The 72,089-nt window shown below is 43.9% G+C and overlaps 1 protein-coding gene and 2 pseudogenes across 1 annotated transcript; all 3 read right to left on the bottom strand.

Moving 5' to 3' along the window:
- Nucleotides 1-14,538: 14,538 nt before the first annotated feature.
- LOC136473488 (uncharacterized) lies at nt 14,539-41,267 on the bottom strand. The gene is made up of 6 exons (XM_066471127.1): nt 41,032-41,267; nt 40,717-40,951; nt 40,527-40,625; nt 40,331-40,435; nt 15,118-18,383; nt 14,539-14,878 (listed from the first exon to the last, which is right to left on the bottom strand). The coding sequence occupies exons 2-5, from the start codon at nt 40,909-40,911 to the stop codon at nt 15,168-15,170; spliced, it is 3,615 nt and encodes a 1,204-aa protein (XP_066327224.1). The 5' UTR covers nt 40,912-40,951; nt 41,032-41,267; the 3' UTR covers nt 14,539-14,878; nt 15,118-15,167.
- A 6,000-nt stretch (nt 41,268-47,267) lies between these two features.
- LOC136469862 (UDP-glucose 4-epimerase 2-like) lies at nt 47,268-58,064 on the bottom strand (annotated as a pseudogene).
- Nucleotides 58,065-61,482: 3,418 nt separating this feature from the next.
- LOC136469861 (uncharacterized) lies at nt 61,483-64,200 on the bottom strand (annotated as a pseudogene).
- Between the last annotated feature and the right edge of the window lie 7,889 nt (nt 64,201-72,089).

The following is a 72,089-nucleotide window of genomic DNA, read 5'->3' as shown; positions in this document are numbered from 1 at the left end:
AACATGCAGGCGACATACTATGTTTTCATAGAGGAGATATGAGAGCTAGCCTACGGTCCATTGAAGGCAGCTCTTTTTCGCTGCCGGTGGGTCCGGCTTGAGGAAATCAACACTGACAGCGAAGGGTTCACTACCGTTGATTTCACTAAGACCGCATACAGAGATGACCCCTTCGTCCTTGCAAGAGATGTTATGCAAGTCTTCTATTGCAAGGGACAACAAGACAAAAAGAAGGCTAAAACTAGTCCTAGAAGGAAAAAGGAAGATTGTCGGTGTAGATGGAGTGACGGACGAAGAAGACTACAGGGGCTTTCAGGAAATGCCTCCATTCGGGGCGAACGTACCCCTACCTATCCTTCAAGTGGGTGACGAACCTGCTTACGTACGAATTGATCACAATAAGGCCCTCATTGTTGATGCACCTAAAGATAGTTAGATTATTGTTAACTATGTAATCATTATGCAGACGTTGTATTAGTAATTCACACTAAATATTTAATTTATATTTTGTGCGCATCTCTATAATTTAATTATTGACTATGTAATCAAATATTAAGATGATGTTCACAAACACTATTATTTGATAATTATAGACCATTAATTAATTATCATAGAATTAAATAATCAAGACACAAATTTTTGTGTTATTTTAGAATATAAACTAATTGCATTATTTCTATTAATAAATAAAGAAAGAAAAGCAAACTAAGCGAACTCCCTATCCTAGCTCAACAGTTAAGGCCGCGCACTCTGTACTCTGAGACCCGTGCTCGAATCCCAGGTGGCCAAACTTTTTTGATTTTGCATTTATTATTTAGTAGTGCATTACAATGAGATAAAAGAAAAAATAAAACCATTCTAACCGAACTCCCTATCCTAACTCAGCGGTTAAGGCCACGCACTCTCGACTCCATGACCCGCGCTCGAATCTCAGGCGGGCCAAACTTTTTTATATTTTTTACAAAAGGCTGCGATGGCAGGCTCCAAACCGACACTGTCTTTTTTATATTTTTGATACCTAAAGTTGGCGACAGGGCCCTTCACTGCCGGCTTTGGTTTTAAAACCGGCAGTGATAGCTTCTATCACAGTTGGTTGCTCAAACCAACACAGAAGGCCCAATTCACTGTCGGTTTTTAAACTAAAACTGACAGTGATGTGTAGATGCTCCTCATATGCCAACAGCGCTCCCCTGACCACAACAGTTGGAACACTGCTCCCACATACCCCGACAACTTTAGTTTAGAAATAAAAATGTACCATGACTGCTAGCCCCTATAAAATGGCCCTCGGCTAGGAGCTAGCCTCTCCATGCATGTTGGTTCCAGCTAGGCCTTATCAGCCATGATACAATGTTTTTCTCTCATAACAAACCACAGATATCGTTATGCATCATAGTCCACCAAAATGGTGCACACATGAGGTACTAGAAGAATGCTACTGAAGATAGAGCAACGTCGAAGATTGGAGATGCCACGAGGTTAACAGAGCCATCCGCTGTGGTGCCGAGCTAAATCTGATGTGCTCTGGACTGTACCGAGAAAAAGGCCATGTACTGCAGAGGTATGGATTCATCGATGCCACCTTATCATCTCCAACCAGTATAGCTCGTAGACCACCTCGGTGCTGTTGTTTGACCCTAGTTGGTGCTAGAAGAATGCTACTAAGGTGGTTAAATTATAATGTGTTGATACACATTGATGGTAACATTGACCTGTATGCAAATATGTCTTTGTTATCGTATATGGAATTTTAGTGTAAGGTCTTTGTTATCGTATATGTAACTTATTTCTAATTTTCTATAATTTTTTGATGTATTTCATTACTATCTAAATAAATATATCGTTGTTGTTAAAACTTTACCACTGTAGTATCTAAATAAATATATCCTTTACATATATGCACCTTCACTGTCGGTTCTATTTAGAAACCGACAGTGATAGTTACATTCACTGTCGGTTCTATTTAAAAATCGGCAGTGATAGTAACTTTCACTGTCATTTCTATTCAAAAACCGGCAGTGATGTCCATGCCCCCTATATAAAACAAACTGTCGGCCACATACATCGATCCCACCCACCCACGAACTCTCTCAGTTTTATTTCTCACATTTCACTCTCATTTCTCAAGACATCCACTCTCTCTCTACGTGATTTGGTCATGGCTCCTGCATTTTTCAATGGTATTGATATGTTGTCTTCTCCAATATTCTATCTATATTCATTTGATCTATATTTATATTCATGTTTCTTTGCATTCTACATTTATATATATTCTTATCCCTTGCATTCGATCTATATTTAATTATGTTGCCACATTTTACTTGGAAGAATTTTTTTGTGCATATATTTTATGTTCATATTTTTTTGCATTTTATCGATCAGGTGGTATGAACAACAGACCTCCCCCACCACAAGAATCAGGTTTCCACCCTGGCGATGAACCATTTGCTCCTAATGTGGCCATTCCACGGTTCCCTGTTCCAGCTATTGTATGAAATATTTTCCAACATCTTTTGTTTTTTGGTGCTAACAAATAACTATAATTAGTTTAATATCATTGTTGCATGCATATATATCGCAGACTATATTCCCAATAGATTGGCTACGAACAGCACTTAGCTGGTTCTTTATCTCGGACATTGTCGAGAACACAGCATCTAATGCAAGTGGTCGGCAATGGACGTGTGAACTCAGTTTTTTCATCCCTGTGAGGGGTTCAAATCATTGGAACTATATCCACGGGACGGGAATACAGAGCCCGGACGTGATAAGCGCCCAATTAAGTGCCGTGTGCATCTGTTTAGAGGCACTTCGATGTATTTGCTATGATATGCCTGATTTCTCGTACTTCAAGGCACTTGCTTTGAATGCTAGTGATATCCCGTCCCGCAAGCAAGCGAATGGTTTGCGAGCTACAACCATACGGGTGTGGTAAAATGGTCACTTATACCTGAGTCGTGGTTATTTGTTATTTATTATTGTAATAACATTCTCTAATTTTTTTCTTTTTCTCCGCATGCAGATTGCGCTACAGGACCTTATCTATGCTGCATGTGGCTTGTGGACCGTTCTAGACCAAGCTACAGAGCAACTTGGGTACGATTGGGACTTCTGCAATGGAAACCTCGGCCAACTCACTATAGAAGGACGCCAGTACTGCATAAGGATTACTAACAGGGGCAGTGGTCATTCAGTAGGTTACATCTATGGTCGACCATTCTTTCGGTATTGTGAGGCACGAGAGAGTGCACTCATACGGGCATTGGACTTCATCGATACAAGCGGATACATAATCCGTGACATCAATTACCATATATGGCTACAGATGCATGTTAGTGTGCGTGGCCCGATCGATCCCGGCAGTGATTCCGATAGTAATTAATGTTTATTTAGCTAGGTTTTCAAGGTCGTAGTTTAATTGGGTTCTAATTTTAATATGTACGGCTTTGTGTGTTTAATTATTGTCATACATGTAATTCGTGTAACATTTGTTGGGCAACTAGAAATATACATTCCGGTGTCGTATTTGTCTCAAAATTATTCTCAGGCTTGCACATGCCACGTGTGAAGGAAACACCAAGTTTGGGATTTTCCGGAGATGGTTTGCTACTTTCTGAGGTTTCATTGAATTTCCGCGCGATGACACCTATTAATTATAGGTTGAACTGAGTCTACCCACGAAAAGATCTAGAATGATGCCAAACTTTTACACAGGCTCTATGTGCCCTAGGGATAAGAAATTTGTGGAGGTGGGTGAAAAAATCTATTGGGTCCAAGATGAAATTCACCCTCTTTTGTCTCATTTGGCATAGAGAAAAATATAATAAATAAAAAAATAATCAGAAAAACCTAAGATCCTGTGTTGGGTCTTACTTTAGGTGTACATGCTTGTCAAAAAAATTTCAAGTCATTTCGACATAGGCGGAGTATACATGCTTCACAGAGGTACATGTGCTCTTTTATCGAACTATGACTATACACATAGGTTATCAAGGTTTCTGTGGTTCATAGGCATTCCGGTGTCGTATTGGTCTCAAGCTTTTTCTTAGGCTTGCACGTACCACGTGTGAAGGAAACACCAAGTTTGGGATTTTTCGGAGATGGTTTGCTACTTTATGAGGTTTAATTGAATTTCCGCGCGACGAGACCGTTTAATTATAGGTTGAACTGAGTCTATCCACGAAAAGATCCAGAATGGTACCAAACTTTTACACAGGCTCTAATGTGCCCTAGGGATAAGAATTTTGTGGAGCTGGATGAAAAAATCTATTGGGTCCAAGATGAAATTCACCCTCTTTTGTCTCATTCAGCACACAGAAAAATATAATTAATAAAAAAATGATTAGAAAAACCTAAGATCCTGTGTGGGATCTTAATTTGGGTGTACACGCTTGCCAAAAAAATTTCAAGCCATTTCAAAATAGGAATACATATGCTTCTATTTATTCAGTATATAAAAGAATTTTTTTAATATATATAAACATCACCGTCGGTTTCAAAAAACCGGCAGTGATGAGAAGAAACCGACAGTGATGCTTATTATCGCTGTCGGATTATTTTGAAAACGGCAGTGATATATAAAAAATTAAAAAAAATTGTGGCAGCCCTCGGGTCTCGGACTACAGAGTTCAGACATTTAACCGCTGCGCTAGTATAGGATGTGTGCCAAGGTTTATTTATTTTATATTTTTGACCTTTAGACCACTTAACAAATTATAAAATTAAACCAAAAAATTGGGCTGCCCAGGATTCGAACACGGGTATCGGGGGCTAAGTTGCGGGGTCTTAACCGTTGAGCCAGTAGGAGATATTTGAAAGAAGTGTAAAAGATAAGTTACTTATGCTGTAACCGCTACACGAAAATCACTGCCGGTTGAAAGAATGGTCCGGCAGTGATATATCCCCATCACTGCCGGTTTAGACTTACAACTGGCAGTGATGTACCCCCATCACTGTCGGTTTATAATTAGAACGGGCAGTGATGAGCTCTGGTATAAAAGCCCGGCGCGGGTTGAAATTATCCAAATTCATTTCAACCCCGCGCCAACCGTTCCCAGCCCCACGCTCCTCTTTTTCGACGCCGACGCCCGTGCACCGCCCCATGCCTGAGCACCCGTCCACCGCCCCTCGTGCCGCCGTTCCCAGTCCCGCGCTCCTCTTCTTCGACGCCGACGCCTGTGCACCGCCCCACGCCGGAGCACCCGTCCACCGGCCCCCACACCGTCGTTCCCAGCCACGCGCTCCTCTTCTTCGACGCCGATGCCCGTGCACCGCCCCCACGCCGGAGCACTCCCCACGCCATCCACCGCCCCACGCCGGAGCACCGCCGAGGCCTTCAGGAGCGCGCGGACAGCTGCTTTCCCACCCCCACGGTGAGTGCATGGCTCACTGCCCGCTAAGTGTTCGATGAAATGAAATGCCCCACGGTTGTTGTCTTCCCAATAGTAGCTGAAATGGACTTTACGTTGACAAACAATATGAGGAAGTAAGTTGTCATGTATACTTTTTATTGTTTTCGGAGGAACAAGAAATGGACTTAATTTTTTTAAAATAGTTTTAAAGATGAAGAATGTATGCAACTCTATCCATTGCAGGCTATGCAATATCACTGATCCAAACACATTTTTTATTCCTCATGTCTACAGGCTATTAAAATTACCTCTGTTTTTTTAGACAATCTCGCTTTGTAATAGCTAGTCCATAGTCAGATAAAACAGGTTCACTACCATCTATAATCTAATCTCACTTTGTAATCTCACTTCGTAATAGCTAGTCTAGTTCTGGTGTTATCTACAATCTCATCTTAATTAATTTTACAATCCTTAGGTTTATTGAATCCCTAGCTAGGATCTGACCTTGATATGGTCCTTGAAATATGTTTGTAGAAACTTTCTAGTGTTTTGATAGGGTCCTACTTTATTTGACTGGTCATGTTGGTTAATTACATTGACTTGCCTATTTCCTTTCTATTGTAGATGTTTGCTTTGACCTTTCATCTAATATTTTCTTATATATACTACAAGAAATTATTTATTTCTTGTATAAGTTTTAGTATATTTTAAAAATAATGCTATTTTTAGAGACCTGTTGTCACAGTCCTAGACTGCCAAATCACACTACAGCAATATTTGATTGTTTGGGGATTCAATCTTAGGGGGAATGTATAGCATGCTTAAAAAAGGCATCTATAGATGTTTGTTCTAGAAAAAAAAAGTTAAAAACAACTTTTAAAATTGGCTCGACAGCAGCAGCAAGTATGATTACTAAACTACATTGATCTCCGAATAATAAACAGTCCAATTATTGAGGTAATTTTTTATCATGTCAAGGATAAAGAACATTAAATAGATTTAGTTTGGCCATATAACTTGAATAATAACACTTGTTCAGTGAGTTACCTTTACCACTTACCACATGCCTAATTTACTTAAATATATAGGCAACCATGGTATGATATGTAGTGCATGTTGGTCACATGCCTGGGATTTATCGAACCTAGGAAGATTGCTATGCTCAAGTCAATCGCTACCCTGGTAATTTGCATAAAAAATACAACACAGAAGCTGAAGCTTTGAGGGCCTACTATAGTCATCCAGCCTACCTTGCAAACCATGGGCAACCGGCCTACTATGGTCCAATGAATGCAAACCATGGCTATCCGCTGGCACTGGAGATCGAAGAGAAGCCACCCGCCGGAGATGTGAAGATTAGGAGAATTGCTCCTTGGTCTTGGAAAGATGTCATGCTTTTATTTATGGCTATGGTCATCGCTTTCCTTATTTGGAAGTTGATATAGGCTTAGTTTCGTAGAAGAGTAGGTGGACTTTGTTGTATGCGGTCAATCAAACAATGAATTTGTTCTAGGTGAACATATGCTATTATTTGACTTTGTTGTATCTGTACTTATTATTAGACTTTGCATTAAACATATTATATATATGAACATATGCTATTAGTAGTTGTCTGTGGCCAAACCTAACCACGATCGTGTCACAGCCATTACTCATCGTCGCCTGTTACCCCATCGCCGAAGAACTGATCGGCAACAAGAAGCGGCTGATATTGCTGGGACGGGAGAGCCGCATGATCCGACAAACGGTGACAGTGTCAATCAGGTCGGTGAGAATGAGCAGCCATGGACCTTGTCCGGCCTGCTTGATCTGGGTCAAAATGACCAAGATGGCCAGGTAACTTTGGTATCATGTCACTTTGTAGCCACACACGCTAATCAATTGAGAGGGTCATAACTTACTTGGTGTCTCTAGTAGGAGCCTCCGCTGGCCGAGAAGCCAGAGGGTTCGAGTAGCAGGAAGGCCAGATCCAAGCGAGGCGTGTCAAAGATTCCTATTGGTAGGAATGCACACTGGCACATTACTGAGTTCGATGAATTCGGGGATCCACTCTCACCGCCTATAGCTTTGACTAAATACAAGACTATCCTCGGGTTACTTGTTAGGGACTTTATCCCGATTAAGTACAGGAAGTGGATTGGGAAATATAATGACCGGTGGAGGGTTCCCGAAAGCGAGAAGGATTACATATGGGATGTCAAGATCCCAGAGTATTTCACTTTCCTAGCCGAGTATGACAGGGAGTTAGTCAAGAAAAAAGCAAAAGAAATCATGGGGACATGTTTCAAGAATTTCAAGGGGACATTGTACAAGAATTTTGTCCTCCAAAATAAAGAGCCAGATTTCGATGGTGGACAGTTTAACAAGCAGGACTTATGGCAGGATTTCAAGGAATATAGGTTATCCAAGGAGTACTTAGAACTAAGCAGGAAGAATAAGGAGAATTCGCAGAAAGCGATGAATCCTCATCATCTCAGCTCTCGTGGCTACGCCAAAAAGATGCCAGAATTTGAAGCAGAACTTCAAAACATGGATCGCCTTGCTGAGGAAGGCGTTCAGGTTGAGACCACCGATTGGGAGCCCAGATTGGTATTATACTGTATGGGGAGAAATGTACAGCACGCCGAGGACGGGAGCTTTAGCTCCTCAAATCAACCCATGAGCAAACTCATCTAGAGTATCTCCCAGGTAACTGAGGAGGGGAGGCAAGGGACTCGCACTTCTAATAGGGAGAAAGATGTGCTCACCCAAGCACTCGGAACCAAGGAGCACACTGGTCGCACTAGAGGAACCGGTGTTGTTCCTTGGAAACTAGCATTCCCCTAAGAATCTAACACTTACCGGAGCTGCTCGAGGGGTAGAGCGGAACATGAGGCAGAGTATTTGAGGAGACTAAAAGAGATGGAAGACAGAATAGAAGCACGGATTGAGGCGACCATTGAAGCGTGAGTCGAGCAAATTTTGCTGTCCAAGGGGTCAGTAGTACCACAAAACCCTACTCCTAGTGCCTTTAGCCCACAGTTTAGGGGTCGCAGCAGCTGCGGATCGACCCCGCTCGACGAAGAAGAGGCGAATGTGCCTCATCCGGTGGACGACATCACTGAACCTGTCAATGTTAGGTTGTACATCTATCAGGAATGGACAAAGGACAAGGTGGCGCTTGGCCAGGCCTAGCCTACGGGAGACGGGACAATTAATGGCCGCCCAATTCCACTAGGGTACGCTCGCGTCACCATTGACAGAATACTTGATAAGAAGTTTAACAAGATACCCATTGAGTACCCTATAGCGGAAGACAGGCCGAAACTTGGTCAAAACAAGGGCTCTCAAGTGGCCTAGAGCAAGCACTTCATTAAGCTTGACCATCAATTGTCCTCTGATGATGAGGACGACTGCGAGTCTTCGCCCACCTGCGATGATCACTCACCATATCCCAACAGAGATCACACCCCTCCTCATCCGGAGCCATCACCTCTGAGAAGACAGAGGTCTCCTTCTATTCCTCCTCGTCCGACTCCATCTTCATCAGCCCCGAGAAAAGAGACTCCTCCTCCTCCCCCTCCTCCTCCATCTTCATCAGCGCTGGGAAAATAGAATTCTCATCGTCGTCCTCCTCCTCCTCCACCTTAGCCCAAAACAAGATCAAGGACATCCTCGCAGTCGTAGAAAAGGTCCTTGGATTCGGTCGCTAATGCTCCCAAAGTGGACCAACAGAAAAGAAAAAGGTCATTCAGTGGCAGCGTTACCACCTTGATGAAAGAAAAATTTATAGCACACATCTCGAAGGAAGATTGTGTTAGTTTCTTCAATCTCTGTGCCTCACTGCCTTCGTATTTGTTGAAGTCCGAATTCAAAAGGCAAACACAGAATAAATACGCTACAACAAGAAACGAAGAAATACACAATAAAGATTTAAGGAACATACAGAAGTATGTCGAAGACAACCCAGGATTAACCATAGAAGAGGCCGCGAACAACTATTATGATGTACAAGGGACGGGAACACCGGCAATGAAGTATGAAAGGGGCAATCTTTTGTTTCCCGATGACGAGTATAAAAATCTGACAACATATATGCGCCAGTTGCATGAATATTACATGGCTCAAGCAACAGAGACGGACGACTTTAGTTTTGAGGTTATTATCCGTTCACCACATGTTTTCCATTATCCCGAAGAAGAGAAGTTCGATGTCGAGTGGGAGTGCTTGTTCCAGTTATACCAGAAACGCGATCTCGATGTTCAAATGTTGACGCTGTGGACTATGTAAGTACCCTACACGCGCGATATTACAATTAACTACTCTCTCGAGACAAATTGTTAACTTTTGAGCACTTCACATGATTTTATGTAGGTGTATATCAAAATTTTGCATTGTAAAAAGAAAATGGGATTACATAGACTTCTTGGACCCCTTGCGAGTCAATGAGAGGACATGTCTAGGCCTCTATGGATGTGACGTGGAAGACCTGAAACAGAGATTGATTGTTGTTTTCGACGAATTCACGATGAAAAAGAAAACCCACATACTTCTAGCCTACAACTGCGAGTATGTGTTCTCGGTTTTTAATTTTATGCTTCTTTTTTTGTTAAGATTATTCGATAATTAGGATTCTGTGATTGCAGCAACCATTTCATCTTAATTTGTGTCAATCTTGTCAAAAATCTGATCGAGGTGTGGGACTCGAAGAAAAAACCATTTCATCATCTGGATGCACTGGTGGCAGTGCTGAATTAGTAAGCGATCCTAATAATATATTATTTTCTAATCACACATACCGCTTTCTAATGTTTCTCTCTTTAATGTTGTTTAGTGTCCGAAGAAGACATATCGGTGGGACGCAGGTCCCATTCAAGGTTGTCGAAATAGTGGGGAAGTACCTGTCACAGCCGGCGGAAAACAATGAATACGGGTTTTATGTAATGTGGGCAATAATTCGTTATATCGGCGGGAAATCGAAAGAAGCCAATAAGTTGGTGTGTATAATCCCCATTTCATTTATGTCTGTTAATAATTCAACAAAATAATTTACTGTTCCTCTTTGGATATCATCTTTTTTGAACGACAGCGCAAGAAATATAACCACCAAAGACCGCTAGATATGAAGATCGTCGCACTGCAATCGGAGCTCGCAAAGTTCATCGTAGCCGAGGTATTCGAAAAAGATGGAGTATTTTCCATTGCACAATCCGTGAGGTAAAGGACCAGTATGGCCCAGAGCGGCTCGCCAGACTATTGTAAGAAGTCCAAGAAGCATTGCACAATCTGTGAAGTCCGTGAACATTTCTTTTTTATTTTAAGGGATCGAGATCTGGATAAGAACATTTGAACTGTAACCGTAACATTTGTAATATTTAATATTGATGGACCTATCGTCTACGTAGCGTATATAAAGCGAAACCCGATTCAACGAAAAAATATAAATTAAAATCAATTATAAAATACTTAGTGAGCCACGAAAAATATAAATTAAAATACTTAGTGAGCCACGAAAAAATATAAATTAAAATCAATTATAAAAACAATAAATCACTGCCGGTTAGCAATAAACCGGCAGTGTTGTCGTAACCCTTACTGTCGGTTATCAACAAACCGACAGTGTTGTCTTAAAAAACACTGTCGGCTTGAGCCATGAACCGACAGTGTTGGTTTGCCCAACACTGCCGGCTTGAGCCATCAACCGACAGTCTTGGCTTACTCAACACTGCCGGCTTGAGCCATCAACCGACAGTGTTGGCTTACTCAACACAGTGTTGTCTTGAAAAACACTGCCGGCTTGAGCCATGAACCGACAGTGTTGGTGCCGGCTTGAGCCATCAACCGACAGTGTTGGCTTACTCAACACTGTCGGCTTGGGCCAAGAACCGACACTCTTGAAGAAACCGTCACTGTCGGTTGGCACTACGAACCGGCAGTGTTGTTCACCTGGACACTATCTTGTGGAGCCAGGAACCGACACTAATTCCTATAGATCAGTGTCGGTTTTTAAGCACCGGCAGTGATGTCAACCTCCATCACTGCCGGTATGCCACTGTCGGTTCAAAATCCAGCAGTGAAGTAGATTTTTGAACCGGCAGTGGTGTCCAGATCTGATAGTGACGAGGAAGAGGAATGTTGATACGTACCTCGTCGTCCAGCATGTCCTGTCCTGTGTTGTGCGGGTACCACAGCACAAATGTTGCGGATCAAGGCAAGAACAAGAACAGGAGTATAGCCCGTACCGTCTTCCTCTTTTAAGTGCTAGCTCGTCGCAGATGTGCAACAATCTAAGCGTCCGGTGTGGTCACCACACCGCTAAGCTCCTTCTAGCTTTGCCCCTGGCTCTGTATTCTCTGTGCTTTTGCCAACTAAAGCGAAAGCATGCTTCTTTCCTTGGCGTTAGGGATAATGGAAGGAGGAAGATGGCCCTGTCGTCCTGCCAAAGTGCTACTTAACTGACGGACACCGACACCGTGCACTTTGAATCTCCCATTCTGAGTTTGTGATTGGCAGCACTCAATTGATATATCATAATGTTTTTGTTAGTATGTAAAACTTATATAAAATATATCGACTTCCAAACTTTATTGTCAAGAAGTATATAATATAATTTCTAGTGAATTGTAAGTGTCATTCACTGTGCCAAAACAGCAAAAACGACTAAATGAGACACCATCAATGACGCAGAATTAAAAACACGTCACTATTACAACATTAGTGAAATGGATAAACAGAACGTGTCACTAGTCGTTGCCCATGGCAAAAGAACAAAACACATTACTAATGACAAGTTATTAGAGACTCTTCCCAACTAGAAGCATCAATGAGCTATTATCAGACAGTTGTTGGGACAAAATGGGTCACTACTAGAAGATCTCATACACGAAAAATTATCAAACACGGTAGGTTGAGGTGTTAAGTCTAGACTCCACCAGTCCACCCCCTCCCTTCTGGCCGTACCCCCTTTTACCCCATCACCCATTCCCATCTTCTCTCTCGCCTCCTTTCCCCATAGCACCACGCCCCATCGCTCGCCGGTTTGCCCCTTCTCCTCCGCCCGCCACCGTCACCCCTCTCGCCTCCTCTTCCTCCACCACCACCGCTTCTCTTCCGTTGTTGCCATCTCCCTCTTCCTCCTCCAGATCTGGCCAAGGATGCCACCTTCCTTGTGGGCTTGTGGCAAGGACAACTGGCGCACATGGGGGCGGCACAAGTGAGGATCTCTACCGACGGCCACGCGTGTGCCCTCGGGTGTATGGTGACAGTGTGCAACCCCATCAAGCGATGGCACACACCTTACCAGCGATCGTGTGTGGCCCCCCGGCCACCTGGTGGTGTTCAGCACCCTCCCCCTCCCATACCGCTTCTCTGTAGCAACTTCTGCTCATGCGGGGTCACCCAGACCACCGACGCGAAGTGTGTCCTCAACACGCACGCCTAGCAAGTGTTCGGCATGGCGACCACAGTGCATTAGGCCCAAGCACGGGTGCCCCCCCCCCCTTAGTGCGTGGGTAGACCCCTTGCACATGGGCGGCACCCCAAGGCTAGGCGGATGGCAGGCGCGAGGCAGGGCTGCGGCCCTATGGTTCTCTAGGAGGTGGATTTGCATGGTGGCAAGGTAGATGGCGTCGTGGGGGCATGAGCGATGTGTGGACGCAGATGGCCAAATGCACGAACGCGACCATGTATTTTTGTTTAAATAAATTAAACCAGTTATTATTGTCAGTTTAAAACCGACATTGATGAAGATGAGCATCACTATCTGTGGTGATGGAGGTTTCGATCTGACAGTGATGATGTTTTTATAGCAGTGAAGCACTAACTAACTATGCATCGTTTGGACAAAAACTAGCAACCATAAATGGTGGAAACCCACACTAAATCAAATACCCGCCTCATCCTTGATTCTGGCCACCAGGGCTCATGTAGTCAGGGACACACCACTAGGGCTCATCCCAAAAATAGCATTTTGAGAGTAGAGGGACCTAGATGACACCTCTTGCCAAGTTGATGGACTAACCATGAATTTTCCTCCATGAAACAAACATATTGTGTAGGAGTGATGGACTGACCATGAATTTTCCTCCATGAAACAAAATAAATATATGCAGCGCGTATTGTTCAAAAAAAGGAACCAAACATCCATGTAGGGCTGAAAACGGTCGGAAACGATCGGTAGAAGGCCAAATCACTTTCATTTTCACATTATCTTCTCGAAAACAAAATCGATACGATATTGGTGGAAACGAATACGGTATCGATATTTAGGTAATTTCGGAAACGAAACTATTTGTTCGAAAGTGCATCAACAACGATCGAAATTCATCAAAGTGGTATCTGAATACGATAAACACGTCAATCTGCAGCGCGTGACAATAGTTATATAGCTTGACGCATAGTTATACTTGATATGAAAGAACAAGAAGTGACAAAGCCATGAGCCCACAACCACAAGTTCAACGTCCTGGACTTAAGATTTAGATCTCACGAGCACACAAGCTAACAACCACACAGACATATTAGCCAGTCACAAACTTGAACGTACCAGTACACTCGTAACTGAACCAAAGTTCTTAGTTCGATACTTGGACTTAAAAAAGGATAGAAACGGGGAATAATGCAAGAAACATGATTCTTGCGTGGGGATAAGACCGGCAAGGGGAGCACTCAACGCTCAGCAAGCTAGGCCTAGTCTATGATTCAGAAGAGCCAGGGATGGTGTTGTGGGTTGTGGCCTGTTTGGGATACGATAATATTATCGGCGGTAGAATACCGGCCAATTAGGGTATTTTTTGAAAACGTTCGGAAGTGAGGCAAATCATTTTCGTTTTCATTACCGTATAGTTTTACCATTCTCATTTTCGTTTTCTCGGGGTCACCGCTTCCATTTAGTAGCAAAAGTCGGTAATTTTTCAAAAACAATTCCCGGTAAACGGAAATTATCGTTATCATTTTTAGCCCTACATCCATGCTAAAGCAACGATAAATCAGCATATGATCCACTCTCCCTTACTTGATCACAAAGAGGAGTTTTTTTGACATGGCTAACCCTCATAGGACATTTGTTCCCGTAACAACTACATGCACCAGCGGAAAACCTTGATCTCCCCATACGGCCATACATATCGAAATAGTTAACACTTCAATTAGGTAGGTGACACCAAACCATTTGGACATGCATATGCATCGTTAACATGCTGCTGAGTCAATTCATCACGCATACAAAGTTACAAACTGTGAAAATATCGTGCAGTTCAAACACTGACACACCATGAGCGCCAAGCCACATGACACCCTCCCTCTTATTTCAAGCATACACACAAAATAAATACACAAACAACACCAAGCAAACAAGCCGTGCTTCATGGACACGAACTCACATAGCATCAAGCACACCCAATGCAACTTGGTGGATGCAATGCAACCAGCATCAGCCACCAATTTATTCTTGAGAAAACACACGGAAGACGTGGCAAAGCAATGGAAAGGAAGCACGCCGTAGTAGGTAGCAACTGAGACATCTCCGCGATGTATATCCACCAGGACACCTAGAGAGTTACAGTAATAAAAGAGGTGATTAGGGGAAACTATAATAAAGAACGAATAGAACTAGCTAGTTTTGCTCATAGTGATAAGCTACAGCTGACTCTAAATTGTCATACTCCTATATTGCATTTCAATTAGGATGCAGAGGTTGCTGCAGACATATAAGATATGCATATATGATACATACATATTCCTCATGGGCACAAGCATGTGAGAGAGGAACCTAGTCATTCGTGTGTACCTGGAGGTGCATTGACTGGAGTAGCTAGTACGTCATCAGGTCGGCAAGGCTCACCGGAGAACCGAGCTTCTGAGCAGGGTCTTCTTATAGTACTTGGAGTGGCGCAGCAGGAAGAGGGAGGGATGATGGTGGCGAGTCTTCTCTCGGTCCCACTCCAGCTTGTTCCACCATTCCTTTTCGCAGTCCACAACAGGGCGGTTGTCCGGGCGGTCTGTGGTGGCTGGGATGCGCTTGAGGCTCCAGCATCCCCTCACCCAGATGGTCTCGAGCTTGGGAGCGAACATCTTGACCTCACATATCTGATGAAGCTTGGGGACCTCATGCAGGTGTATGTGCTTCAGGTTTGGAAGTTCCAGTTCGCCTCTTGGATGGCCAGTAGATAATTCCTTCACAAACTCTGCCTCCACAGGGAAGACCTGATTGAGATCACCACAATAGATGATGCGAAGGGTCTCTAGTGATGACAAGGTTTGGGACCATGACAGTGGGAGGACAAATGTGAGTCTGGGGCACAAGTGCAGGTTTATAGCCCGAAGTTTTCCAAAATATGGAAGGGCTATCCATCCTTTGCTCCAGATACAGCGTGCAGTCAAAAGATGAGCCCCCCAAAATGTCTCTAGTTCAGGGAAGCAGAACACATCATCAGTGGCGAACACAATGTTCAAATCAGGGCATCTTTCGATGGAGCACCACTTGAGACCGGACCAACTTTCACGGGTGACCATGCTTCCAGGGACAACAGTGTTGATGGAAAAGCTGTCGTGCACATGCAATGAGTTGACCTTATTAAGAACAAATCTCACAGCCCTGATTCCTTGTTCGGTGACCACATTAGCACTGCTTATTTCCTCACAAATCTCTATATGGAAGTCCAGTGGCTGAAACTGCTGCGCACTGCTGCCACCATGGTTGCCAGTTGCCTTGTCAGTGTTGATATCACTATAGATCTGGTGACTCTTGAGGATTGGGGACTTGTGCTGAGGTGAGGCAACTGATCGTCCGGTGTTATAAGGGTGGCCCATTTTCTCCTTCCTGTTGTTTTGCCCATCATCTTTGCTAGCAGAAGACAAGTAGAGATTCAGATTAAATCTTGCTGTGTTCCAGCAAAACTTGTTGCTACCTGCAAGCAACAAAGACTGAAGCAACCTCATGTCCGTAACAGCAACACGTGCATGGCACATCTCTTCATGTTCCTTGCTGATGACCAAAGTGTAATCAGCATCATGAGGTGCTTTTGATCTAGCTTCTTTTGTGCCTCCTCGAGTGTCAATGTGTAGCACCACTAGGTTGGGTATTCCAGCCTTTGGCCAAAGTATAGCACGAATTTTCTCACATCCCAACAAAATGAGTCGTTGCAGGAATGGGACCTGCACCACCTCATCTTTCAAGTCAAGTGTTTTGACTGACGTGTTTGAAAGGTCCAGCTCCTCAAGATTCGGAAGAGATCCACGCAATCTGAAGTTCACCAGCCTTGCACAACCGGCCATGGAGATGCGAGAGATCTTAGCTTTCTTGTTGTCGTCCTTTCCTTCCCCTGCATCAAAGCTAAATGTTTCCAGGGATGGAGGCAGCGCTTCAGGGGCGACCGTCGTCAACCCAACACAGCCATCTAGAACCAGAGTACTGAGGCTACTTGCGCCTGATAATCTTGGCAACACTTGTACTGCGCTATTCCCTGACAAGTCAAGGAGCTCCAGCTTGGACATATTCATGAATTCATCCTTCCTCTCTTCATCCTTGCCCTCGTCTTTCCAATGTAATGTAGGTTCAATCACTCGAAGCTTGTGAATGTTGTGTAGATGTCTCCATGTCCATGCATAACTGTTGCTCCAGATTCTTCCCCTCTTTATATTTATCTCCCTGATGTTTTTAAGCATACTCTCAATTATATTTGGGGATAAGTCCAGCTCCCAATCTGTGTCACATATGTCAAGCACCCATAGATTCTGGAAGAAATTAATTTTTCGTCTATCATCTTCCTCCTTTCCTTGTTTTGTTTCCTCTAGTTTCTTCAGCTGATCCTTGCACTTATCCAGTCCAAGAAATCTTATCTTCCGACAATGAAGGAAAGGCGGTGAAGAAAAGCTGAAAGTACAGAGGCAAAGTTTCAGTACATGAAGCTTCTCAGCAGATCTCTGGAATATTTTAGTGGGTAATGACGCTACCCGTCCTCTTTTGTTATTAGAACAAAAAAATGATGTTGTCTCAGGCTTAATTTCTTCAGCCGTATCAGAATCGGTGGCTACCACCCAGCGTGTGTTATCACCAAAATCAGGCAATCTATAGGATGAGAAGTCCTCTAGTTTCATTTCTTCGAGCAAAGCAGTGGCTACCTCCCATGCTTTGTCCTGTTGATATTCTTGTATAATTCCATCACAAATCCAATAGTTGGAGGCATGGGTGGCCCAGTTGTAGTCCAGTACGTCGACGCCCCTGGAATTCAGTAACAACATATACTTGCAACACAATGCAGCTGTTTCTGAGGTGACACCAAGCTTACGACTGTATTGAGCTATTTCTGCAGCTTCTTCATGTACTAGTCCATTCCACTGTTCACTTTCACTATCCTCAAGATACGAGTAAAGATAAACTTGTGAGTTGTCTACTTTTGCTCCCTCTGTCGCTGGAACATTTTCCCTTGAGAGCTCTTCCTGATCTGTCTGTGATTGATTACCATTACTAGGCTTAGTTGATTCTGCACTTGAACTTGAAGGAGCACGTGTTGGATCGGCTGCTGGCTTCATTCCTGGGATGGCATGAAGCCTTCCACGGAAAGTCCACAATACCTTCCGGACAAAGTTTGACCATCGATCTGCAGGTTGAGGAATGCCAAAATCATTCAAGTCAACCATGTTAGTGCTCCCATTATGGAAAACTACTAGACAACTCTGTCCTTGCAGGGCTTGATGAATCTCTCTCCCGACAGTTACTATCTCAATCCTAGAGCCTTCATCTGCCCCGCTGAAATCGTCCTCCTCGTCTTGTTTATCTAAAATGTCCATTACATGCTGAGGAAGCCCTAGTTTCTGTGCAATTTTCCTCTGGAGTTCTCTCCGGTTTTTCCACCTAGAGCAATCAATATGGATGACTTTATCGAATTTGTTTCTCACAGATGGTGGAGAGTCTTCAGCTATATATGTAAGGACCGCAGATGCACCAATCCCTCTCCATCCATCGAAGTAGATGTGCTGACTTGGTTGGCTTGTATCCTCTAAATAAGGAGTTATGCATTGCACAGCCTCTTTCACAGTAACCGCGTGGAAGTTCTGCATTCAACAACAATAGGTATTTCAGGGCACTTCGGCTGGAAAAAAATCGTATATGCTCATGCCTAATATAAGTAACATTACTTGTTGTATACCCTATCCTACCTGTCCTATAATGTAGTGCATTCTAGAGATCTTAGGATAGAATAAGAGAGAACACAAAACACGTATATATGTACCCTCACTTTATTTTCTAATTAGATGCTATCATCAACATAATTAATAGTGTTGATTGATAAATAGCTAGTAACAATAAAATACCTACCAAATTTATGCACCTATTTAATGCAAATTTGTTCTGTCCCCTTTAGAATCTCTTATATCTGGATATAATTTTTGAATGCTTGATGTCCCCTTAGAATCTCCTATATTTTGGTATAACTTTTGAATGCTTGAATACGCTAATATTACAGGACGGAGAGAGTATGTGAAATGTCCTAGCAAAACAACTAAGATATCCTTTAGTCTTTCCTAATACGATCAATATGTTTGAGAAAAGTTTTTAGGCAAAACCAAAGTCTCTTAGGAAACGTATTTCTATGCCCAGGTGGTCAAACATCTTTCAATAGGTAACAGGTATCTCTGTTCTTTCTGTATATAGGTTGGCAAAATCTTTCTGTATAAATATTGGAAATTCTTACAAAGTAAGAAAGATCTTGCTATCAATTTAATTGATTGTAATCACCATATATAATATAATGTAGACCCTAAATCCAAGTTAGAATTATCCACCGTACCTTTGCCATTATGAAACATAGTCTACAGTAATCGTCTAGATTTGAATCTGGAAATTACCAGCTTGCCATTATAATAGATAATCCAGATAACCCATTAAATTTGCATCTAAGTTACAGCCACCTATACATATCATTATATATCTCTCTTATAGATCAAAACCCCACAATGAAGCCAGATGTCAAATGACGAAGATGCTAAAGCCGAATGCAGCACTAGAATATATTATAAGCTCGAGGCACCAATTTTGTCTCCAACGGCGCTACTCACCATGCGGTGGGATTGAAAAAACTCGGACTGCATGTTATAGCATGCGCCCCCCCTGAGCATTTCGCATTAAGGTAGAGGACTCCTCACCTATTCCGAGAAAATCCCCGAACCTCGTACCCGGCCCGCACACAGGGGCCCGTTACCCTATGAGTGGCCGGTGCCACAAACCTATATTTTAGGTAGCGCGCGGCAAATGAGGGGATTTTTTTACCTCCGGCACTACAATTCACCCCTATAGGGGATCGAATCTAGGCCTCAAGGGTGCCACCCGGAGTGCTTGACCAACCATTTTTAGCATCCGTTGGCGGTGGGATTGAGGTGCAGTTGGTGCATTCTGAACTTGCTACTAGATCTATGAGTGATGATTGGAACTAGGAAGCATTGCCACGTGGCGAAAATACTTTTATGGTTACATTGCCTTCATATGAGGAATTCAAGAAAATCAAATAAGGGTCTGTTTGGATCATCAAACTAAAGTTTAGTTCGTCATTGGGTAATAGGCTAAACGTGGACTAACTAAATTTTTCTTTTTTTCTAATGAGTTCTACTCATCATTTAGCCTCTATTAGTTTTTGTTAGACCAGGATTAGTTCATGTTTAGGCCTTCAAGTTGGCATCCAAAACATGGAATAAAGATCAGTTTAGTCCATCCAAACACCCCGTTCTAAGCCTACATATTAAGCTGTGTGCAGTCACAAAGGCAGGGAACAATCTTCTAAAGGAATGCCTGAGCTGAAGGATGCCAAGTGCATGTGGCAATATCTACCTGCATCAATTTTCGGTTCATCCCGTCATAATTTGATCTTATTGAAAGAAGAATATCTTTTGTTGTGCGTTGCTATTGGAAACGGGAATTGCCCTGTGAGTGTTGAATATTTCTGTAGTTTTTTCAGAGAATGCAGAGGAAAATGTGTGATTAATGTGTCGGTTTCCAAAATACCGACACAAAAATACGTAAACCCACATGAAAATGAAAGAATTTTTCTATGTGTGGTAGTACACATAGGGTAAATGTAATTACTCCGTCAATAGAAATGCACAGGAAAAAAGGTTAATTATTCTATCGGTATTTAGATTACACACAAGAAAATTACACACGCACGGGGAAACTTAATTCACCGCAACAATTTGGTGTTGGCACCTTGCTTTTGGCGTTCCAGCCCTGCTTTCGCCGTTCGCGCCTTTTATCGAAAAGAGAATGTATTAGAAAAAAAACAAAAAATCCCAACACTAACGTGCCGGGCGCCGCCCCCAACACCCACGCTCGATAGCAAGCGGCGAGACCCACGCATAGCTCACAACTCCACGCCCGACTCAGCTGCCGGTCGCCACACCAGCACCGCCACTAGTCGCCACCCCACACCTCCCACCAACCCACACTGGCAGCCACCCCTAGATCCGGTGCAATCGCATTCCCTGTCAGTCGCCGCCCCCGATTCACCTATTTCCGCCACTAGCCCATCGGTGGCTGCGCCCCTCCCATGCGCATAGCCTAGGCCCGTAGGCCGCCGGCGGCTGCTCCCCTCCTGTGCACTTGGCCTAAGCCCGCCGGCTGCTGCTCTCCCCCATGCGCCTGACCTTGGCCCACCAGCTGCTGGGCGCCGTCCCTCCAGGCGTGTCCCCAGGCCCTCGGTCGGCCGACCGGCGTGAGCTCCGTCCTAGGATGTCACCTCCCGTGAATGGGCCCTTCCCGTCCGTTGCTCTTCCTGGCGCGACAACAGTCCTCTCCCTGACGGTCTCCCCTGCCCCTGCTCTACCATTGCAGTCTGCTTCCCTCCAAACCTATCCACCGGTGTCTGCTTCACTCAAAGTACACTTCTTTCTTCACCTGTTCTATTTTTTTGTATGAGATGTTGTTATTCTATAGTTTATTTGAGTGTCCACTTATGAATATTTAAATGTTTGTCCCTTCATCCAAAATAATGCATTTTTCTTTATTGTGATATCTAATATATTAGTATTTGAAACAAAGCTAGTTAACATGTCAAACCCAACATGGATGTATAATGATTGGCAGCGTGGTAAAGCTCCCTCAAATGAATGGATTAATGGAACCACTGAATTCTTAAATAGTGCATTTTCTATTATCAGTGTAGCTAAAAATGATACCATTAAGTGTCCTTGTGCACAATATTGAAACTACCATAGACCCAAATGATATATATATATACTATAAGATGCATTTGTGTAGGCATTGTTTTATGGAAGGGTGAACTTAGACTGAGCATGGTGAGGGGCTGATTTCACATGATGGATTTGATGTGGTAAATGGAGAAGACTTTGATGAAATTGATCGGATGGGTCAAATGTTGGTTGACCTTGCTGGGCACCATCCACTTATACTAGATGTGGAACCAACAACATATGTCGAAGCTTTATATAGGATGGTTGCTAGTGCATATGAGTTGGTGAATGATAGAACCACACACTCACGCTTGTATGTTGTAGTTCGCTTTCTTGCTATGAAGTCACGATACAACATGTCGGTCGCACAATATGATGATATACTAGGCATAATACATGAACTCCTTCCTGATGACTCCAAGTTACCTAATGAGTTCTACCAATCTAGGAAACTATTAGAGGGTATTGGTATGCCATATATCACAATTAATGTTTTCTATAACAATTGCATGCTATTCTACAAAGATAACAAGAACAAAGATAAATATGACTTTTGCGGTGCTAATCGATATGAGGAAGGGCGAACTAAGGTTGCACGCAAAGTTTTGCGCTAACTCCCAATCACAGATAGGCTGCAAAAGCTATATATGCATGAGGAGACATCCAAGTTAATGAGATCATACAGTCTCACAACATGCGGTAAGATGGTGCACCCTTGTGACAGAAGCTTGGCAACAATTTGATGTGGAGTATCCAAACTTTGCAAGTGAAAAAAGAAATGTGCGCCTTGCAATAGCAACAGTTGGTTTCCAACCATTTGATATGAATGTTGTGCCTTACTCATGTTGACCAATCTTTGTGACCCCATTGAATCTGCCTCCTGGCGCACTCTTAAGGCTTGAGTATATTTTTCTCACTTGTTCCAGGGCCCGAGCATCTTGGTAGAAAACTAAACTTTTTATGATTTTAATGCAGCCCTTAGTTGATGAATTTCAAGAACTATGGAAGGGGTTCACATCATGGGATGCTTCATTGAAGGAGTTTACAATGAGAGGAATCTACCTTTAGTCGGTACTTGACTTTATGTCATATGGGGACTTTTTGGCTGGAGCACCCATGGTATGTTGTCATGCCCACATGGATTCAGCTATCAAGGATTCCTACTCCCAAATGGTTGTAAGACTTGCTGGTTTGATACCCATAGGTGTTTCCTCCCTGAAGATCATGCATTTAGAAAACAAAATAATGCTTTTCACAAGAACACTAAGGTGTTTGATGAGCTAGCTAGGTACTTAACGAGGGAGGATGTGCAAGCCCATGTCATGGGTTTGTTACCGTGGCAAGCATCATTGTTCGTCGGATGTCAGAAGTGTGGGTCACCGGTGGCTCGGGTACTCAAGAACACAAGAGAAGACATGGCGATGTATCCAGGTTCAGGCCGTCAAGGCCCTATGTCAAGCAGTGAGTAGTTCTTCGTATTCAAGAGCACCCAAATTAGAGGGTAACAACAAAGGAGAATGAGAGTTTGGCAGGGGATGCTCGGTGCTATCCTATAGCTCGTCGATGATGAGGTTTCTTCCCCAGCTAGTAACGGAAATGGTCCTCTCTCTTGTTGGGTTGTTAGGGGAGGAACACTCTGTTGTTCCTCTCGGTCGCTCAATGTTCGACTAAACTCAGATTGCTTAGCCCCTGTCTCTGGGAGCCGACCTTCCCCTTATATCCTAAGGAAGGTCAGGTACAAGGCGGTTCTAGGCTACAATCTATAGTTTTTGTGCGCTGGGGTCTAGGAGGGTGCTGCTACGGCGTGGATGGACCTTGGTGTTGTCGTGGAGTCAGGGGAGCTGTGGGCACCGTCTGACGTCGCTAAGGCCCCTGACACTTGACCGTCAAGGCTTGTCTATTGTGGTTCGACCTCCACTGGGTGAGACTTCTTGATGCTTCCTTGGTGGTGAAGGCGTATCGGCTTAGGGGCTGACGGGTGGGCCCGAGAGCCCAGCGCCCCTAGAGCCGATGGAACGGTTTTGTTCTATTGTGTCATGCCACCTGCGTGACCTTATGAAGGGAGCAGCCGGCAGCACCTCATGCCTGCTTGAATGGGTTGGCGTCGGGGAGCACCTGAGCCCACCGATGTCTTGGAAGCTTGGCGTGTTGGCTGACACTTGGGGCATAGGGTGCTGGCCCGAGTGAAAGCCCTAGTTTGGTTTTGGGTAATTAATGAAACCTAGGACTAACCTTTGATCTAAGTATGTGATTTAGATGAGGTAGTCCAATCCAAGTGGTGAAGCTAGATGATGGTCATGGTGAAGGTGATGGCCACAAAAGAGATGATCAAGTGCTTCACATTTGGAAAAGAAGAAAGAGAAAAATAAAAAATAGGCTCAAGGCAAAGGTATTATGATAGGAGCCATTTTTGGTTCGTACTCAAGACACCATAGAGGGTGTGAGTGATTTAGGATTGATAGCCATACTATAAAGAGGGGAAATCTTTGGCTAAGCGGTTATCAACTTCGACTAGGTGACATGATTCTTGCATATGCATTTAGGAACCTAGTGTGCTAACTTTGACCCTTGTAAAATACTTTAAAAAATGCTAACACACGAGCACACAAGTTTTACACTTTGTGGTTAGCAAGTTGGAAGCAAGGGCGAAGTGGTTGCAAACTTAGAAAAAAGAAAAGGAGGAGAAGGCATGTGACCGGACTCTGGCGCCAGGGTGACTGGACTCACCTCGGGCGCGTTCGGTCAGTTATAGCTGAGCTAGATGACTTGGCCGAGGGCGCAGTGCAGCAATCAGATGCGGTGACCTGATGCTGAGGCTGCGTCCGGTCACACGCAGCAGAGAGGGCACGGCTTGGGATTATGATCGGACGCTGGAGAAGAGACGTGATCGGACAAGCAGGGGGTGCGTGAGGTCATTGCTGACGTATGCTAACATCACTGCCCTGCGCGAGGCTTGTACTGACTGAACTCTAGGGCATGTCCGGTCCCAGTGACATAACACGTTCGGTCCATAAAATCATCTCTGGTATCTTACTGGAATTGATCTGACGCTCGACGGTTTAGGGTCCGGTCGTTACTTAACGTTTCGCACGACTGAGAGTTGACCGTTGAGATCAAACACGTAGAATTCAAAGGCACGACACGTGGACGGCTAGGACCGATCGGACACTGGGGTGCATCTGGTCAGGCGAGTCCGATCGCACCTGCAGAGGACTAATGGCTCTACTTTGTTTGGCCGTCTATAAATAGTGTTTTGGCCGGCTTGGGGCTCACTCTCTTGGCACTTTGACATTCCTAACATCCTTGTGAGCCTAAGCAAACACCTCCCACTCATCTCCATCATTGATTCATCATCATAGTGAGATTTGGAGTGATTCCAAGTGCATTTGCTTGAGTGATTGCATCTAGTGGCACTTCGGGATCATTGTGGCTGCGGAGTTCTTGTTACTCTCGGTGGTTGCCGCTACCTAGATGGCTTGGAGCAACGGAGGAGCTTTGGCATGTGTTGGTGATTGTTCGTGGCCAGCTCCGATGATTGTGAGGGGTCTTATACCTTCCCCGATGGAGAGACGAAAGATAACTCTAGTGGATTGCTCGTGTCATTGAGTTACCTCACTTGTGGGTAGGTTCTTGCGGTGTCCATTTGTTGGATGAGGTTCGTGCAACACCTCTTAGCCGCCGAACCACCAAGTGTTGGTCGACACAACAAGGACTAGCATGCCGGCAAGCACATGAACCTCGGGAGAAAACTCATGTGTCATTCTTGTGATTGGATTTCTCCCGATGATTGGTTGTCATCATATTGTGATTGGTTCACTCCTCGACATGGCGGTATAATCACCCTACTCACTCCATTACTTTCTTGCAAACTAGGTGTAGCAAGTTCTTTAGTGTAACTAGTTTTGAGATCTTGCTTAGTAGCTTAGTTTCATCAGTGGAGCTCTTTAGTGTAGCCTTGTTGAGAGCTCTTAGTGAGTAGTGACTTAGCCTCTTGTGTGCCTAGAGATCTTAGCAACTAGAATTGTTGGGTAGGTGGCTTGCAACCCTGGTAGAGCTAGACCAAGTTTGCATTACGATGTTTGTTGTACTACTCAATTGCTCTAGTGCCTTGTAGATTTTTTAAATAGGCTATTCACCCCCTCTAGCCATTTGGATCTTTCAAGTAGTATTGGAGACGTGGTCACCGTTTGATTGAAGGCTTAACAACCTCGGTGTCAAAAGATAGCTCAAATTGTGTTCAACCATGTGGGGGGCAAACCACCATTCTTTGATGGCACATGCTATGATTATTGGAAGAGAAAGATGAAGATGTATCTTGGTTCAATCAATGACCAAGTGTGGGATGTGACTGAGAGTGATTTTGTGATTCTTGATCCGGACAATCTCACCAACAATGACAAGGCCAACAAGTAATGCAACACAATGGCTCTCAACACCATCTACAATACCATTGATTCCAAGGTGTTTGAGCAAATCAGGGATTGTGAAAGAGAGTGAAGTGTGGAAGAGATTGGAAGAAACATATGAGGGCACACTAGCGGTGAAGAGTGCCAAGCTATACATCCTCAAGGACAAGTTGACAAGCTTCAAGATGAAGGATGATGAGAGCATTTTGGAGATATTTCATCGATTGCAAGTGATTGCTAATGATTTGAAGGCTTTGGGTGAGAAGATTAATGATGATGATGTCTCTCATCGGTTCTTGATGTGCTTACCTCTAAGATTTGAGACATTGAGATTGATCATCATTAGAGGAGGATTGAAGCAACTTACCCCTAACCAAGTACTAGGTGATGTCATGACACAAGAGACATACCATGTGGAAAGGGGGAGGGGTTGACAAGGATGAGAAGTAGGAAGATGAACATAAGAAGAAGAAGAAGAAGAAGAAGAAGAAGAAGAAGAAGAAGAAGAAGAAGAAGAGTGTAGCATTCAAGGCTAGCTCATCATCCAAGAACAAGGGCAAGTCCAAGAAAGAATCAAGTGCTGATGAAGATGCTAGTGACATTGATGATGAGGCTATAGCTCTCCTTGTGCGCAAGATGGGCAAATTCATGAAGAAGAAGGACTATGGTGTGAGAAACAGAAGAGATCACAACAAGGAGTATGTGAGGAGATGCTACAAATGCAAGAGCCTAGATCACGTTATAGTGGATTGTCCCTACAATAGTGATAATGACGAGGATGAGAAGAAGAAGCACAAGAAGGAGAAGAAAGAAAGGAAGGAGAAGAAAATGACCTTCCAAAAGAAGAAGAAGGGTAGAGGCTATGTGATGACATGGGATAGTGATGGCACCTCCAATGATGATGATGGATCTAGTGATGATGACAAGAAATCCATCAAGGAGGCACTAGCAAGCATCGCCATCAACTACAAGCCTTCCATCTTTGACACTCCATCGACATGCCTCATGGCAAAGCCTACCAAGGTAAAATATGATGTGAGTGATGATGATTGTGAAAGTGATGATTGTAGGAGTGATGATGATGAGGAGTATACCAAGGAGGAGCTCTTGGACATGTGTGAGCAAGTACACACTTGCTTTGAGATGAAGAGAAAGGAGTGCAAAGAATTACGCAAGAAGGTCAAATCTCTTGAGCAATCCTTTGATGAGCTCAATGCCACTCATGAGAGGCTAATGGAAGCCCATGAGAAGCTTGGCAAAGCTCACTCGAAGCTTGAAAAGGCTCACTCCTATCTCCTCGAGCAAGTCAAGATGGAGGAAGCCAAGAAGGAGCAAGTGATTGTGTCATGTGATGTGGGACTAACATGTGATATTCTTGATGAATCTTTTTATAAGCCTATCGTTGTTGCTCCCACTAACCCTTCTTGTAGCACTTCCACTTCTACTTCATCTTTGAGTGATGGTTTCACTTGTGATGCCTCACTAATGGTGGAAAATGAGACCCTCAAGAAGGAGGTCAAAGAGCTCACTCGCGCTTTAGGCAAAGCCTATGGTGGTGAGGATCGCTTGCTTATGTGCTTGGGTAGCTGTAACACCTCGGGTGTTAGCCTTGCATAACTTGACTTGCATAACATGAGCATGAGCATCAAGCATTCATAAATCATCATTTACAATTGAAACATCTGATCGAAACATATGAAACATTGCTTGTTATTTCGTGTTTCTTGTAACATATGCATATGATCATGTGCAAATAAAGGCTAGGTGTAATGTTGGTCACTATAACACCTTAGCTACACTTAGGTTAACAAAAGGAACCTTGTTCATGAAGGTCACATTTCATGATCAAGCATTTACGCGATATTTCATGTGTTGACCTGAATAGCTATATGAGTGACTACTACATGAAATGCTTAAATAACCTTGCAAATTACTCAAACATGCTTAGGATATCATCATGAACAACTTTGGTATTTAGTGCTAGGGCTAGTTTGGTCATCTGGTAATGGTTTGAATATGTATCATGATTTCAAAGTGACATGTTTGACTAAAGTTGAACTAGGTGTTAGAGGCCTTGCATGGAGGAGTTCACTAAAGCAATGTTGTAGTGTTTGACATTAGGAACAACTTTTATTTTTGGGTCATCACATGATTCAGCTCCTAACATGTTTGAAATTGGATCACAAGAATCATCAAAATCCTGATTTCAACACTTAACGAAATTTGCTAAGTCGTGAAACCCTGACAGCCTGACAAGCTGACCTTCAGGGCATTATAACTTGAGTTCGGGTGAGAATTAGAATGCGATCCTTGAACAACATTTGAAGCTGGTACATGGGTCTACAAATTATATTCAGTAAGTTTGCACGAAGGAGCCACCGATTAGCCGGTAAATCAAGTTGAAATCGCGCTGTCAGGCTCGGCCATCGTGTTTCTGACGAAACTGAACGACGCGTTCAGTGGCCGACCGACGGCAGAGTTCGCGCGCCGCGTGTCCCCGGCGACGGCCGCGCGTCGCCGTTGCCCTGACCGCGCAGGCCACGCCGCGCCCGAGCGCGCCTTAACGTCGCCAGCGCCCGCCCGAGCCATCCCGCGCTCCCATTTCGCTCCCGGCGCCTTCTCTTCCTCACAGCAGCAGCCGCCGAGCGCCCACCGCTCCGCCGTCGCCATTGCAGCGCGCAGCTCGTGCCTGGCCACTCCCACACCACCGTGATAGCTCCACCGTCTCCCCAGCACCCCATTGTTTCTCCCCGTGCCCGCTGACAAAGCCCGGTAAGCCACCGCAGCGCGTGTAGGCTCGCCGGAGTTCCGCCGTGAGCCCCGTCGTCGTGGCCACGCCGCCACAGTCCTCCTCCCGCTCCGTTAGCTAGCGCGCTAGGTCCCCCAGCGTTCATAGATGCTTGTCCACGCATTGATTTGAACCACCGTAGCCCACACCGGCGTTTCACCGTCGACCCGCACCTCCATCCCGCCATGGCCGCCGCCGTAGCCGCTAGCTCCGATGAGAAAGCCACCCAAGTAGCTCAATCGATGCGCGAAGTCGAGTAGATCATCGTGTGATGATGTCACCGCCGGCGAGTTCGCCGTCGGCGAGCTCTGGCCGCGCCAGCACCGCGCAGCGCCGCTGCCCTGCTCCGTGTCGATGACGTGTGGGGTCCCCTGACCAGCGGGTCCCACCTGTCAGCGACAGCAGTAGTGAAGGCTAAACCATTTTGAATCCAGTTTTTGATTTGTTTTGTGAAATTTGTATCTTCAATTTGGTAGCTCCAAAAATTGTGAAAAAAATATGATTGTGTTGCTTAGGAAGTGTAGTATTTAAGAAAAATACATTCTTGGTATCAACAGTAGGAAATTCTGGATATTTAAATAGGGATTTCAAATGTGCTTTTGAATGCATTCAAATTTGTTTATTTTATATCTAGAGTTCCTATGCTCCAAAAATTATGAAATTTTTGTGGTAGGCTATTCTTGTCATACATGAGCTTGGATAAAAATTTGAGAACCAGTGCATGTGTAGATCTATAGTTATAGATTTTTCTTTTATAAATAGTTAATCCTTGCATGAATTTTTATAAATTAATTACAAGTCCAAAATTCATGATATTTATTGGAGATGATACTAGTACCATATGGATGTTAGGAAAAATAAGAAATCTGTTGCTTGACACTTTTCAATAGGATTTTCCATTTATGCTATTTCAAGCCTTGCTTCCTTATCATTTTTGTATAGGATGTTCTACTTAGTAAAATGACATGAAATTTTTATAGTAGTCCTTTGATAACATTAGTAAGGCTCTGTAAATTTTTGAGAATTTATTAAGCACATCTGTGATATATTTATTATTTAACCTAGATATCTAAATAAAATAATAAAGGCAATTTAATAAATAGTTTGGGCTTCACCATTATATTATCTTAACTATAATTGGTATGCTTAAACTGTTGGTAGGTTCTAGGTTGTCAAATTGTGAATGATTACATAAAGTAGAAGTATTCTTACTTTATATTGCATGTTAAATCATTTCCGGACTGATTCTAGAATATGATGAGTTTCATGTTGAAACTAATGTAGACTGTAAAAATGGTTATTAACGAAGTCATAGAGAATTTGATAAGCTTTCCAGAAAGTCCAGGATCACTGCTTTTGGAGTTGTAGAACTCCAGTTATGAGTAAAATAAGTAGCTGCTATTTTATGGTGTAGTCGATGCATTGTAGAAGTAGTTAAGTAGTAAGCGAGAAGAGATATGCACCTACTCAACAACGCGATGTACTTGTTGACATTATGCATTCATAATACTCATACCATACTCATGCATCTAGGATTGGAGGAAGAGATCACGTTGCTGGAATTCGAAGAAGCAGAGGAAAGGAACCCGCAGGAGGATCCGCAAGCCGCAGCTCCCGAAGGCGTGGAGCAGAACCCTGAAGAGCTTCCGGAGTGCCCTGACCATCGCCCTACTTCCTTTCTGCGAGGCAAGCCCCGGAGCATTATAAGTCTCCCAGTAATTTACAAATGTTTAATTACGTACTTATGATTGATGCATTAGGTTATAAGAGTTGAATGAAACCACTTGATGCATGTACATTCCTTGTCCAGAAACTACACCTTTAACCGGTATAGGTCCAGGATCGAATATATGCTTAGCCATGCTTAGACCGGTAGAAGTCGGGTGATTTCCTGTCACCTGCGAGATATAGGTGGATACCGGAGCACGGTTGGTCATAATTGTCATTGTGGAAAAGAACCTTGGTTAATGTAAATGGAGACCGGGCGGGATATCGATAGAAAAGCAACAAGGCATGGAGGTCTTGGGTGTGGATCTATCCCCGTCTGTGTCGATCAAGGACCGTACCGTTGTTGGAACTTCTGACAAGATTGAACGCATGCCTCTCACTTAGCTGGCCGGATAATTCGTTCCGACCGCGAAGCCGAGTAATTCAACTCAGGCCGGGAATCGTTCTGTTGTGCGCTCCTTCCGGGGAACGATCAGACTAAGCCCAAGGGCAGGCTTGGCCTGAACATCCTGGCATCTGGTGTTCCAGATTGTGCGGCGCGGTACGGACCCGCGAAATGTGTACCTGAGTTGTACCAAAGGTGACCTAAGACTATCATGGCTGGTAGATCTGGGTTTGTGTTAGGAATAAATTCCCAGCTGGTAGAAATCGATTTGAATCGCCGTCTCTCCCGGATAGTGAGAAACTTGGCTAGCTCCAACATCGTAGTAACTGTGTTATGAAACCTGATGGTTCGGATGAATATGGAATTACAATACCTGCTATGGTTACTATTGTATGATGCTAAATAATATACCACATGTTTGGCACAGGGTAGTTGCAAATCTAGAAATGGATAGTTATAATTAACTGACAAAGGAATCCCAAGTGTACAAAGATTAATTGCCTTTTTGCAAAAATGTTGTCAAGTTACGTCCACTTATACAGCCTTGCATAATCCTTGGAGTCATTTTATTTCTGGTTCATGACGGGTAAGTCTAGCTGAGTACCTTCTCGTACTCAGGGTTTATTTTCTCATTGTTGCAGATGGCACTGTGTATCATGGTTATTGCAAGAGTTGCTTCTATCCCGCTGTGGATGAGGAGTAAGCCTTGGGCAGGCTTCCTTAGTAATTCCTATCTTTGCTTTTGTGGATCGTGATCTGGCATGGCACTGTATCAAACTATGTTGGAAACTTTATCTTCGAACTTATTTGCTTCCGCTTTAATTATCAAACTCGGTTTGTAATAACTTTCTATTCGTACTCTGATGATGAAAAGTATCTGTGAACTTTATGTAATGTGTGGCATGTATGTTGAATCCTGTACGATCTTGGTTGTTGTAAATCGTTTATCGAGACCCGTCGTGGTACTCGACGGACTACCGGGTTTATATGGGTTCAAGTATGACAGTGCGACCGCTTGCGGATTGCCATTATACTTGTATTCTTATAAATTGGTCGGTTCTGCGACAGTAGCCAAAGATCTTCTCTCCACAAAGAGGGATTGGGATATACTCCCAAGAAAGGCAATGTGGCATTTACTCCACACAAGACTAGTATTGTGAAGAACAATGGTCGGTTTTGCACTAGTTGCAAGCAAGTTGGTCACATTGAGCGATATTGCAAGACTAACAAGAACAAGCAACCTAATGTATCCTCAATTAGATTTGATTCTTGTTACATGCTTATTAAGGGTGTCAAGGGTGTCAATTATGGGCCCAAAGAAGAAGGTCATTTGGATACCAAAGACCTTGGTAACTAACCTTCAAGGACCCAAGCAAGTTTGGGTACCTAAAAGGAATTGATCTTCTTTTGTAGGTCAATTACAAAGCTGAAGGAAGGCATTAGGTACTTGATAGTGGGTGCACACAACATATGACCAGTGATTCGACAATGTTCAATTCAATCAACGAAAATGAGAGCAATGGGATTGATAGTATCACATTTGGTGACAATGGCAAAGGCAAGGTCAAAGGTCTTGGTAAGATTGCAATATCCAATGACTTGAGTATTTCTAATGTGCTACTAGTAGAGAGCCTGAACTTCAACCTATTATCGGTAGCTCAATTGTGTGATCTTGGTTTCAAGTGCATATTTGGTGTGGATGATGTAGAGATCATAACTGTAGATGGCTCTAACTTGATATTCAAAGGATTTAGATATGAGAATCTATACTTTGTTGATTTCAATGCTAGAGAAGCTTAATTGTCAACGTGTTTGCTCACTAAGTCAAGCATGGGTTGGTTATGGCATAGAAGGCTTGGTCATGTTGGAATGAACCAATTGAACAAGTTGATTAAACATGACCTAGTTAGAGGCTTAAAAGATGTCACATTTGAGAAAGATAAGCTATGTAGTGCATGTCAAGCCGGAAAATAAGTTGGCAACACACATCCTAAGAAGAGCATGATGAGTACATCTAAGGCATTTGAGTTGTTGCACAAGAATTTGTTTGGATCAACCACATACACTAGCATTGGTGGAAACAAATATGGATTTGTGATTGTGGATGATTTCACTAGATATACATGAGTGTTCTTTCTTGTTGATAGGAGTGATGTGTTTGCAACCTTCAAGACATTCATCAAGAAAATTCACAATGAATTTGAAACAACAATCAAGAAAGTAAGAAGTGACAATGGAAGTGAATTTAAGAACACAAGAGTTGATGATGTGTGTGATGAGTTTGGGATTAGACATCAATTCTCGGCTAGGTAAACTCCACAATCAAATGACCTAGTTGAGAGGAAGAATAGAACTTTGATTGACATGGCAAGATCAATGTTGAGTGAGTACAATGTGAGTCATTCATTTTGGGCCGAAGCAATCAACACGGCTTGCTACTATAGTAACCGCCTCTATTGTCACCCCATGATGGAGAAGACACCATATGAGCTCTTGAATGGTAGAAAGCCCAACATTGCATACTTTCAGGTTTTTGGTTGCAAATGCTACATATTGAAGGAAGGCACAAGATTGAGCAAGTTTGAGAAGAAATGTGATGAAGCTTTCTTGATTGGTTACTCAACTACTACCAAGGCTTATAGAGTTTGGAATTTGGCTAGTGGTACTCTTGAGGAGGTTCATGATGTGGAATTTGATGAAACCAATGGTTCTCAAGAGGAAGATGAGAATCTAGATGATGTGAGAGGCACTTAATTGGCCAATGCAATGAAGAGGATGGATGTTGGTGATATAAGGCCTAGAGAAGTGATTGAAGTTGAAGATGACAAAGATCAAGTGTCCTCTAACTCAAATGTGCAAGCTAGTGGGTCTCATGATCAAGATCAAGCTAGTGCTAGTGATGACAAAGTGCAAGATCAACAAGTGGCTAGCACATTGTCTCAACCAAATGATCAACAAAGTTCAAGCAATCAAGTGCAAGTGCTCTAACCAACCAATGTTTCAAGAGATCATTCTTTGGACTCTATAATTGGAGATATTTCTAGAGGTGTACAAATAAGATCAAGATTGGTATCAGTTTGTGAGCATTTCTCATTTGTGTCATTCATTGAGCCAAAGAAGATAGATGAAGCTTTGAGAGATGTTGATTGGATCAATGCCATGCATGAAGAGCTAAACAACTTCAAGAGAAATCAAGTATGAGAATTAGTTGAGAGGTCTAAGGGACACAATATGATTGGAACCAAATGGGTCTTTCGCAACAAGCAAGATCAAGATGGGATAGTTGTAAGGAACAAAGCAAGATTTGTAGCTCAAGGTTACACTCAAGTTGAAGGTCTTGACTTTGGAGAAACATATGCCCCGGTTGCAAGATTGGAAGCAATTAGGATCTTGTTAGCCTATGCTTGTGCCCACAACATCAAGCTCTATCAAATGGATTTGAAGAGTGCATTCTTTAATGGGTACATCAATGAACAAGTCTATGTTGAGAAACCTCCCGATTTTGAAGATGACAAGAAGTCCCACCATGTTTATAAGTTAAAAAAGGCTTTGTATGGCTTGAAGCAAGCACCTAGAGAATGGTATGAGAGATTGAGGGACTTCCAACTCTCTAAGGGATTCATTATGGGCAAGGTTGACACCACTCTCTTCACCAAAAATTTTTTGGCAAGGACTTGTTTGTGTTGCAAATATGTGTGGATGGCATTATTTTTGGTTCAACTAATCAAGACTTTTATGAAGAGTTTGGAAAGATGATGCCTAATGAGTTTGAAATGTCTATGATTAGAGAGCTTAGTTACTTCCTTGGTCTTCAAATCAAGCAAATGAAGAATGGCACATTTGTGAGTCAAGGCAAGTACATCAAAGACATGCTCAAGAAGTTTGGAATGGATGAGGACAAAGCTATTAATACACCTATGTGGACAAATGGTAACTTGGATAGTGATGCTAGTGGCAACATGGTGGATCAAAAGATGTATCGGTCTATGATTGGAAGCCTACTCTATGTGACCGCATCAAGACCGGATGTGATGTTTAGTGTATGCATATGCGCAAGATTTTAAGCCTCTCCAAGAGAAAGTCATTTGAAGGCAACAAAGAGAATAATGGGGTACTTGAAGCATACACAAAATATTGGATTGTGGTATCCCAAAGGAGCAAACTTTGAGTTAATTGGTTATTCAGACTCCGGTTATGCGGGATGCAAAATTGAGAGAAAGAGCATATCGGGCATATGTCAATTATTGCATGGGAAGATCGCTTGTGTCTTGGTCATCAAAGAAGCAAAATAGTGTAGCACTATCAACCGCCGAAGCAGAGTATATTTCGACCAGTAGTTGTTGTGCTCAATTACTTTGGATGAAGGCCACTTTGAATGATTTTGGAATCAAGTTCAAACAAGTGCTATTGCTATGTGATAATGAGAGTGCCGTGAAACTCACCAACAATCCGGTTCAACATGTAAGAACAAAGCACATTGATGTCCGCCATCATTTCATAAGAGATCATCAACAAAAAGAGGACATTTGCATTGAGAGTGTGGGCACCGATGATCAACTTGCTGATATTTTAACCAAGCCACTTGATGAGAAGAGGTTTTGTAAGCTAAGGAATGAATTGAACATACTTGACTTCTCAAATATGTGTTGATGCACCCCCATTATATGACATGTGTCTCCTTCGAGCAAAGCAAGGTAAAGTTGATTGATATATCATTCATCCATTGCTAAGGACTTGCTTAGTGCATATAGTCATTCCTATCATGTCTTAGGCTCATTCATGAAAATCAAATGAATTTGATGCTTGTATGGTACCACTATTGCTTCTATGCTTGACATGATCCAGTGGTAATATATGACATGTTTGTGGGCTTGTGAACCTAGTGTTTAATCCAGAGAATGAGCTATAAGTGTTTAACTCAACATGGTACAAGATAACCCTTATTTGGAGGTGTGAAGAAGCTTGTCCTTAGATCAAACCGAGTTAAATATCTTTTGCAAATAATCTAGATTGAACCAAATTGGGAAAATAATCCTCACTTCACATAGTTTCACCACAACCTATCTAAAATTTGAGCTCACCTTTTGTGTTAATCATTGACAAAGGGGGAGAGAAATTCACAAAGATAGTAAGAGATAGGGGGAGCAAATAAATGAAATGACATTGTAAGGGGATCAATTAAAAATTGAAGCACACAAGTAGGGGGAGCAAGCTCATAAACTTGTATGTTGCATTACATATGTTTGCTTGCATGGCACAAGTTCTTAAATTCCCTATCCATGTTTGTGTGGTGTATGCTAGATTCTAGAAAACTAGCATGCATAGGATAGCTAGATATACCTTGATCTTTTACAAATGATACTAGAGCCTTGCTTCTAATGTTGATCTCACGAGGTATCTAGTTTGTCTTTGCTTTTCAAGTGGTATCTAACAAATCATGGTGCTAAGGATGGTGTTCAAATGGCAACTCCGATTGGTATCATGTTTCAAAGGTCCATTCTTTACACCTTAGCATCATATGGTAGCTATTACTCTCCCACACTTTCCAATCCATGCATATGTGCAAGCTTTCAAATCCAAACTCATAGCACATATGTAGGGGGAGCTAATACTACCAATTTGGGTTGATGAAACTTGTCCATAACCTTTACACATGGTAATATTCTTGGGCAAGCAACATGAATCCAAAAATATTTCATTGAATATCTTTGTAAATATCTTGTCATCAATTACAGAAAAGGGGGAGATTGAAAGCCCTAGTTTGGTTTTGGATAATTGATGAAACCTAGGACTAACCTTTAATCTAAGTATGTGATTTAGATGAGGTAGTCCAATCCAAGTGGTGAAGGTAGATGATGGTCATGGTGAAGGTGTGATGGCCACAAAAGAGATGATCAAGTGCTTCACATTTGGAAAAGAAGAAAGAGAAAAACAAAAATGGGCTCAAGGCAAAGGTATTATGATAGGAGCCATTTTTGGTTCGCACTCAAGACACCATAGAGGGTGTGAGTGATTTAGGATTGATAGCCATACTATAAAGAGGGAAAATCTTTGGCTAAGCGGTTATCAAGTGCCACTTGGTGACATGATTCTTGCATATGCATTTAGGAACCAAGTGTGCTAACTTTGACCCTTGTAAAATACTTTAAAAATGCTAACACACGAGAGCACAAGTTCTACACTTTGTGGTTAGCAAGTTGGAAGCAAGGGCGAAGTGGTTGCAAACTTAGAAAAAGAAAAGGAGGAGAAGGCACGCGACCGGACTCTAGCGCCGGGGTGACCGGACTCACCCCGGGCACGTCCGATCAATTATAGCCGAGCTAGATGACTTGGCCAAGGGTGCGGTGCAACGATCAGATGCGGTGACCTGACGCTGAGGCTGCGTTTGGTCACACGCAGTAGAGAGGGCGTGGCTCGGGATTACGATTGGACGTTGGAGAAGAGACGTGATCGGACATGCAGGGGGTGCGTGAGGTCGTCGCTGATGTCACTGCCATGCGCGAGGCTTGTACTGACCGGACTCTAGGACACGTCTGGTCCCTAGTGACCTGACATGTTCGATCCATAAAAATCATCTCTGGTACCTTACTGGAATTGATCTGACGCTCGGCGGTTTAGGGTCCGGTCGTTCAAGCATTGAGTCCGGTTGTTACTTAACGTTTCACACGACTGAGAGTTATTCGTTGAGATCGAACGCGTAGAATTCAAAGGTGCGACACGTGGATGGCCAGGACCTATCGGACGTTGGGGTGCATCTAGTCAGGCAAGTCTGGTCGCGCCTGCGCAGGACCAATGGCTCTATTTCGCTTGGCCATCTATGAATAGTGTTTGGCCGGCTTGGAGCTCACTCTCTTGGCACTTTGACATTACTAACATCCTTGTGAGCCTAAGCAAACACCTTCCACTCATCTCCATCATTGATTCATCATCATAGTGAGATTGGGAGTGATTCCAAGTGTATTTTCTTGAGTGATTGCATCTAGTGGCACTTGGGGATCGTTGTGGCTGTGGAGTTCTTGTTACTCTCGGTGGTTGCCACCACCTAGATAGCTTGGAGCATCGGAGGAGCTTCGGCACGTGTTGGTGATTGTTCGTGGCCAGCTCCGGTGATTGTGAGGGGTCTTGTACCTTCCCTAGCGGAGAGCCAAAAGATAACTCTAGTGGATTGCTCATGTCATTGAGTTACCTCACTTGTGGGTAGGTTCTTGTGGTGTCCATTTGTTGGATGAGGGTCGTGCAACACCTCTTAGCCACCAAACCACCAAGTGTTGGTCGACACAACGGGGACTAGCGTGTCGGCAAGCACGTGAACATCGGGAGAAAAATCGTATGTCATTCTTCTGATTGGATTTCTCCCGGTGATTTGTTGTCATCATATTGGGATTGGTTCATTCCTCGACACGGAGGTATAATCACCCTACTCACTCCATTACTTTCTTGCAAAATAGTTGTAGCAAGTTCTTTAGTGTAACTAGTTTTGAGAGCTTGCTTGGTAGCTTAGTTTTATCTAGTGGAGCTCTTTAGTGTAGCCTTGTTGAGAGCTCTTAGTGAGTAGTGACTTAGCCTCTTGTGTGCCTAGGGATCATAGCAACTAGAATTGTTGGGTAGGTGGCTTGCAACCCTTGTAGAGCTAGAGCAAGTTTGCATTACGCCGTTTGTTGTACTAATCAATTGCTTTAGTGCCTTGTAGATTTTTTAAATTGGCTATTCAACCCCCTCTAGCCATTTGGACCTTTCACTGAGTGACAGCTCAGGCTAGGGTCGAGCTAGAGTTAGGCTCGGGCTGCCATTGGTCGGGAGCTTAGGGCCTTGGTGAGCCCCTGAGCCCTGAGTAGAGGTCGTGGGCGTGCTCGGGCTCTGCCCAACTTTTGTCCAGAGGGTACACGTGAGCATATAGCCGATGGGTATAGCCCCTGAGTGATCCTGGTGGGATCGGTCGGGGGTCTGTAGTTCGGGAGTCTCTCTCCCAAGAACTTAACATACCCCTATGTTTGACTCTCGTCACCATGTGGACAAGTTTGCAGGTGATACACAAACCTATGGTAGATTGCACAATTGGACACACGTACATTGTTTTAGGCAGCTTCCATGTTTCCATAAGTTGCTACTTCCCCACAATATAGATGTGATGCATAATGAAAAGAATATGGGTGAAGCCATACGGAACACATGTTTTGACAATGCTAAAAAGACCAAATATATAATGTGAAATCTAGGCTAGATTTGGCTATTATATGTAACCATCCTTCCATGCATTTGGTGCAAAAGAGCAATGGGAAGTGGGATAGGCCTAGAGGACCATTCAGCATTCACAAAGATGATAAGACAACCATCCTTCAATGTTTCAATGAATTAAAGTTCCGTAACGCATATGCATCCAATCCGAAGTGTGGTGTGATCTACTGTAAAATAAAAATTTTGGACTAAAAAGTCATGACTATCACTTTATGGAAATGTTGCTCCCCGTAGTATTTCGTGGGTTTGATAATGTATGGTGTTGTTTGGCTGAGTTTAGTTTCTTCTATCGGCAATTGTGTGCCAAACAACTTAGAAAAGATGTTGTTCGCTCTCTAGAAGAGGATGTTGCATTGCTTCTTTGCAAAATGGAGAAGATATTTCCTTCTGGTTTCTTAAATGCTATGCAACATCTCATCATACATCTGTCTTATGATGCACAATTAGGTGGTCCTGCCCTAGCACGTTGGTGCTATCCATATGAGAGGTAAATCTAGAAATATTCATATAACTAATTTATGTCACTTACCATAAGTTACCTATTTGTAATATGTTGCTCTCACTTCGTAGGTGACTTAAGAAAAAAGTAAAAAACGCTTGTGTTGAGGCTGGCATTGTTGAGACACTTCTTGTTGAAGAGGATGCAAATACACTAACTCTATATTTTAGACCCCATGTTCCATATATTAGAAATAAGATGTCTCACTATGATGATTGTGCATCTTCATTTCAAGGTACATGTGACCTTGACAAGTAGTACAAGGTTGTTTTTCTATGCATATTGACAAACAAGTACCTGGTGTTTTGAAGGTGATGAATCTGTATCATATGCTGCTGACGACGATGCAACTGTCCATATTTTTTCATCGATTTAGATGCGTTTTGAACTGGTTCTGAAGCGCTGGATCTTGCGGCTTGTCCAATGTTTTAGGTCGTTGGATTCGACATAAGGACTGTACTTTGGCCCCGGCATTCGAGGAATGACTTTGGGGAAGAAGACAGGAGAATCTAGATATAATATTGTTTTTTATTTCAGATTTTTTTTCATATGTAATTTGGGATGCACTGTGCCGAGTTTTAATATATCTCCTTCACTTCTCCAAAAAAAATGAATTTAAATATTAGTTTTATTTCTCTGTCTTTTCTTCAAGTTTAAACTTGAAGAAAAGACTGAGAAATAAAACTAATATTTTTCTGGAATCAAAAGGATTATATTGAATGTGTATGTATTTAGCCAGTGGTAAACGCAAAAAAAAAAGTACCAATAGAAAATTACCTTCCACGCTCGAGGCCGCTCGATGGGGCCACGCTCGGAAGGAATGTCAAACAGAGTAGCGGGTAACTGCTCATAAGGATTGTCAAACGGAACAGCCTGTGGTAACTGCCAATCACCAGCCGGTAAGGATTATATTGAATGTGTATGTATTTAGCCAGTGGTAAACGCAAAAAAAAAAGTACCAATAGAAAATTACCTTCCACGCTTGAGGCCGCTCGATGGGGGCACGCGGAATGTCAAACAGAGTAGCGGGTAACTGCTCATAAGGATTGTCAAACGGAACAGCCTGTGGTAACTGCCAATCACCAGCCGGTAAGGATTATATTGAATGTGTATGTATTTAGCCAGTGGTAAACGCAAAAAAAAAAGTACCAATAGAAAATTACCTTCCACGCTCGAGGCCGCTCGATGGGGCCACGCTCGGAAGGAATGCCAAACAGAGTAGCGGATAACTGCTCATAAGGATCGTCAAACGGAACAGCCTGTCGTAACTGCCAATCACCAGCCGGTAACTGCTCGTTGTTGCTGTAGTTCATATTTGCTATCATATTTGCTATCCGACCCATGTCATCCTCGTCCATCGTCCGTGGCAGTCCTGCCGTGTTACAGAGTCAGCCGCCTCTGTTTCAAACCGTAAGTTATATATCATATCTAGACACATAAAAAACTACTATTTATCTAGAAAAACTAAAACAACTTACAGTTATGGGACCGTAGAATTCTATTTTATCCACCTTTTGGACAGTTGTTTCACCTGGAGCGTTTGGTTCAGAGGTTCGTCCCTTCAACGGCCCTTCCCCCCGCCGAAACATCACAATTGCTCCAGGGTTAAATTTCTTTTCCAAGAAGAGACTCAGAAACAAGTTACGATCTTAAGCAATAATATGCTTGGCGCAGACTGGAGAACTAAAATGATGAACAACTGAGTGTCTTGTCCTCTTCGCTAGCTGGGCGATCTCATGGAGACACTTTTACAATCTCTTAGTGTGGATGACAGCCTCACAACCACATAGTATAGCGGGATTCTCAGCTACCTCTGTCCTGACTCTGCATGCACATCTGACAAAATATATTAATAGAAAAATAAATATCCTCATTCCCTAAAAAACGTACATAAATAATCCTTATTCACTATAAAATCAGTCAACCATAAAAAGGATCTACTTAAGATACTCTAAGAATTTATTTATTAAGAAACAGCGAGAGTATTTATTAGATGAGACCCTCGTGGTTGAAAGCAAAATTTCTTGATGAGATCACCATGGATGACAATCGAAATAAGAGATAGGGGAGAGGGCCCAAGCCGGGGGCAAGAGTCTAATGATCAGAGGGCAAAGACTGCACATAAAAGAGTTAGAAAAAAAAAAGATAAATCCTGAAAATTTGACAATAATTAGAAGTATCTGGCCTAACTTAGTGAACTCTAATCATCATCACTAATAATTATTATTAGATCAATTCTTTATATAAAAATTACCCACCACTGCCATTATGAAAAAAATACACAAATTAGCCCCTGAATTTCTATTTAAATTAATTACCTCTCCCATTATAAAAGATAATTTAAAATAGCCTCTAAACTTAAATGTCTACCATATGCCATTTTGGAACATAACTTAAAATAATTCCTAAATTTGTATCTAAACTACCCACCTCTACCACCATGAACATATAACACAAAGTAACCCTTAATTTTGCATATAAATTATCCATATATGTCATCAAGAAAGATAATATAAATTAATTACTTTAACATATATCTACATAACACATAAACTAAAATATCCTTTAAATCTATATACAAATATTAATAGAAGCTGTTATGAAAACATATTCAATAACGAACACGCATGCAGATGGAGACGATACTACTTGCCCGCATGCCTGCACATGAGACTTCAGGCACCACCAAATCTCGGCACCAGCGTAACCACACACCAGCTCCCAACGGCCACATATGGCAGCGCACCACCTCCAGCCCGCCATGCACCTCGGCATCATGGCGTGCAGGGCTGTCCTAGGCTCCCAGCCGCTCTGACCTACTGCTCTTTACAGAGCCGAGAGTTTTTTATGAGGCAAAATAGGAACCAAAATATATGAGAACTGTAAGGGACCTCAGGTTTAAAAGTGGCAGCTCGCCGGTGGGAGTGGCGGACGCTCTACTGTTACGCGGGGGTGGCGGACGCTCTGTTACGCGGGGGGACGGGACAGGGTGTGGCGGAGCTGTGTCCGGTCGCGGGCCTGGGACCGGATGTCCGGGTGCTAGTTATTCCCTTTAGTTACAGTAGATAGTCATTGGACTTATTTTTTTCTATATAATTGTCCATATTTGTCATTACAAAAATAATATAAAATATCTATGAATATGTATCTAATTTACCCATTTATGCCATTGTAAAACATAATCTTAAGTAGCCCCTAAATTTGCATTGCATCTAATTACGCAGCAACCATTATACTACCACTTCTGCTATTACTATATAAACAAAAAAAAATCCTCTCTAATATATATTTCAGTTACCAGCATATGCTATAACAAAAAAAAAATAACGATAGATTACCCATATTTGTATCTAAATTGTCCAATTCTGTTAGCATTAATCTATTAAAAACTAACTAAAGCAAACATACATGTTCTGTTGTTATGCAAATCAAGTACATATGGATGCATAAGCTATAAATATATATATTATGTTTAGGAAATCATAAAAGTATTCACTTCATGCTATTTAATAAACCAATGACACAAATGAGTTAGTTTCAAAGTTTGAAAATGAAAAAAAAGCATAACATATCATTCTATTAATATCCATGAAATATAATATATGAAAGTTGTTACTTTAAAAAATTATACATAGGTCCTGTTCGCTGGGAGGAATTTTGAGAAATCTGGATTGAATCTGGAGGAATTTGTGAGAGCGTGAACAGTGATTTTCATCCGGGAAGAGTGAATTCCGGCTGGTTTTTCAACCAGCCGAACGCCACCATATTTACTAAAACATTTGACATATCTTTATAGGTATTATAATTGTAAGCATCTTTTGTTATAATAAAGTAATACTACTACACATATAATTCTATGATAAGAAAATTCAATATCATGAGAAGATGGGGAGGCTAATGCAGACCATGTGGCTATGACCTTCCTAGTCTTTTATATTCGTTTGGAGTAAATAGTGGTTATAACCATATTTTACTAAACCCTGTGCGGGGGCATGGTTTGATATTACTAGTACTTATGATATAAAATAAATAACAATATACTGTAACTTGCATTAGACTGTAGTCTTGGTTTTAAAATAAATAATGTTAGGTATATAGTACTGGTAATCTTGACGTAAGGCCTGATCCGTAGCAAGACACACACATATTTTCTAGTCAAATAAAATCGTGTTATTTACCAAAATAGTGTTGTGACCTATAAATTATATTGCATTATATTTTTGGAAATGCACAGTAGAGTAGTAGATTTTCACGAAAATGGGTTACCCTCACACCCCTATAATATGAAAAATTGTAGATATGTTGTTTCATGCATCCTAAGGGTAATCACAAAATTTGTAGTCAGGGTAAATAAAATAAAATACACGACAACAGAGAGAAAAAAAGGTAATATATAGGATAAAAAATGGGCTTTTTCCAAATTACTTGCGTTTCCATAAAGATATAATGTACTCCCTCAAACTAATTTTGTGTCCTAACGTCAAATGACAGTGACGGGCTGGATGGAGTAATATAATGGAGGCCGCTAACGTGTGACGGGTCGCGCGACACCTTCTTCCTCCTCGCACCGCCTCCTCCCCTACCCCTTTCTCCCTCCCCGCGCCCCTCCCCCGTCGCCACCTCCCTCGCCGTCGAGCCTGCCCTACTCCTCGTCCTCGACCCCAACACCGCAGACGTTCCTGCTCCTCCTCGCCCCCACCGCCGACCACTGCCCCGCCGTGGACGCTAGGGCTTGCCAAAGTTCCGACGAACCCTAGCGCCTACGTCGGCCACCTTCTTCCCCTCCTCTTCGGCCACAGCGAGCTCCGACAGCGGCAACCTCCTTCCGGTCATAGCGCCCCCGCGCCCTCCTTGGTCCAACCGCCACCGCCAGGGCCCCCTTAAGCCACTCGGCCTCCTTCCCCACCGCCTGCCCAGCCTGCCTCCCCTGGCCGGGACCTTCTATGCCCGTCGGAGTTGGAGATGGAGGCCATTGGAACCCTAGCGCCGCCGTCTTCTTCGTCTCCGGTGCGGGCGCAGGCGCAGTCGGGCACGGACACGGGAGGGAGAGGGAGACGCGCGGAGGGAGATAGAGACACACGGGACCGAGTTGCCTATAATATAATACTCCTACTTAACACGACTGATGAGAAAGGCAGAATGTGGATGCATACCTCCTTGGCCGCTACATGTCGGAGATTATAGACGAAACGCTGCCCTAAATTGAAGTGCGCGCGAGAGTCCGAGAGAGAGACAGACGAAGAATGGAAGTAGCTAGCTACTAATGCGCTAGTCCGTGGCGAACCTGCAACACAAGTCGATCGGTTCCGTTTCTTATCGAGCTCAACGCAAAACTTTGCCTTATTAGCTCGTGGTTCGGTGCTTTTCCTAAACGCTAAAGCAAAAAAATAAAGCGTGGTTCTTTTCTTGGGGCGGGATATAAAGGATAAAGATGGTAGTACAGCCTTCTCTTCCTGCTGCGAAAGTATATTATTAGCTAGGTATATAGCTTGACGGCAGCTCCAATCCATCCAGCCTTCAACATGCAATTTCTAACGAGGTCCGTTTGCGACAATTTGCTGAACCAAGCGTGCTGCTTCAGCGATAATAACTGATGTGTTCGAGTTATCACTAAATCAGGTTCAACCATTTTGTGGGTTCGTGATGGAAGTAGCTGTCGCTAGAGATGCAAGCAGGCTACCTCGTGAATTCATATATAGGCTTAATTTTATGGGTTGCTCAAGATAACCCACACAACTAAGTCTATATGCTTACATCCCTTGTATAGTACTCCCTCCGTCCCATTGAGTTTGTTGCTCGGGAACCGGGATTGTGAGGGGGGCACGGTTTTCAAACGACAAACTCAATGGGACAGAGTGAGTAGGAGTGTATTGCAGATCTGCAGCAGGCTTCCAGCGTGTCCTCCACACAACCGAGCCCCATGTAGAAGTATCTTCGCCCCCACTTCGCTTTTTGGGCCCCATGTAGCTAAGTGAAAGCATGGTTCTTTGGTCCTGTTTGGATCCAGGTGCTAGAGCTAGTTTGTGCTAGTTTGAGCTCAACTAGCCCAAAAATATCCAAACAGGAGGGCTAGAGTGGGTTATTTGCAACTAGCCCACCAAAAAAACTATCCCCAAAAGAGATGATTATTTGGGCTAGTTCTGGTGGGCCCACTGAAAACTCTTATTTTTTTATTACTCCACCCGCACCGGATCCTCGCGACTCCCATCCCCCCATCGCTTCCCACGCCGAGCGCACCAACGGACGCCTTCGCGACGCTTTTTCGCGGTGACCGGCCGTCCTAGCCGAGCAACCAGAAATCCGCTGGGTTCACAGTTTTCACCTCGCGTTGCCAGGCACGCATGGGCTGCTCCTCGGGCTGCCAGAACAATGTAAAGCATGCGTGGTTCATGCCGCTACAGACTAGAGTGACAGACAGGAGCCGTGAAGGCTGCAGTTGCTTTCCGGCGGTTCGCGGGGCCCCCTGCCATGCCTGAGACGCTGCAGGGGGCGTTTTCTGATAGCGCTGCGCGGCTGCAATTTGCTTGTGTTTGGTAGAACGTGTGGACGGCGGATTTCGCGCCTCCATGTATTTGTATCATTTGTGTGCGGGAGGAGGCCACACAAGAGCCTGCCACACCAAATCCGGCTGGAAAGATGGTTTAAATGACCCAAATGATTAGAAAAGTACATTTATTGTTAATCTAACCCTAGCATCCAAACACCTCTTGAGCTAGAGTTAGTTCAGGGCTAGTCTAGAGCTAGAAACTAGCTCTAACCTCTAACCGAGCTAGAGTATCAAACAGGGCCTTTGCTTGGGGTTAGAGCTAATGAAAGGATATAGATTGAACTGTCGTCCCGCTAAAGTTAGGTACCGGACTGATGGCACTAGCTTTGAATCTCTCATGCTCTCTTTGTAATACTTTATCATGAAAGAAAGAAGACGGGCAAACCACAGAAATTTAAGCAGACACCAGAATCATGAGGCTTTCACCCTTTTCCTTTTATGATTCGATATGATCTCTGCACAACGCGCCACACAAACTGCACGAAAATGTGTTTCACATCACACCGTCACAGAATGCAATGTTAGCATGCAAGGCACGATGGTTTCCAACGTTAATAATCCTTCTGTCCACACAAGATTCAGAGCAAGACCAACGCAGTCGTCCAGCACGGCATATAGGGCATGTAGAAAGGAAAAGGATGCATTGGTTCAGACTACGTTCTGGTACAGAGGGGAGGCGTACATTTTTATCTGCTCATAGTTTGCAGAGACATCATATTTACATTCACATGAAACAACAGTCGGATCTGGGAGTAATTGCAGCTAAATTCATCAAGCCATTGCGGCGAGGCTACTTCTCCCTTCACACATAGTATAGTACAGGTACAAATAAATAATGGTATACAGGTGCAATTTTTCCCCATTAAACAGTAATCAGCCAAGCTTAATGAAGCGTAATGCAGTTCAATTAGCAGGGAAAGAATAGAATCAGCTGATACACTATGACCACATTCCTACACCATAATTGCAACAAGGAAAAAATAAACACCAACGCAGAAGATAGGCTTTACCCACAGCAAACAGGAATTCCGCTGCCAACGACTCTACTGTATGACCTGTCAACCCAATGATCCACGTCAATCTCGGATAGTGGGTTCACGATAGACCTTAGAGGGAGCTCACATCGCAACCGAATGTACAGGGAGCTCACAGGTCAAACAGTTCTGCTCAGTGCAGGTGGCCATTACCATTCTGCTTGAAGTCTGATGATCCATAAACATAGTGCCCCTTCCGCTTGGGTGAGTCAGCGGACCCATAGGCATAGTGGCCGTTCCGCTTGGGTGAGTCAGTTGAACCGTTTGTACGATGGCCATTCTGCTTGGAGGAGTCAGCAGATCCATTTGTTTGGTGACCATTCTGCTTGGTAGAGTCCGGCGATCCATAGCCATAAGGGTTCTTGCTGGCCCAGTTCCATTGGTCGCGACACATCTCTTCAATACCGTATTTTGCTCTAGAGGAAGACAACGTTGATCATATAAAATACAATAAAGCCATTTTGTCATGATAACATATTATATCTTGTTATATGACTTACTTCCAGTTAAGCTCCCTCTCTGCTTTAGTAGTCTCTGAAAACAGAATCTCTGCATCACCAGGGCGTCTCTCACCAAAAATCAGAGGGATTTTCTACAGGGTAGCAAAAATATGTCCTTATAAATCACAACATGGGAGCATAAACGAAAACTTATCAAGGCAGTAAACCTAAGTAGGCTGCATTGCAAAATGCTAATAATCATGCAAGGTCTAAATTTGTTTATCTTGTATACCTTCCCAGAAGCCTTCTCGAATGCTTGAACAATCTCCAGCACAGATGTACCTCTTTCGGTTCCAAGGTTGTATGCTTCACACCCTGCAAATAGTAAATTTTAAAACAAGATTCAAAAGCATAAACGCAACTGAATTAAGCACCTCGCACATGAGAGAAATAGAAAATATGTACAGATGCCCATGTCACTACTGGACTCCTTGAGTTTGCCGAGTGCCCCAAACACTCGGCAAAAGACAGAAAACACTCGGCGAATTGTTCGCCGAGTGTAACACTCGGCGAATCACACTCGGCAAAAAATGACTCGACAAAGACGTCTTTGCCGAGTGTCTTTTGTCGGGCACTCGGCAAAGACTTTGCCGAGTGCCGGACACTCGGCAAAGTTGGAACCGAAAAAAACCCGAAAAAATAGGAATTTTTACCGAAAAAAATGGATTTTTTTTTAATTGGTGGAGGCCCCCACCGGTCAACGCCCACCCATCTCTGGCTTTTTCGTGTAAATTTCACGGCTACGCAGCCGACGGGATTCGAACCCGAGACCTCCCGCTACGCATGAACCTCCTCTACCACTACACCACACTGTCACTTGTGTCTGGATTCCGTTTTAGTTCCCAATATATTATACTAAACCGAGTGTAAATTGCTTGTTTGAGACCCTAAACGAATTTAAGAAAAAAAATTGTAAACTACAAAGTTTCATAACTTTTCGAGATCTACACTTTTAGTTTAGAAAGTTTTTCCATTCGATGTCGTTTACAAAATTTGAATTTTAAAATTTGAAAATTCAAACGCAGTTTTGCATGACAAGATGTTTTCAAATCAAAAAATTGTCAACTACAATGTTTCATAACTTTTCGAGATCTACACTTTTAGTTTAGAAAGTTTTTCCATTCGAGGTCGTTTACAAAATTTGAATTTTAAAATTTGGAAATTCAAACGCAGTTTTGCATGACAAGATGTTTTCAAATCAAAAAGTCGCCAACTACAATGTTTCATAACTTTTCGAGATCTACACTTTTAGTTTAGAAAGTTTTTACATTCGAGGTCGTTTACAAAATTTGAATTTTAAAATTTGGAAATTCAAACGCAGTTTTGTATGACAAGATATTTTCAAATCAAAAAGTTTCCAACTACAATGTTTCATAACTTTTCGAGATCTACACTTTTAGTTTAGAAAGTTTTTCCATTCGAGGTCGTTTACAAAAATTGAATTTTAAAATTTGGAAATTCAAACGCAGTTTTGCATGACAAGATGTTTTCAAATCAAAAAGTTTCCAACTACAATGTTTCATAACTTTTCGAGATCTACAAAGTTTATTTTGGTTGTTTGATCATCTGTTCATCCGTCATGGTCGTTCTAACAATGTTCACAAATCTTATATATATCTCAGTTTCATAAACTACAAGAGAGATATGTTAGATTTGTGAACAAATTTACTTTCACTCTGTCATATGAAGAAAAGACCAAACTAAACATTGTACATCTTGATGAGTTGTACAACTTTGTAGTTGAAAACTTTTTCATTTGAATTAATTTACTGCTTCAAAATATGCTTTGAAATTTTCTTTGCCGAGTGTAAAAAAAAAACACTCGGCAAAGAAGCTCTTTGCCGAGTGTCAAAAAAAACACTCGGTAAAGAGCTGCTTTGCCGAGTGTCAAAAAAAAAAACACTCGGCAAAGAGCTGCTTTGCCGAGTGTCAAAAAAAAACACTCGGCAAAGACGTGTTTGCCGAGTGCCCGAAAAAAAACACTCGGCAAACCACTTGGCACTCGGTAAACTACTTGTCTCCGGTAGTGTGTATCCCAAAAGTTCGATTTTACTGAAAAAAATGCAAATTGCATAAAATGAGCATATCTGTTATGCATGCTGTAAAAAGTATATGTATCCAAACAGTATGTATTTCTGTGCCTTGTACAAACCTACATTTTGTGTTAAACAAACCTAGGGAAACAAAATAAAATTTCTGGATCTAAAGAAAATACAACACAAAGAAGTGTTACCACATTCAAATAAGTAGAAATAGGAAGCTGAGCTAGCTCAGCTGGTCGAGGGTGTTGATGTGTGCCCAAATCACCTAGGTTCAAGTCCTCGTTGAGGCGAATTTGGGAGTCTATTTTCTTCTTAATAAATGCCACCTAGGTTGGTCTAGTTTTTTTAAAGTATACATGAAATGATGGAAATAAATTCAACAATCATTTGATGTCAAGTGTTAACCTATGCTAGAGTTCTCAAAAAGCTTCTGCAATGCAGCAATATGTCCATCAGCAAGGTCAACAACATGGATGTAATCTCGGACCTGTAACAACAACAATAGTCTGATTAAAGATAGGACGATAGTCTGATTAAAGATGGGATGATTCCATGACGCATGTGAACCACATATGTCACAATGATATGCCTAAATATCTGATTCCAAAATCATTAACTCGAAGCAATGTAAAAATAAATTGACTAAAGTAAGAAGCACTGGGTATCATGTTCTATTGTAAGAATATCTTCCAAATTTTCAGTCAGATGATTTGAAATGAGAAGATTTTGTAGGTTATATATTGTTCTAGAATTCAAGTTAAGCTTGTGGCCTACATAGAAAAAGAAGGAAATGTCAAAGTAATCAATTAATCTTCTTCTTATAAGGGAAATACAGTACCAGAATTCCCCTACTGTGGTATATTATAGTTATAAAAAAAAAGTCAGATAACAACGATACAAAGTGCAGAGGAAAAACTATAGAGAGAGATAAACAGCAGGGTGCCAAAGAAGAGAAAGAAAAAGGTGAAAACTATGCAACATAGTCAATCTATGAAAAAAAAGAAAGTAAATTATAGGAAGTCTTCATCTGTGTAGTTGAAGATCAACTTCAACAAGGTGGGTCAATGCACTAGGCAGCAAGTTGTGTAAACACAGACCTAGTCAAGTTTATTAAGGCAGGAATGACTTTGCTCAGTTCTTAGAACTCTTGTTAGTACTTCTAAACCTACCACAGATTGAACATAGGACATAAGATTGTTGGGAATTCCTCGTGGGTCCTCACCAAGATATCCACTGGGATGAGCACCAACTGGATTGAAGTGTTGGATTGATCTCCCAGCCAATAAGCCCAACGGCCTATTGGGCCTTGGTCACACGCCCTGATCGGGGGCGCCCAACCCTACATGGTTGGTGGGCCCCCATCGCACTGCGCTATATAAAGTGGTGGGGGCCGGCGGCTCATTGTACGAGGTTCATCGTGAGCCGTACTCCCACCGACAAACCCTAAGTCCGATCTCGAAGAGGGTGCGCAGCCAGCGACGGGAAGCCGCCACCGTCATCCCTGTCGCCACTGCACTGCATCACCGTCTCCACTGCGTCGCCTCTCTTCACCGACCGTCGCTGCCCGTGTGCTGCCTCCATCAACGAACCAGCGATGGCCGGATCGAGCTCCAACTCCACGGGATCCACTGGTCTGTGGACTCCTCACTCTCCTCACACCCCTCTGTCTCTCTGTCTCCCTCTCGGTGTAGTGTTCTAGGTTTACATGTGCATGTGTTATTCCGAATCCATGTGTATCCCTCCTAGATCTACTGCTAGAGATCCTAAATGTTCTAACAATGGTATCAGACGCCTGTCTAGTTCGTAGATCTGGATCGGGGAAAGAAGAGAAAATCGAACCATAACCCTAGATCAGGTACGGGAAAAGTGATCACGGTTTCAATAAAGAACCCTAACCCTAGCAGTTCGCCAGCCTAGGGTGTAGATCTAGGGTTTCCGAATCAAAAGCAACGAAAAACGAATGAAAAGAAAAGTGGAGTTCGAATTCGATTTGGATCCAATAGAACCAAACCCTAACCCTAAAGACAGGGAGCCTACCTGGGCTTTCCTCACCGCCGGCGGCATAGCCACCGCGCGGAAAGAACACCGCGGCGTCGCTCCCGAATGGTGCGCGGGACAGAGCCACGATCTGCACTGCACCTCGCACGCGCGGTCACGGCAACAGGGCACCACCATGCGGCCCCTCGACGGCGGCGTGCTCAGCCTCAGGCGAGCACGCACGCCGGCGAGAGGGCGCTGGGCGGAGCCCCTCTTCTTCTCCCTCGGCCATCGAGGACGGCTGCGCTGCGGCTATCTCTGTGAGCTGCGCTATGCGATGAGAGAGAAGGGGCGGGAAAGAATGGCCTAGGGTTTGGAGGGGTGCGGCCGTTGCCGGTTTTTCATCCGTCTGAAACGCGAGGAGGACCGTCGATCGCAGATCGACAGCCAGCAGCGCATCGGGCTGATTTGAGCCCAGGCGGGAAAGGGAATTCCCGGCCCAGGCCCAGGTTGCGGCCTGGCACGGGGGAGCGCCGCGCGCGTCTGCGCGAACGGGCCTTTGGCGCTGGGCCACGCGCACTGCTGCTGGATCGGGTCGAAATGGCCAAATCAAATAGTACAGTCACAGTTTTTTAATTTTCTTATTTTCTAGAAAACAATTTGATGAATTTGAATTGAATTTTGATGATAATTTTTTGTACAAAATTTATCCAATGATATTTTTTGTTCAGTAAATAGTAAAGTTGCTTCTGGAAAATATTATCATGAGAATTTTATTCAAAGTTTCCGCTGCGTATTTAAAGTTGTTATGGACTTTTAATTAAATTCGAACCAACGGGAGAATTTGATTTTAAGAGCCAAGAGATAAATATGAGTTGATTATGATATTGTTATTTTCTGACCAACGTTGTTAATAGCAATATTATAATTTTAATGATTATGCATTATTTCTATTTCTGCCCAACGGTGATGTAGATTTAATGTATAAAACAATTATATGTATTAATTTCTGACCAACGTTGAAACTAAGGCATGCAAATTGTTGTTTTTTATATTATGTTCTCACTTTAAAGATAAATTGTGTTTTTAGGAGGATACTCCTTGATGGCTTATATCAAAGATATCCCAACTCTCAAAGGGGATAACTACGTTGAATGGAAGAAAAAGATCGACTTGGCATTCATCTTGGCTGAGGTTGACTGAGTAGTCACCACACCGTGTCCTAAAGAACCTGTGGCACTGGTGAGGGAGACTGGTGAGACTGATGCTGCATGGCAGAACAGAGAGCGGGACTTTGCTCCTGTAAAGATGTATTTTGACCTCGAACACAGAAAGTGGGTCACAGCCAATAAGAAATGTTTGACTGTGATAAAGAATACAATTGAGCCTGCAATAGTGGGCTCAATTCCAGACTGTGACACGGTCACAGAGTACCTAAAAAGAATAAAGAGTCAGTCCACTGACTCTTCAAAGACATGCAACCCAGCTGATTAAGCAGCTGGTGACAGGAAGTTACTCTGGTGGCGACAACGGAATTAGAGAGCACATACTGAGAATGAGCAATTTGGCATCTAAGCTCAAACCAATGGATTTGGCGCTCAAGGATGAGTTCCTTATTCATTTGATTTTTGCTTCTTTGCCAAAAGAATCCTTTGTTGTTAATTACAACATACAGCCCGAGAAATGAGATTTAGAAAAGCTCATAGCCATGTGTGTGCAGGAGGAGGAAAGAATAAAAGTTTCACAGGATGGTACTATCAACTACCTAATAGATAATAAGAAAAAGTACTATAATAACAGTTCTTCCTCCAAGTCACCTGGAAAGGGTCCCATGCAACAGTCTCAGAACAATCAATTCCCAGTGGATAAAGATCAATGTCTCCACTGCAAGAAGACGGGACATTACAAGAAAAATTGTCATGATTTCCTAAAGATGATTATGAAAAAGAAAGGTGAGAACATTATGACGTTTGTAAATGAATCCTTGTATGTCAAGTTTTCAAAATCTACTTGGTGGATTGATTCAGGTGCAACTATTCACGTTGCTAATACTTTACAGGGGTTCCGTTCGATGAGAACTTTGCAAAGAAGCGAAAGTTTCATTAAAGTCGCAAATGGAGTACAAGCAGATATTGAGGCCGTTGATGATCTTCCGCTAGAGCTTGCTGATGGCTTCATACTTTTTCTTAGAGATGTTCTTTATGTACCTTCTTTCCAAAGAAATTTGATTAGTGTTTCAAAGTTGGACCACGATGGTTATGATTGCTATTTTGGAAATGGCAAATGTCATATATTGTTTAATAATAGATGTATTGGTCTTGCCTTTCGACAAGACGAGCTTTATTTGTTATCACTTCGTGAAAATATGAATTTCGTATGTGATGTGAATGAGAAAGTATCCTCATCGAACAATGCAAACAGAAAACGAAAGAGAACTCCAAATGTATCGTCGAAATTATGGCACTATCGTTTTGGCCATATTTCGAGGGGGAGAATAGAAAAACTAGTTGAGAATGAAATCCTTCCTCCATTGGAGTTCTCTGACTTAGAGCAATGTATAGAATGTATTAAAGGAAAGTATGTAAAGAAAATTTAAAAGGATGCCAAACGAAGCACAGGAATTTTACAGATAATTCACACAGACATATGTGGTCCTTTTCCTGTGAAAAGTGTGGATGGTTATGATTCATTCATAACATTCACAAACGATTACTCTCGTTTTGGCTACATTTATCCAATTAAAGAAAGAACAGAAGCGTTGGATAAATTCAAAATATTTAAGGCAGAAGTTGAAAATCAGCATGATTTAAAGATTAAGATAGTCAGGTCTGGCCGTGGGGGGAGTACTACGGTCGGCATACCCCATATGGACAAGTTCCTGGACCTTTTGCAATGTTCTTACAGGAAAATGGTATAGTCGCCCAGTATTCAACACCGGGCGAACCTCAGCAGAATGGAGTAGCTGAAAGGCGTAACCGTACCCTGATGGATATGGTGCATAGTATGATAAGTTACTCCACCTTGCCATTGAGCCTGTGGATGGAGGCGTTAAAAACCGCCATTCATATTCTCAATAGAGTACCAAGTAAGTCGGTGCCCAAAACACCGTATGAGTTGTGGACAGTAAGAGTACCCTCACTAAACCACTTACGTATGTGGGGGAGTCCTGCTGAGGCTAAAGTATTTAACCCAAACATTGGGAAGTTAGATCCCAAAACAGTAAGTTACCATTTCATTGGCTACCCAGAAAAGTCAAAAGGTTTTTGTTTCTACTGTCCAGATAGACATACAAAGTTTGTGGAAATGAGACATGCAGTCTTTCTAGAGGATGAAATGATGAGGGGGAGCATGGTAGCTCGAGAAATTGATCTTGAGGAGAAACGTGTGTATGCACCCACTCCGATAGTCCAGGAGCCATTTTTCGAGTTACCTGCTGCTGCTACACCTACAATGCAAGATGTTGTGGTGCCAGCACCTGTTGTTATTCCTCCTATGGCAACAACAAATGAGGATGAGGAACCCATGGTTCAGAATCCTACAGAACCCATTGCCACACATGAGGGGGAGCAACAACAGCCTCAAACAGAAGATGTGCCAAATATGGAGGCCCCTAGAAGGTCTCAAAGAGTTAGAAAATCAGTTATTCCTGCTGATTATGAAGTATACAACACTGAGGAATTTCATATGGAGGGTGATCCCACCTCGTATGAAGAAGCCATGAGAAGAGAACACTCATCAAAGTGGTTGAAAGCTATGAAAGATGAAATGGAATCTATGAGTTCCAATGGTGTTTGGGATTTAGAACAAATTCCTAAAGGAGCCAAAACAGTAGGCTGCAAATGGGTCCACAAAACAAAATATGACTCCAGAGGAAATATAGAAAGGTTTAAAGCAAGACTTGTGGCGAAAGGTTTTACACAAAGAGAGGGGATAGATTACAATGAGACATCATATGTTTTGGGCATAGAAATTCACCGAGATAGAAGAAAAGAGGTATTAGGACTGTCACAAAAGGCATACATAGAAAAAGTATTAAAGAAATTCAGTATGCATAAATGTAGTCCATCGCCTGCTCCTATAGTCAAGGGCGACAGATATGGGGATTTTCAATGCCCCAGGAACCGGTACGAGCTCGATCAAATGAAAGCGGTTCCATATGCTTCAGTTGTCGGAATCTTACAGTATGCTCAAGTGTGTACGCGCCCTGACTTAGCTTTGGTTACCGGGTTGCTTGGCAGATTTCAGAGTAATCCAGGAATGGAACACTGTAAATTGGTAAAGAAAGTCTTGCGATATTTGCAAGGTACGAAAGGCCTCATGTTGACGTATAGAAGATCAGAATCTCTCCAATTGGTAGGGTACTCGGATTCTGATTATGCGGGAGATGATAGAAAATCCACGTCAGGATATGTATTCACTCTCGCAGGAGAAGCTATTTCATGGAAAAGCTCAAAGCAAACTGTCACTACATCGTCCACAATGTATGCCGAGTTTGTAGCATGTTATGAGGCATCGTGGCAGGTGAACTGGCTAAAGAAGTTCATACCCGGTTTGAAAAAGGTTGACGACATCAATAGACCACTGAAGTTATACTGCGATAATAATCCAGCAGTACAGTATGCTCACAACAATATGTCAAGTGGTGCTGCCAAACACATTGACATAAAGTATTATGTTGTGAAGGATAGAGTCCGGGATCAAATGATAAGTCTTGAGCATATAAGTACCGAAAAGATGCTCGCGGATCCGCTTACAAAAGGCTTACCACCCAACGTGTTCAGAGAACATGTAGCCGGCATGGGTTTAACGGAAAGCCTATGATTCCTGGACTATAAAGGGTCCAAAAAGTTAAAGTATCTATTTTAGATCAGAGACGTGCATTGTAACGGTTAAATCTATCGGCGATTGACCATGACGATGAAACATGCTCTATGCATCATCTGTGAAGAAATGAGAAAGGAGAAAAGGATTGAAGTTTAAAGTTTAAAGATAAAAGTAATAGTATGAGATCAAGGGGGAGAATGTTGGATTGATCTCCCAGCCAATAAGCCCAACGGCCTATTGGGCCTTGGTCACGCGCCCTGATCGGGGGCGCCCAACCCTACAAGGTTGGTGGGCCCCCATCGCACTGCGCTATATAAAGTGGTGGGGGCCGGCGGCTCATTGTACGAGGTTCACCGTGAGCCGTACTCCCACCGACAAACCCTAAGTCCGATCTCGAAGAGGGTGCGCAGCCAGCGACGGAAAGCCGCCACCGTCATCACCGTCATCCCCGTCGCCACTGCACTGCATCACCGTCTCCACTGCGTCGCCTCTCTTCACCGACCGTCGCTGCCCGTGTGCTGCCTCCATCAACGAACCAGCGATGGCCGGATCTAGCTCCAACTCCACGAGATCCACTGGTCTGTGAACTCCTCACTCTCCTCACACCCCTCTGTCTCTCTGTCTCCCTCTCGGTGTAGTGTTCTAGGTTTACATGTGCATGTGTTATTCTGAATCCATGTATATCCCTCCTAGATCTACTGCTAGAGATCCTAAATGTTCTAACATGAAGTACCTAAGTAAAATGATCTTCCATTCAGGATCTGAACAGTAGATATCACGGCAAATATCCTCAACAACGAGCTGCAACCATTTGAAAATTTTTGGTCAACTTAGAGAGCTAACAAACTTCAGCAGGTTTTCACATGGAAAAGGAGGCAGCAGACCTTTGTTTTGCCATATGGACTGTTTGGAGTCAGAGGAAAATCTTCTGTGCAAGGTGAGTTTTTGGGTGACCCATAAACTGCAGCTGATGATGAGAACACCAACTAAAATATTTTAAAACAAAAGCAGATATAACATGTCAGTGCCAGTCCGTGGTATGACAAATCGATTTGCCAATCCAAAGCATTACTAATCAAACGTAACTTAAAGCAAAAATGCAAATAATTGTACAGTTAATACAATTAATCAATAGTATTAAAAGGGGAAGCAGATATTCCCTAGGCATATACAACAATATTGACACCATTGAATATGATCAATCAAAGCAAAAACTGTGCCCAGGGGTTCCCACGTCCTGGACATCTTAATTCTTAACCGTCCAACTAGTATCAAAGCAGACAGAAGGAAACTGATAAAACGGACAAGTCTTCTTCACCACCCACACCGCTGCCAGTTTTCCTTGCATCCAAAACCCAAGCGCCAGCCATAGCTCCACTCCCCCGTGTCCTCGACTGCCCCTCCCTGTCCACCGCCCTCCAACATGACCAGCGCTAACCACTCCAACCACGACATTTCCACCTCCATCCTGGCCGAACTGACATCTGTCACCACCATTGCAGTGAGTGCCCCTGCCACCTCGCCGTCCTGCACACCATCTGCCACACCATCCGCCACCACCGCCGGGTGCATGACCTCCCCAACCATCCCTCTACAACCAGAGGCCACCAAAATCCCCAAACCCCGAACTGCCATACAACACCACCGCTGTGGTCAGTGCCCCTGCCACCTCACCAGCCCACACCATCCACCACTGCCGGGTGTACAACCTCCCAAACCATACCTCTACAACCAGTGGCCACCAAAATCACGGGGACGTGGAGGTGGCTGTCCGGGTGGACGAGGATGCGGTCACGGTCATGTGTCAAGACTCAAGAGGGAGGCAAAGCAAAAGGTGAGGCGAGGAGGAAGGACGGCGTTAGATGGTGCAAGTAGGGTGACTATTAATTGACTACATTCCACATCCAGTGATCAGTTTACCAAGTAGATTAATAACAACAAACAAGCAAATTTTAGCAGCTAGAAATGTCAAGAGATTTTATTGCACAACGGGAAGTAACCGGAAGAGTGAAATGCACCACGGGTCCTTAAACTTTTTCCACATTCTCATCTAGGTCCATGAACTCTCAAATTATTCATATGGGTCCTTCAACTTTTCAAGTGGTTCATTCAAAGTTCACTCTGGGTCCAATCTTGGACATGAATTTACACTTTGAAGGAACCACTAGAAAACTTGGAAGACCTATATGATCACTTTGAGAGTTCATGGACCCAGATGGTAATATGGGAAAAGTTTAGTGACCCATTGTGCATTTCATTCTACGGCGTTGCGGAGACCGAACGGGAACACCGTCGGGGTGCTCCGGACGAGGTATTCTGGGGAGAGCGGCTCTCTCCCGGTAAGCTACGCCATGACGTTGGCGAACGAGGAGGTGAAGTGGCGTAGGCTCTCCCGGGACGGTTGGGGTCCTAGGAAGACGCCGAGCTGACGGTCCAACCTCCCATAGTTGAAGTCGAGGAGCTGACTGCTGGGGGCGCGGGCCTCCGGCGCATGCAGCCGTAGCTCCTCGAGCGCCTCGGTGATTGCGTCGAGGTCGGTGGAGTGGAGGGGTTGAATGACGACGGACGCCGGCGCCAGCTCTCCCTTCGCCGTGACGATGAAGTCCTGGTCCCTGAAACGCACATGTGAGCCCGGGACCCAACTGATGTCATGATTAGCCATCCAAGGTCTGGTGTTGATGTCGAAACGCGCAAAAGACCCCTACCTGGTGCGCCAACTGTCGGTGTTTTCCGCAGTGTTTTCCTAAACGCTAAACGGTAAACAGTCGGTCACCTACCGTTTAGCCATTATTCAGGCAAAATGTCTCATTAAACGGGCTAAACGACCCATTAAACGGGGTAAACGGGTGATTAAATGGAAACAGCGCACCACCGTGTAGCGTTTATACGGTGTTTAAATGGGCTAAACGGCCGTTTAGGCGAACAGTGGTTTTGAGTAAACACCAATGAGTAAATTTGTATATTACGCGTCTGACCCGAATGGTGTGCTAAGAGGACACAATGATTATACTGGTTTGGGCCGAATGTCCCTACGTCCAGTTTCGGGCTGCTCGTGTTACTAGCACTGAGTCTGTAGTAGGGGGTTATAAACTGGCGAGAGAGGAAGGAGCTCCCAAGTCTTTGTGGTTCGATTGTTCAATGCTGTGCCATGTGTGATGCCGATGTCCCTTAGTGGGACACCCTGCTTTCCATTTTATAGCCCAAGGGAAAGCAGGGTTTACTGCCTAAGGGAAGAGAGAAAAAAGAAAGAGAAATAAGGCTTCCGGAGGTGTGTCGTCCTCCTCTTCGCGTGGGTCCCACTGACCCTATTGATCGTGGCGGCAGGGGCGTCGTACGGGGGTCCTGTTGGCCGCTGTAGCATACGTGCGGGCATCGTGCGTCGTTCTTGTCTGCCATCCCATCCGAGCAGACGGAATGGTAAAAAGGGTCCCCTGACAGAGGCCATACGGGGGCCTGGCGGTATAGTGCCAGTCAACTGACGCCGGTTGACTGAGGGAGTTGGCAGCATAGTGCCGGCCTGTTGACGCGGTGGGCGTCGTAAGTCTCCTAGCATGGCCTGATGCGACCGCCAGTCGCATCAGGGCGCATGGGAGACATGCTCCCGGGTGCGCGCCTCCATGCCGTAGTGGTTGAAACGGTTTGGGTCTTACTCTAGAGCCACTGCTTTTGTCTGGTAGCAAATCCGACCCCCGGGGAACGGACGAAGCGAAAATCTCGCCCTAGGGGCCGGGCGAGACGGAATCCGACCCTCGGAGGTCGGACGAGGCGGAGCCCTCCCCGAGGGAGCGGACGAGTCAGAGCCCGGGTCGGACGAGGCAAAAATCTCGCACTGGGGACCGGGCGAGACGGAATCCGACCCTCGGAGGTCGGACGAGGCGGAGCCCTCCCCGAGGGAGCGGACGAGTCGGAGCCCACGCTTTGGGGTCGAGCAAGGTTGAAATCTCGCCCTGGGGGCCAGGCGAGTCGGAATCCGACCCTTGGAGGTCGGACGAGGCGGAGCCCTCCCCGAGGGACCGGACGAGTCGGAGCCCTCGCCTTGGGGTCGGGCGAGGCGGAAACCTCGTCCTCGGAGTTGGACGAGGCGTGGCCCGGCCCCTGGGGGTCGGACGAGGCGGAAACCTCGTCCTCGGAGTTGGACGAGGCGTGGCCCGGCCCCTGGGGGTCAGACGAGCCGGAAACCTCGTCCTCGGGGTTGGACGAGCCGTGGCCCGTCCCCTGGGGCTTCGGACGAGGCCGCAGTTGCGTCCCTCACCATCGGATGAGGCGACGTGACGCTCGTTAATCCTGTGGCTCGGATGCCCGGGTATAGGTATCCGACAGTAGGTCACACCAAACCATTTCAAATATATAAGCAGCATTAGCATGCTGCTGAATCAGTCCATAACGCATACAAATTATCAAGTCTTTTGCAGCTCACACACACAGTACACCATGAGGGTCATGTTGTGACTATGGTACAGACGCACCAAGCAAATGGCACCCTCTTATTTCAAGCATACACACAAAATACGCAGACAATACCAAGCAAATAAGTGGTGTTTCACGCACACAAACTGATTTAGTAGCAAGCACACCCAATGCAACTCGGTTGATGCAATGCAACCAGCATCAAACACCTATTTATTATGGAGAAAACAAATAGAAGACTTGGTAAAGGAATCCAATGGAAGCATGCCGTCGGAAGCAGCTGAGACATCGCAGCCATGCATCCGCCTACAAATTAAACCTTCTTGGCGAACGCACCTGCAAATTAAACCTGGAGAGTTAATACTTAATAATATAAGTTGTTTACATGAAAAAAAAACTAGTAATAAAGGAGTCCTGCTTGGAGAGACTAATAACTATAGCTCGCTATGCATTGATGCTTTGTGTTTGTTGCTGCAAACAGAAAGATATTTACGTGAAGAGCAGAGAAAAAGGATGTGAGCTGAAACTAGTTAGTTATTATTCTTGTGTACCTAGACGTGGATTGAGTGGTTCTGCTAGTCCACATCATCAGGTCGGCTCACCGGAGAACTGAGCTTCTGACCAGGGTCTTCTTGTAGTACTTGGAGTGGAATGGCTGCAAGAGGGAGGGTTGGTGGCGAGCCCTGTTCGTTTGAGCTTGTTTGCCTTATAAGCTATGGCTGAAAGTACTGTTGGCTGGTTTGGTGTGAGAGAAAAATACTGTTCGTTGGCTGATAAGACATGACTTATAAGCCAAATACGACTAAGCGAACAGGTTGTTGTTCCACCACTCCTTCTCACAGTCCACGATTGGTCGGCTGTTGGGGCGGTCGGAGGTGGCCGGGAGGCACTTGAGGCTCCAACATCCCCTCACCCAGATGGTCTCAAGCTTTGGGGCGTACATCTTGGCCTCACATATCTGATGCAGCTTGGTGTGCTCATGTAGGCAGATGTTCTTTAACTTGGGGAATTCTAATAGTCCTCCAAGATGACAGACAATAGACAATTCATTCAGAAACATTGCCTCCACCGGGAGGACCTGGCTGAGATCACCACAGCAGACAATGCAGAGGGTCTCCAGGCTGGACAAGATATAGAACCATGACAATGGTAGAACAAATGTGAGCCTAGGACATGAACGAAGACTTATAGTCCGCAGTTTGGCAAATGCTTTATCATTCTCGATACTGACTACCCTTCCTTTGGTCCAAATACAACGGGCCATCAAGAGATACCCCAAAAGGTCTCTAGTTCCTCAAAGCAGCCAGTATCATAGTTTGTGGTGAACACAGAATCCAATTTGGGGCATCTCTCGACGTGGCACCACTTCAAACCAGACCAATCTAACTGCTCAAACTCCTCTGTTATGGAAATCATGCTTTCAGGGATTACAGTGGTGATGGAAGAATTATCGTGCAGGAGCAGTGACTTGACCCTATTCAGGAAACAGATTATGGAGCTGATTCCTTGTACGGTGACCACATTAATGTTGCTTATTCCTTCTCCAATCTCTAAGTGGAGGTCCAGTGGCACAGACTGGAGTGATCTGCTTCCTTCATAGTCAATGTCGAAGTTGACATCACTGTAGGTTTGGTTGTGAGCCTTTGGAAACTCAGCCATGTGGAGCCATTGTCTCATCATCATAGTTTTGTCCAACGTCTTTTGTAGGATTAGAGAAGCAGAGATTAACATTAATCTTTGGATCCCCCAGCACCGATAATGACTGTATGAGTCTCATGTTCTTAGTAACAATGCTTAAGATTCTTAGATTGAGTACTCCCTTTTGGGGCCAAAGAATTGCCTGGAGCTTCTGACATCCCAATAAAATAAAACGTTGTAGACATGGGACCTCCACCACCTCATCTTTGAGGTACAGTGCTTTCAGCAATGTGCTAGAGAGGTCCAGCTCCTCAAGGTTTGGGAGAGATCCACCCAATCTGAAGTTCACCGGTCTTACACAACCAGCCATGGAGATATGGGAGATTTTAGCTTCCATGTCGTGGCCCTCTCCTGCCCCTGCATCAAAGCTAAATGTTTCAGGAGATGGAGGAAGTGATTCATTGCCAACATGTTCCATCCCAATGCAACCATCTAGAACCAGTGTCTTGAGCCCAATTGCTCCTGACAAGCTCGGCAAAACTTGTATTGTGCTATTCCCTGTCAAGTCAAGGAGCTCCAGCTTCACCATATCCGATAATTCATCCATGTTGCCTGTCTCCCAAGGGCATGTAGGCTCAATGACTCTCAGCTTGTGAATGTTGTGTAGATGTCTCCATGTCCATGCATGATTTCTGTGCCAGATTCTTCCTCTGTTTATACTGATCTCCCTGATGTTTGTTGCTGTTTTCTCTAGGGTATTTGGGGATAAACTCAGCTCCCAATCGGTACAAGATATGTCGAGCACCCATAGGCTTTGAACGAATTCTGTTGTCTTTCTACAATAGTCCTGCTCTTCTTCATCTTGTTGTTTTCCTATTCCTTCTACTCTCTGTGGTTGATCCTTGCAGCTATCTAATCCAAGGAATCTGAGGCTTCTGCAACGAAGAAAAGGAGGCGAGGAAAAGTTAAAGGTGCAGTTGCCCAGTCAAGCTCTTGTTCCAATCGTGGGATGGCACGAAGCCTTCCACGGAAGGTCCACAAGACTTTCCCAATAATGTTTGACCACGGATCGTCTGCCGGAACCCTAGGAATGCCAAAATCATTCACATGAACCACTATGTCACTCCCGTTATGGAAGACCACCAAATAACTCTTCTCTTGAAGGGCTCGGTGGATCTCTTTACCGACCTCTATTATCTCAGCCCTAGAGCCTTCATCCACCCCACCAAAATCATCATCCTCGTCCCGTCCTTCAAAGATGGACGTCACATGCTGTGGAAGATTTAGTTTATGTGCAATTGTCCTCTGGAGTTGTCTGCGATTTTTCCATCTAGAACAGTCAATGTGGATAATCATATCGAATCTGCTTCTTAAAGACGGCGGAGTTTCTTCAGCTATAGATGCAAGGACAGCAGATGCACCAAGCCCACGCCATCCATCAAAGTAGATGAGCTGATTTGGCTCGCTTGTATCCTCTAAATAAGGGATTATATCCTGTACCGCCTCTTGGACCGTGCACGCCTTAATTTCCTGCAGTCGGCAATGGAAACTACAATATTTGAGTCAATTCAAGACGACTAATATAGTTCTACTTGATCAACTAGTAGTATAGAGCATCGCACAAGTACTAACTACAGACCTTCTTATGCTTTATATCTGGAAATTCGACAACACCCATCTTGTGACACTAGGTGCCCTAGCAATAGATGGCAACGTCACACCCACTGGTTGTAGCCCTCATCCACTGTCTCCATTCACATCTGACGCAGCTGCGAAAACAACATAAATGGCATGGGTCAGGTTATATTAGGGCCGGGGCATATATATGTCAGTTTCGAAAGAGCATGGCTTCACTTCTTCAAAGGTTTTACGACCAGTAGTATTGTTATGGTGGCTGCTGCTGCTGGGGCTGTGAGGGAGAGAGGGAGGGGCCGGCTGGGGGCTTTGCCAACGGCCCGCGCAAGAGAGAGGGCTCTTTCTTCCAATTCTTGCTTACATCTACCCGTGCTTATTACAAAGATTAAATAGGCACTTTGGCTCGTTGAGAGGCGTCTGGACCTAGCCCTGGTCACCATGCATGGCTGAGAGGCGCCTAGACTTAGTCCTACCATGCAGCCGTCTTCTCTTGTCCACGTCTCATGCAAACTAACGCATCTAACACTACATCTCTCCTGGACAAGCACCTCGCACTACTACAAAAAGCATTTCTAGGGGCGGCTGGTAACCCTTTGTAGGGGCGGTTTGCCCAGCCACCCCTAAGCAAGGGTCTCTACAAATCATGTATTTGTAGGGGCGGTTCCCAGGCCGCCCCTACAAATCTATTTGTAGGGGCGGTTGGTGTTTTCAGCCGCCCCTACAAATACCTGTTTGTAGGGGCGGTTCAATCTAGAACCGCCCCTACAGTACCTTTTCCTGCAAAAAAAATTCAAATTTACAATTCAAAATCGCGTTGCTGAACGCCCCGCGACCGCGACTACAAGCACAAGAGTATTATATAAACTACAATTACAAGTCCAATTCACAAGAATATATACAACCCATCATTAAATATATAAATTCCATACACATTGTTATCAACGTCCTAGAGCTAGCCTTTCGGTCTCACGAAAGTGTTGGTACTGAGGATTTCTACCTAAGTCAGACTCTCAGTCATGGTAGGTGCCTTTGACATGTACAATCTGGTCCAATATGAAGTTGCAAAGGTCGCCGACGTGCTCTAAGAGTTGGTCATCCTTGTATGGGTCTCTTTTCATTTCTTTCTCTTCTCTCCACTACAAGTGAACAAGTTCCGGTTTAGTATTTCATACCATGTACGAAGTTTTTATACTACGGGTGAAGAGGTTCAAACTTACCCTTAAGGGATGTCTCATATAGGCACCGGTGTTACTCATCATCGAACATATATAGTATCCACAATGTACACTCCCAGGCTTCTGCTTGGGGCACTGTTTGTTATGCATATGAAAATATTAAGTAATGCTTTTGATAGCCATGTAACGGAGTGCTGAAGAAGTAAGTTACACTTACCGCACATAGTATTTTTATAGCCAGCTTTTCCTTCCTTGCTGGATCATGCCTTCCGTGATGATTAGTGACATAGAACCTAAATGCCATGTTCGAATTATTTTAGCAAATACAACTTGTTAGAATCCAAAAGTGAACGTTACAAGTACGTATACAAACATCTAAGCTAATGAGGATTGTTGATATGTATACGTCTTGAGAATCGATATGAAGTCTTTGTATGTCACCGGGTCCCTATCTATTGAATCAAAGACCCATGCCATGCTCCTCCCGACATCGACGGCTATACAAATCCAGTGGTTGCTGCATGGATTTAATCATAGAACTAGATAAGCTATTTTGCATCGAATAAAATATATCGAACAAAGCTTTAAGTATAGAGTTAAACTTACTCGAAGTTGTATGGTAGCCATATAGTAGAGTGTTGTTGGAGATTTTTGAAAGCCAGGGCAATGTATGCCGTAACCTTAAGGGACTCTTCCTTTAGTTTCACCATACGGATGTGCTCTTTCTCCTGAAGAGTCTTTGCAGCAGCTAGCTCTTTGGCATCTAGTGTCCACCGTTTAGGGTAATTAAAATTTGTTTGGACTATAGCTTGAGGGTCTAGATACCCGGCTTTCACACTTGGCATTTATTTGACAATGTGCACTTGCATTCTACAAATCACGGCGTGGGTTAGTTACAACAAAATTCAAAGTTTACATTCATATCATATCATATCTGGAGGACAAGGACTTACAGGCACCATGTGCAAATTAGATTCATCTCCATTTCTCCTAGGTGAAAGCATGTCTGCATGTCATTGAAGTCAAAGACAATTTTCTCGGCTGGGCTTCCAAATGTGCCGGTGGGGAAGCATGCTTGTATGAGGTTTATGCTCGTTGGGAGAACACGCAAGTACCAATCATGGAACCTTCTCATTCCAAGTGGTAGGCGCTGGATGTCCCGGTTTGATAGGAAGGGCTTGTCTCTTTCATATGTTTTCGGGCAATCCTTTGACCATTTGATGGCATCAACATTTGGATACTGCTTTGCAATTTGCTGGAGTTTGCTAGTGACGGCCTCCTCAGAACCCCATGAAGGGACTTTTTTAACTTGGTTCTTAGGCTTGAACTGATCATGGGAATACCACTTGGACACCGACGAAACATCTTTCATCGGAACAAAAACTGGCCTTATGGTGATTGGATGCTTCTTTCGAAGTTCCCATTCAGGCACGTCCTCATCTTCTTGTGCATCACCTTCTTCAGGAGGCACTCGTTGTTCATGTATCGGATGTGCTTGTTGAGAAGACTGTGGCATCTCATCGTGCACTTGCTCGGTATGAGCTGGAGAAGGTTGTGGCATCTCATCAGGCACATGCTCGCTAGGAGGCGGGGAAGAATGTGGCATCTTAGGAATGTGGTGGTCACAAGACGGTGAAAATATCTCCCCGACCTCAACAACTCACTCCAAATTTAGGAGAGGGGGAGGCGGCGAAGAAGCAGTCAATATAATGTCCCATTTGTGCCAGAGGATGAACTGCCCCATAACATCTCCGAGTAACACCAGACCCTCAGGAGTTACGTAGTCTATCCTCCACTACATGAACTCGGGCTTCACTGTATACACCTCGACCCTAGTGTAGTCCGGTGGTATCTTATTATTGTGGTGTAAGCCACCAAGAGGATGTGCCACACCCGTTGCCACCTCCATCATAGTGTTCTGCCAGCCGCTGAGAAACACCAAGGTGCAACTAGTTGGTTCCTGTATGCGATCGATAGGGGTTGTGGCTGAAGTGGAACCTTGGCTGCTAGGAACTTTCGAAGGGCTACCAACTAATGCTAGTTCTCCCGGCGGCGTCACTAATATCCGTGGCTCCGTAGACAATCCTTGCTCCTGCAGCGCCTTCACAACTAGAGCCTTCACTTGGAGCTCAAGACTAGTCTCTCGATCTCTGCCATGTTTCTTGTACATGTGCCTGTCCTCTTCGAATCCTTGCTTCCAGGTCGTCCTTTTCCCTAGCCCCCTGGTGTGGCCTAGGTGCTCCTTGTTTCCCAAGCCAAGGCTCAGCTCGTCCCTCTCTCTGCAAGGATTGAATGAGCCCTTCTCATTGTCTTTAGCATATTTCAGTATCCTTGATACTGCTTCTTGGGTCTCCGGCTTATCAAACTTAAGATTACCGCCGGATGATTCTGTACTCCTCGTATATATCCAGTTCCTTGAGCGTACCTTCAAATTCATCACATCGATATTCCCAGCAGTTGTGGCCTCTTCGTCCATCTTCCTAAACTGCTCTTCCTTGGCATAGTAGCCACCGGGGCCTAGATGATGGTGGTGTTTGTTCCTCTTCGCCAGCTCGGTGTTACGGGCACTGAGCTCCAATGCCTCCGGTGAAGTCTTCTAAGCCACGAACTCCTCCCATTAACTAGGAGTTATTTTGCCGAACTCTTTGAAGGGAGTTAACCCTTTTTGGATATACTTCGTGTTGAGGTCTGACCTCCAACGTCAGAATGACTCTCCCATCATCCTAATAGCATTTTTTTACCAGTTCGTGCTTACCCTCTGGAAATCTAAAATTGACCTTCATCTACCTATCCCATAGTTCATACTTTTTGTTCTCTGATACCTCTTTCCAGTTAGGAATTGCTGGGTTCAATTTATCTCTTACTAGGGCCCCGATCGCATTACAAAATCGTCCTCTTAATTCCTTCGGCTCAAGGATCTCCCCTGCTGGCCCGACCTCCGTTATCACATAGCATGCCTTATCTGGATATAGATTTCCTTTTCTAGCCCCTCATTTCCTCTTAGGCATGGTAGTCGTGGTTGTGTCTTGAGGTTGTGGAGCGGAGTCATCGTGATCCGTCTCTGTGGCTGTTGCCTCTGCTCTCCTTTCCTCTACTCTGTCTTGTCCAGCGAGATGTCGCGGACGTCGACGTCGTCTTTTTCGAGTTTCAGGAGGGACCTGTATATACAACAGGTCAAAGTGTTAGCAAAGGTAACACGGCCAAAGCTTTAGCAAAATTTACAAGCTAAGGCTTTTTCCCTACCTCCTCGTTCAGGTCAAAATCCTTGTCCAAATCTTCCTCCATTGGCCTCCTTCTGGCTTCACGTGGGAAAGGATCCTCGGGACTTACATATCCCTCTTCTGAGTCATCATCACCATCATTCTCTTCTTCTTCGCCTTCAGCAGCCTCTCCTGCTCTTCCTTCTGCTCCCCCTTTCTCCTCGTCACACTACTCCTGAGTAAGCATCACTTCTAGATCCTTTTCTAACTCATTATCGAACTGCTCCTGAGTTAGCTGGTCCTCTAGTGCTTGCTCCACATAGGTTGGGTGCTCATCGGGCTGCACTGTCTGGTGTCCGCGACATTATTTCGCGCTTTGTTCTAATAGATGCAAGAAAGTGTGCTTTAGGTACGCGAGAAGGTATAAGAAATCAAAAAGGGCTATAAACCAAAGTAGTCCTATAAAATAATAATATATCAAAAAAAGTAGTAGTAGTGGTAGAGGCCTCAGAAACATGTCAATCATCATCTGATCTTGAACTTGGAGCATCAAGGCATCATAACAGAGAAGAGAGAAGGTAATGTAGGGGCGGCTGCTAATGATGCAAAGTTCCTCACAAGTTCTTGATCATCAGCTCATATTCCATATAATGTATGGACTTGGACAATTTCATCATCGGCAAAACAAAGGAGAGGAGAGGAGAGGGGAGATTTGGCAAAAAAAAAACCATCAGCTGCTTAGCAAACATAGTGCAGCAGCTGATGACAAAAGACAGGACAACAAGTCCTGGGCGAGTCCTGGGAGATTTGGCAAAAAAAGCAACAGCAGCCAATAGTTAGTAGCTAGGAGTAGCAAGTAGTAGTAGTAAGTAGAAAGTAGTAGAGTAGAGTAAGTGTAGCAGTAGAGTGGTAGTAGTAGAGTAAGAGCAACAGCCACTTAGGAGTAGCGAGTAGTAAGAGGAGTAGTAGGAGTAGTAAGAGGAGGAGTAGTAAGAGGAGTAGGAGGAGGAGGAGGAGGAGTAGTAGTGGTAGGAGGAGTAGTAGTAGTAGTAGTAGTAGTAGCAGTAGCAGCAGCCACTACACACCAGCAGTATATAAGCAAAAAAAAACAGAGAAGGAGTGGTAGTAGTAGTAGAGTAAGAGCAGCAGCCACTTAGGAGTAGAAAGTAGTAGTAGTAAGTAGAAAGTAGTAGAGTAGAGTAAGTGTAGCAATAGAGTGGTAGTAGTAGAGTAAGAGCAGTAGCCACTTAGAAGTAGCGAGTAGTAAGAGGAGTAGTAGTAGTAGTAAGAGGAGGAGTAGTAGGAGTAGGAGGAGGAGTAGTAGTAGTAGTAGTAGTGGTAGGAGGAGTAGTAGCAGCAGCAGCAGCAGCCACTACACACCAGCAGTATATAAGCAAAAAAAACAGAGAAGGAGTGGTAGTAGTAGAGTAAGAGCAGCAGCCACTTAGGAGTAACAAGTAGTAGTAGTAGGAGGAGTAGTAGTGGTGGTGGTGGTAGTAGTAGTAGTAGTAGTAGTAGTAGTAGTAGTAGTAGTAGTAGTAGGGAAGAAGGGATGATGGAAAATGGTTAGTACTTAGTACAGTTTCACGAGTAATGTTTCAAGAGACAGAAGTCATCACTCGCAACACCATAGGATGTGTATGGATCTAGGAAATACAAATAATAGCCAGGAAAAGTAATCATGTTATCAGACATGTAACCGGTTTGTGCGCCAAACAAAGTAGCTATTCTTTTAGCATATAAACAAGGCACAGCTTATGAATGAGCATCGAGCACATGTTATGACAAATTAATTGTGCAAAACAACAAAGAAGCAAGGAAGACGCTTTGAAAAAACCAATAAAACATTTAGTGGGAACAATCAATAAGTAAACCTAGTCCAAATATATGTGAACATGCATCTGGAGTTTGCATCTAGTAGTTTATTTAGTCTCAGGACCGAAAACATTCAACGTGTGCCAATTGTAAAACATCACATGCTTCCGGTTAATCTTGTCCAATAAAGTCAGGAAGTGCACAGCTAAAAAACAGCCAGCGTACGTGCAATCTTTAGTTTATACAGTTGAGATATCCAACTTATCACAAAAATCTAACCACAGTAAAGCTTCACGACCACTAATACAGAAACACAGGTGCCAGCTCAAGTTCACTAGTAGAAGTACCAAGTTTCCTCCCAATTTCCATATATTATTTGATAACCAGCATTCCAAGTAAAAAATATGGTTTCTAATCATTGGCTAATAATTTGATTAAACTGAGATTCTTCGTTTTAGCATCCCCATTTCTCAGCTGTCAGCACCAATAAATGCAGATAATGCAACACATGGACATGGTACATTATGTTCCAATACTATTGCCATCGCCTATGTTGCTTGTACCACTTTGCAAGGCAGGCAGTTGGGTTTCCAACCTAACAAAATGCAAGATAACCAATCCTAGTGCGAAGTTAACCTAACTACTCAACATACTAATTTGGAGATAATACAGTTACACAAACAGAACCAATTCCATCCTAACTTGCATTCAAGTTGACCAAACTACTCAACATACTAATTTGGAGATAATACAGTTACACAAACAGAACCAATTCCATCCTAGCTTGCATTCAAGTTGATCCACAGCAGATAAGATGGACCAAATGGAAGCCCAAAGTGAGGAAATTGCAGAACGAAGTTCAAAAAAAGGGAGGACCAATGTCACAAACAGCAGATTGGGTCTGCATAAAATAGAGATGAAGGCATAAAGGATGCAGTAAAGGAAGTGCTTCGTTCGTTCCAGACAATCAATCTCATGATAACCAACAAAACTAAATAACAGTATCACATGAGAATAGCTACTTTGTTTGCTACTATCTAATCCATAAATTAGAGAGGGAGAGGCACAGGGAGAGAGAGTGGGAGATCATTGACTTGGCCACTGTGCAATCCTCCAGCTGCTTCTCGCCGCAGAATGTGTCGTCGATGCGCGGGGGAAGGGGGCCGGGCGCAGAGCGCCGGGAGCCTGCGTCATCGGCGTGCGGGGGCGGGACGCCGGGGGCCGGGCGCGGGGCGCTGGGAGCCTGCGTCGTCGGCGTGCGGGGCGCCGGGAGCCTGCGTCGTCGGCGCACGGGGGCGGGCGACGAGGGCTGGGTGCGGGACGCCGAGCGCCAGGGGCTGGTGTGGGCGAACGCGGTATGTTTTTGTCCTTCAACCATGTAGTTAGTCGTTGCTTGTGTTGTTTCATGACCCAATCATCCGAACGGCCATTTCTCTCCGCCATAATGATAGCCAAGTGTTCATCAATGTACGGTTGCATCAGTTGTGTACTCTGCAAGACACTATAATGTGCCCGACTCACCTCTTTGTAATCATGGTCGATGAACACTTTTCTACCACTGGTGCCCTTCCCAGCCAGCCTACCCTTGTGACAAGAATCGGGTTTACCAATTCCTTTCTGTACTTTTAGGTACTCTTGACAGCACTCGACGACTTCTTCAGTACTATAACCCTCTATCATGGAGCCCTCTGGGTATGCTCGATTATGCACGTATCGACTTAGAACCGACATGAACTGCTCGT

The sequence above is a fragment of the Miscanthus floridulus genome, chromosome 8, assembly GCF_019320115.1.
Source record: "Miscanthus floridulus cultivar M001 chromosome 8, ASM1932011v1, whole genome shotgun sequence".
Lineage (NCBI taxonomy): Eukaryota > Viridiplantae > Streptophyta > Magnoliopsida > Poales > Poaceae > Miscanthus > Miscanthus floridulus.
This window is presented reverse-complemented; position numbering and strand designations above follow the sequence as displayed.

Excerpts from the sequence above, each read along its gene's own strand:
- LOC136473488 (XM_066471127.1), bottom strand. The coding sequence starts at position 40,911 with ATGGACGAGGATGACATGGGTCGGATAGCAAATATGATAGCAAATATG. Across the intron at positions 40,436-40,526 it reads AGCGGCCTCAAGCGTGGAAG|TTACCACAGGCTGTTCCGTT; the intron begins GTAATTTTCTAT and ends GGTGATTGGCAG. Across the intron at positions 18,384-40,330 it reads AGCGGCCTCGAGCGTGGAAG|AACTTCCACGCGGTTACTGT; the intron begins GTAATTTTCTAT and ends TGTTGAATGCAG.